Below are 72,089 nucleotides of genomic sequence, written 5' to 3'. Positions count from 1 at the left end.
TTCTGTAGCCTTCATTTAAGAGTCCTTTAAGGGTTTTTCTTTTATAGTATATATCAATTATATATACAATATATAATTTTATACATTATTGATTTTATCAATTGGAATATTTAGAAAAGTTTATAAAATACCTAGTTTATAATTTGAAATAATTGTAAAATAACTATTTTCTAAAGTATGATATATAAATAAGTTACAAACTTATAAAATAAATTGGTCTGAATCTTCTCTTTATACTGACATCTCTGTTTAAGAATTATTGATACCTAATTAGCATTGGGACTACAGACAAAGCCACCACCATGACCAATTAAACACAAGCTTTTGCTTTTCAAATTGACAAATGCATATTTGTGCTTCATTTGCAGCAAATGCTGTAATAGAATTGATGTTTTACGTACATATGCCATTTTGAAACTTAGAATTCGCCAATGAGTCCATCCAGACCAGCCAGTGGTCAAAGCTCTCTGAAGGACTCTCAATGATCTGGGAGTTCTCACCACTGCATGGGTGGTGTCGTGGTACCAGTTGACAACATTTCTCAGACTGGGCATAAAAATGCTACCTGGCAATCTAAGGCTGCCAAGCATCCAAAGGTAGAAAGCATGAGGCATCGCTCTGGCTAAAATTTTTGTTTCAGTGTCCTGGCTTTTCATTTCCTCCTCTGCCCTACAGTATGTGGGACTGCTTAATCTGCCAATGGGGCCACCAAATTTCAGTAGGAAATTAAAAGCTCTCCACACATAACTCTTCTTCCACGAGATTTGCACACAAACCTTGCAATGCCAAAGTAATCAAAATGACCATTCATATGCTTAGCTAGGCACATGTCTGATTTTACTGAGCTTATTTAATTTTCTAAATCACTTTGGGGCGTAAGCTGGTATAAATGCAAAAAAATCATATAATGAAACTAGAATTTTATGCCTAGGAAAAATGCCAAGATTCATAACCATTCCACCAGCTAAATTCTACTTTGCCCGATTTTCTGAATTAAGTGGTGGTAATTATGTGCCTAATATGCATTCCTAGTTAACATGCTCGTCTCTATAAATTCAGTAATTGCTTATTCAAACAATGCAACAGGCATGTAACACATAATTGGCATGCACAATTACCTCATTTGCATCAGCAGTCACTGTAATTTCATGTCACACTGATTAAGCAGGAAATCATGAGCGTATTTCAGAAGACATTTGAAACTCAAATGCAAAACCGAGATACAACATAAGTTTCTAAATCAATAATCTTTTCCTCTCCTCTTAAAAATATTTTACTTCCACGGTGATTGTCTTCATTTTTGTGCATTTACTTCTGATTATTTATTTATTTTTACTCTCCTTAGCTCACTGTCTTGTAATCAGCTCTGTGGAAGATTGTGAACAGCTAGTCCTATGAGGGGGACAGAGATCCTGTGTCCACCTGGGTCAGCTAAATGGTGCTTATATTCTTCCATGTGTGTTCAAAGAGGTCTAACATTTTCAATGAGCAAAAACTGAAGCATTTTCATCCAGACTTGGCTACTTTCTGAAAAGTTTGCTCTAAGCATAATTGATATTAGTAATGACCGCCTATTTGGCCCTCCCAATTATCCATGCTCTTATTGCTATTTTTCAATTAAAAACATTTAAATATATTATTGCAGTTATGATTTAATTTTTCTTTTAATGAAATTGGAACTTTTGAGAAATTACCATTTTCACTTCTGAAAGATTTACAGTTGGTGATTTAAACACTTAATAATTTCAAGAGATGTAAGTTTAAATAATGTTTTTCATATTCATTTTGTTTGCTAATTAAATAAATACACTAAAATGTTTGATTTTTAAAAAAAAGACTGAAGCACTTATTGATAGAACAAGTTAAAGGAAGCTTTGCTCCATTTTTCATTGTGAAACTTAATACAGGGGGAAAGCAGAGCATCCTAGCAATTTAACAAGGTAAGACACAGGTAACTGTAGCCCTACTGGTGTCTCTAGAATGGGAGAGCTAGAGCTGATTCAGCTTTTTTGGTGCCTGGATCTGGCTGTATCACACTTCTCAGCTCATCTCTGCATGAACTTCAATGTTCAGTTTTAAAATTTAGCTGATTTTCAACTTTTCAGTTCCCTTCAAAGCCATTTTACTTCCCTGTGTTCCTCAAAGCATGCCTGCCTGAGATCCATGAAGCTGTTACTCATTAGCCCAACATCTTATCTTAACTAGTGATAGCAGAGTATTAACTTAAGTAGATGCAGTTTTCTCTGAAGTCTGTGCAGGACTTTATCCCCACACAGTTCGGCCCCATTGTGTCACTAGAAGCGCTGTGTTCAAATGGCTGTGCCCTCCTGCCGAAGGGGCTGCTTGAAACCTGGGCACAGAGCTGGAGCTCTCACCCTCTCAGAACTGCTCCTGGACCCATGCTGGACGGGGCCCTGAGGAGCACTGGGCAGAGGATGGCACCGGTGGATGCGATGCCTCCCGGGGAACTACCTGAGAGGCCGGGACTGGCACAATTGGCAAGTCAGGACACTTACCAGCTGGCGCTAATCATCTGGTTAAACCTAAGGAAAAAATGTCAGATTTGGGCTCAATCTGTGATGCTTAAGGTATGGAGTAAATTACCTGAAGGCACCTCTGCATAGACAGAAACTCCACATGTTATGCGAGTTCTCTCATTTTCTGTGTCTGTATAATTTGTATGAAGTAACACAACCCCAACAAGTAGGCGTGAGCAAGGAAAGCAGACTAACTGCTAGGTTAGTCTTCCAGGACAGTAAAGGGTGTTGATTATGCAATATTTTGAGGGGTGCGATGAAATCACTTCTAAATCTGATTTTATTGGATCTAGAAATAGGAACGGTTAAGAGTCTGATTCATTCCAGGGTAAAATAAGAAAATATATGTGAATGTATATATGTGCATATGTATGTACAGCAATAATTTGTTATGTAATAAGAATATGCATGTATTTACATATGTATTTACATATGTATTTACTTAGAGGCTATGCATACTGCATGCACGTGTGCACACACAAACACATGTTCAAGAGCATAAAAACATCAGGACAGCATTAAAGATTTTTGCAATTAGAGTGACATATAACACACCTTCCTTCCTCCTTGCCAGTGACATAGCTGCAGAGCGCAATACGGAAGCTGCCCACTACTGGGTAACAGCTTTGGCATATTTTATTTCCCACAGTGATTCATTACTAGAGAGCGATTTGTTCTGTCAGCAACTGAGTTTTGTACTCCTCTGTGCTGAAGGTGTTCAGCACCAAACAGGTGATTGCCCACAATAATTGAACTTCTTATTGTCATACACAGGTGGTCAGGATGGATTACAATGCTGAAAGTGTAAACTATGGCACCTTCCAGTTTATTATGACAGCAAGTTCTAGACATACGTTTTAGGAACTTGGCTAAAAATCTCAGCATGAGCTCTCCTATCACCTCAAACAGAAAAGCCAATTAACAATCAAACGTGTTTACCAACATGGGAGTCACATCTTAATTGTATGATTATGAGGGCTACTCATGCCTGGAGAAGTCAGACACAGCTGCATGCTCGTACTGAACAGCTGTTGTCCCAGCCTAGAGACACCTTCAGGTGTAAATTCCTGCATTTCATCCCATTAAATGGTTTTTAAATCTTGATTTTCCCCTGCGTTGAGTAAGTTCTAACGTGAGTAATGGAGCACTGCAATCTGGGACTGCAACTAAATGGGGAGAAGACAAGAAAATGCATCTACTCTGCAGATAAAGAAGGTGGAGAGAATAATATCAATAGCATTATAGAGCTACTTTACAAATGGGAATAACATAGAAAGATAAGATTTAAAAGGAGGAGCAGTGAGAAGAATTCCAAATATCAAGGCATGTTCCTCTTGCTGCTCTAACTGCTATTATGGAGCACCTTTGTATTATTTTTAATTAATTTTATCTAGTTTTACTAAGCACATCCATTATATTTTTGAGCAAAAACATTTTAACCAAAAATTTCAAGACTATGTATCTGTCACTATAGTATCTAGGAAACTCAAGTTCTGGTTTTTGATCTCAGGTTCAAAAGCCAGAGTTCTTAATTGAAAATACATTATACATTTAAAGAATATTTATTGTTTATGCTAGTTGATTCTCACATGGCTCTGTTTGGGGACCCAGGTACTGTAACAGTACAATCTGACCCAGACTCCAGAACATACTACTCTCGCACTAAAAGTGGTGCCACCAGTTTTATGGCTGCTGACCACAGGCATGCTCCGGCTCCTTATACACGAGTCAAATGAAGCACTGGTCACAGTGCTGACCCATAACCAGAAGAATCTGCTGATATGGCAGGCGGCAAAACATGGAGCAGTTTCACTGTGCCAGGAGGAAAGGGCCAGAAGTGTTCTCTGGCTCCTGCTGACACCCTGGCAGTTTCTTTTCTGGTGCAACTTGTCAAGAATGTGAGGTGGAAAAGACAGAATAAAACTTGAATTCTCACACTCTGCCCTTATTTTCATGTGTTTAGGTCACCTGACACCCATCTTTACTCATGCTTGTTACTGCGGAGCGACAGGTACGTGCAGAAGAGCAAATCTAAAACACTCCAGAAACAGGCTGGGCATGAACACAGACCAAAGACAGATGATACCATCGGATTGTCCATCTTGTGCTAACTGCAAGACACAAACAACTTTATTCTATGCGTTTGCAACTGAAAAACTGCCTTGTCCCTGACACAATGTGGAAATATGTGTGTGCAGTTTGGGATGTCTTAAAATATTACATTTTTAACATATGGGGGACACAACTCCCTGGGCTAAGTTATAGAAAGTGGTCAGTTTACATATTTCTTTTGTGAAAACTAGCAAATCTTAGTCTTGATGTTTCGGTTAGTTTAGATCAAACCTGCCTGGCTTGTGAACCAAATTTTCAGAAGTTCTCATTTATTAAAACCCCTTTGACACCCATCAGAGTTCAAACCTGCTTCCATGAGCTTGCCAAATGCTCGTGGCTTGCCTGGCTGTGGCTAATCATTGGAAGATATGATTTCTCTTTATCCCTGCAATGACAGCTCTCATGCCAGCCTGCTCCTACAGAAGACCCTCTGCTCCTCCTTGGACAGCCTCTGAAGCAGTGCTTCAAAGAGCTGGGAACTTGCTAGGGTGTCTCGTCTGCTCGTTTTAAGAATCACAGCAGGCTTACATGAAAAGTGCTTGCTGCTAGTCAGGTCGTATACACCCTGCATTAAATGCAGATTGAGTTAAAGTGGAAATATGTCTGTTCCGAAGGGTACACTCAAAATAGCTGGTGCTTCTAAAAGAACTGGGAGAAGAAGAGAAGGAAATAAACAATACAACCTTCCTAGAGCAAGCACTAAACTTAAAAGCTTTGTTTTCTCTCTCCTTTCAGGTAACATGTGGTAGGTGCCTTCTCGGCCTGCGAGAACAGAGATCTCTGCTCTCTGCTTGCTGCTCACTGCAGATAACAATCTTCGGAGTGAACCCTTTCCTGATAAAACTCATTAACCTTTACAGCTAATCTATAGCTCTTCTCAGGGTCCTCTGAAGTTTGATTCAATTCCTCTTCCCAAAGTTTATACTCTAGCAAAAGTCACTAGTGTTCAAAGTCCTGGAAAATTAAAGACTGTTGCTATCCGTAGCAAATGTTGCTTGTGCAGTGCAGGCGTTATTTGCACGAAAGGATCTGTTTGTATTTCCTTGACTCAACGAGAGGTACAAATCCACTACTGTGACCGAGGTGCATTTTTCTCTCAGTAACATCAACATAAGGAGAATCTGTTCCTTACATGTTTCCCCTTCACAGTCCTCTACTCTCGTATTCTGATTCCTGAACTACCCTGTAACTGACCTAAATTCTTGGTTGATTTTAATCTTAATTTAAATTAACTCAATACCTAACTTCAAGGTCAAGGGAAAACTGTTCAAAATATCTCTGATGTTATCAGATTTTGTGCAAGATTTAAACTTAAAAGCACTAAAATATGTTGAAACAACAATTGCAGTCTGGAATATTTTTATAGAACCGTGTCAACAACAATGGTAGAATGTGGGAGTTTTCAGGAGTGTCAAGTTCAGTAGGTTCATGTGAGATTTAATGTGTTATGAAAACTAGAATGAACTGTTCAGTGCATCACAAGTCCACCGGGCTCAATTCCAAGTACCAGCTTTGCAGATCTTTCTGTGATTGAATTTAGGCATGTTAGAGGTGAAAAACACTGATTCTCAGTCAAAGTCCCTGTGGAAAAAGAAATGTAGTGATTTCAGAAAGCATATAAAAATTCTCAAGAAGAAAGTACCAACAGAGATCAGTTCCACTTCTGAAAACAAAATCCCATGTTCCTGGAAGTCCTCGCTCAGTAGTTTCAGAGGATGAAATTGTTAGCATGTTGTAGTTTTTGGACAGTTTGTTCTTGTTCATCTTATCTAAAAAACGATAAAAGCCAATGAAATAAACTGCCTGACGAATGAAATGAGTGTGGTACCTGCATCTTTCAAAACAAATACCTGAGACAAGGATTAAAATGCTTTTGAAAGATAAAAATCTGCAGTCATCTCAGTATATCCTGAGATTACTGACTATTCAGTCTAGCATAATGTCACACCTATCAGTTTATTTTTTTTAAATAATTTTGGTTCCAGGTACCACAAAAGTTTGCTGTTAACTGTTGAGTGCAGACAATAAGCGTGGAAAGCATTTAGCCTGTTTCAACACACCCTCCACTGGGAAGCTGATGAAATATCAACAGCATTTCTTATCAGCAACGGTTGAAATCTGGTGGGGTTTATTTTTTTCAAGGTAAGTCAGTGCATGTTGAAACTGGAGCCCATTTTCTTGAAATGAGCTTCCAGCTAGAAGGTTATAAGCACTGGTTTTGCTATTTCTGTAGCTTGCATCATTGCAGCCACAGAAGACGCAACAGGAACCATCTGTCACTTAGCCTTTTCTAAGGAAAAGCCCAAACGACTGTAAACAACAGAACAGATCTATTTCATTAATCTCATTTGACTCAGAGCATCAAATTTGGCAATCTGCAGGAGAAAAATCCAACAACTGCATTTTGTCATAACGCATGAAAACTACAGCATTCATAAGAAGTTAAAAGTAGTATGGAAAAAATCATTCTTAATGCTCTTATCTTAGTTTCAGAATCTCCTCTACAACTGCCTGTGCAGATGGTTCTCCGGAAAGAGCTCTTATCTCCTCCCTATCAATGCCTGTAGCAGTGGAGGGCGGAGGGGGAGGGAAGCCGGCTGGAAATCCCGGGGTCCATTTCATGGAGTTTCCCGACCGTTTGGCACTCACCAGTGCGCACAGGAGCCTGCAACAACTTGCAAGAACACCAGCATGAAATAAGCGCCTGCCCAACACCTGTCTCATGCCCGTTTTCTTTGTGCCCTAGTGACCATCTGCGTATTGCAGGCAAATTCCTCTTGGCTGTCCACCTACTTGCCCACTTTCCTAGCAGGCTCATCCCTCACACTGCACCCTTGAGGTTGATTATCTATTCTCTGCAAACGCAGAAGCAAATCAAGACCAAATCTTCTTCTCTCCCTCCCTTACCCTTGCTAACATGTTAACTTCCATTATAGTTAATTTTCACATGAGCTGGCTAAATGAGAACTGAACGACATTACAGGCTCCAGAAGCTGAAATGGTGACAGTGATAGTTGGGAATCTCTGCAATAAATAGGTCAACACACAGTTTTCTTGTGGGTGGGACATAAAAGTTTGTTTTCAGAAACAATACTCTTTCTCTGATGATTTGAAAGGCAGACCAGGATTTCAGTAGTGTAGCCCCAGCCAGTGCATAACACACGGGACAGGCTATGAACCAGTCTTGAAACAGTTGCTTGACCCCCAGGTCTTCTTCGTTCATCCTAAAATTTCTAAGAGGTGTTTCACTGCTTTGCCTTGCAACGTTTCTCGGATGTGTTCCAAAATCGTTCAAAATCTGAAAGAAGAAATAATGCCCTGATGTATTCCTGGCTTGGTCTTCTGCCCACTGCATGCAACAGGTGAGGACCTGGGAACAAATGAGATAGATCGGATGAAATAGCTGTTTGGTGGGAGAAGGAAAGATTACTAATTTGGGATTGGCTTCATTACTTGCTCCTTCTTTTTAGCAGTGGAAACACTGGTGGCTAGTTTAAGGATGTTTATTTTCTCCTCTGTTTTTTTTTTTAAATATGAGGAAGGTACAGAGAGCAAAACACATACTCACTTCATTAAAACATTTTTTCTTACAGGTTACAAATGATTATTTAGGTTCCCTCTACCATGTAATCCACCATAATTTCCTGCCTATTATTGCTTATATATATTTTTAGTAAGTCAGAACTTTGTCCCATATGAATGTGTTGACCTCCAGTTCCAGCTGTATTTGTCTCAGCTTCATTTTAGGAAACAGGAATAAATCCCCTTGTCTGAAATGCCAGATTGTTCCAGGATGACAGCAGCTCTGCCTTTCACCAGGAAAGAGCAAAGGAAGCTGTGCTGGATATTTTGCAAAGGAATGTGCCAGAGGATTGGAAATTTCAAAAATAGGTAAAAATATTCAATGATGGGAGAAGGAAGAAGCAGACTTCTTCAAAGAAGAGTAACTAAAAATCACAGAAATTATTTTTAGCCTATAATCCTTCCTAGCATTACAGGACTGTGATGCTGCAAGTACATAATTACAAAGTCTTATTAATTACTATTATTAGTGTATAATATTAGAATCTTAAGGATGTTAATCTTACATAATTTTAAGTATTATGTAGTCAAAAGATCATCACAAATGCACTGCACTCAGCTACTCCTCTATCTTCTATAGATTGTTTTCTAGACCATATGGTAAAATTTGCTTTGCTATCTTTTCACTTTAGATGTGGGACTAAGGCAATATTTTGACTTATAGTTGAAGAACGCCACACACGATGCTAACAGAAGTGGACAGGAAAAGCGAAAGAGAATATAAGTGTCACTGGCTGTCAGGTGTTCATCTGATGCAAAATATTTTAAAATATTCTAAAATTCAATTGCATTCCTGAATTCATAATTCTATTGTGCTCTTTCCCCCAAAATAAAAGCATGACACTAAGAACAAAATTGTAGTACTTATTACAAGTGTTTTTAAGGATACACATGGCAAGGATGTAATTTAACAAAGTGATATGCTAAAAAATTAAACACACCCTATTGACTGGAATAACGAAAAAACTGTTTCTAAGTGAAACAGGTAACGCCTTTCACTACACAAAATACTACCCATTGAAAGTGTTTTACTTTTAGTGTTTCAGTACATTATGCCTTGAACTGTTCATTCTTAATTTTTAGGTTATGTGGGATGCTTGCTTGTGTCTGATTTTTTTAAAAAGATGCTTAACTTCAGCCAAAATATTTCTTTTTTCTTTTTTTTTTTTTACTTTGGACGTTCAGATTTGACATTGTAACACATTTCTTTATAGAGAGGGTGGTCAGACCCTGGAACAGGCTTCCTAGAGACATGGTTGATGCCCCAAGCCTGTCAGTGTTTAACAAGTGTTTGGACAATGCCTTAATAACATTCCTCAGCTTTTGGTCAGCCCTGAATTGGTCAGGTGGTTGGACTAAATGATTATCGTAGGGCCCTTCCAACTAAAATATTCTATTCTATTCTGTTCTATTCTATTCTATTCTATTCTATTCTATTCTATTCTATTCTATTCTATTCTATTCTATAATGACCATGGTTTTTTATTTGCTGACTTCGAAATATTTCTGCTGATACGTTATATTTGAAATGGCCAAACATGTCTACTATTTTGGGTAAGGACTTGAAATTTATATGGAAGCTGTTGATGTCAGTAACAGACTTTATGAAAGTGAAGAACTTCCTATGTGTAGACAAATGCCCTGCACAGCATGTGACTATCCTTATAAGGACACCCTCTTTATTTCTGTAGCAACCAGATTCATTCGGCATATGTCTTCATATTCTTTAGCACATCAAGGTCCTGCACATGAAAGACTCCTTCATGATCTAAGTGTGATCCATTCAAAAAGCACCTTCTTTCTGTGGTTTGGACTCATCTCATTGTGGTTAAGTTGTACGCACTGTGGAGACAAAAGAAGTTGAATAACGGGTTTAGCTTACACATCACTCTTCTGACTTTGGGATACTTCACCTTGCAACTCTAATAATGGCTGCGTGAAACAATTTTGCATGAGACAGCTTTACTTGCTGATGCAATATGTATGAAGTCCAGTTTAACGTTGCCCTTCCCTTGGCATAGCTGTTGTCACTGGTGGCAGTTGAGTACAAGGCAGGTATAGGACAATGCTGAATGAGAACGGCACTGGTACAAATGACTGCACATCAGGCTTTTACACACTGCGCTCTGCAATATTTTCAGTGAGTTCTGTTCTGATGCTTGCTTACTGTGGCTACCACTAGTTAACAGGTAATGCCTGAGAATGAATGAAAGCTCAAAGTTTCCAGTAAGTTCAGAAAAGAAGTATTGCTGGGCAGAGTGTAATGATATCCTGCAAACAAGAGCAAAGCAGCAGGAAACTTTCAGTCCTCTTTAGTGATAAAGCTCTGTAGTGCAATCATGTATGGAATCTGTAATTAAGCTTACTTGCCTTTTAAAGCTAGAAAGGCAAAGTTCATGCATACACACAGAAGTTAATCATTGCTTCATCTCGAACAATCTCTATGTTCCTACTTCAGGGCAAATTCCTGCAACAGAGAGATCAGCCTACCAAATTAAGATAGCCAGTTTATTTTGACTCTCCATACATCTTTCTTGGATGCAACTGTTGCAGATCCATCCAGAGAAAGAAATATGTGAATGCTGAGTTTTAGACACCGAATATGCCCATATTGCCAGTCCATGATTTATGGGATAAAATTCACTGTTTTTTCATAGGTAAGAAGTCAGATCTTTTGATCATAATCTGATATTAAAATCTATGACTAGGTCCCACATTGTGTAATTCATTCCTCTTTCTTATCCATACTGATTATAATTTCAGGTTCTGGAGCACACCTCCTCTGATCATGTCAGATTCTATTTCTTGTGAACAGACAAGTGATACTTCTCTCTCCTCTTTCACCCCCTGTCTACCATCTCTCGTTTTACGCTTACTGGTGTTGTCCATGTCAGCATTCCTAGACCTACCAAAAATCTAGCATCTGTTGCCGAGATGCAACTTGCTCACTATGGAGCACACTCCACTGTTTGAAGAAATATTTTCAGAAATAGTGTTATTTGATGATCTAATCTTGCTGCCTCATAACTTCTTGTAAGAAGTCAGGAAGTCCCATGTTGTGAGAAGAGGCAAACAGTCACTCCTTAGTTACCATCTCACTATTCACAAACTTCTAGACCTTTATCAATTCTCTACTCACTTTGCTTTCTCTGAGTTGCAAAACACCATTCTCTCAATTTTCTTGTCGTACACATATTGCTCCCTGTCTCTGGCTGACTTTGCATCTCTTTTCTCTTTTCTAACTCTGGCACATCCTTGGGAAATGGGGGATAGTGAGGTAGCAGAACTCCAGTACTTCAGGTGTGCAAAAGTAAAGAGGTGTGACATTTCCTGTGTTTTCACAATTTCATGGAACGATTGAGGTTGGAAGGCATCTCTCAAGGTCCAATCCCCCTGCTCAAGCAAGGTCAAATACAGCCAGTTTCTCAGGACTGTGTATGGTTGGGTTTTGAATATCTCCACAGAGGGAGACTCCGCAAACTCCCCGGGCAATCTGTGCCAGTGCTCAGCTATCCTCACAGTAAAAGGTGCTTTCCTGTGTTCAGTTTGAATTTCATTTTCTTTAATTTCTGCATATTGCTTCTTGTCCTGTCAGTGGGCATCACTGAGAAGAGTCTAGCTCCATTGTCTTTACTCTCTTTAGTTATTTATACACATGGATAAGATCTTCTTGAGCCCTCTCGAGGCTGTCAGCCTCTCTTTGCATGAAAGGTGCTCCTGTGTCTTAATTATCTTTGTGGCCCTTCACTGACAGACTCTATATCTTTCTTGTACTGGGGAGCCCAGCACTGGACCCAGCACTCCACATGTATCTCACCAGGTCTGAGTAGAGAGGAAGACTCATCTCCCTCAAATTGCTGGCAACACTTTGCCTAATGCAGCCCAGGAGGCTGTTGATCTTCTCTGCTGTTACAGTGCACTGCAGGCTCATGTTCATGTTGTTGTACATTGGGACACCATGGTCCTTTTCTGCAGAGCTGCTTTCCAGCTGGTCAACACTCAGTAGGTACTGGAGCCCAGCGTTATATCTCCCCAGCTACAGGACTTTAAATTTCCTCTTGCTAAGTTTCATGAGGTTCCCCTCTGCCCAAATCTCCAGCTTATTGAGGTCCCTCTGAATGGCTGCACAACCATTTGGTGTATCAGACAGTCCTCCCAGGTTTTTATCATCTGCAAATTTTCTGAGAGTGCACTTTGTCCCAGCCTCCAGGTCGTTAATGAAGATGTTAACCTATGTTGGCCATCAAAGAGACGACACCAAACTCAGTGGGGCAGTTGACACACCAGAAGGATGAGATGCTATCCAAAGGGACCTGGACAAGCTTGAGAAGTGGGCCCTTGTGAACCTCATGAGTTTCAACCAGACCAAGAACAAGGTCCTGTACCTGGGTCGGGGCAATCCCCGCTATCACTACAGGCTGGGGGATGGAGCGATCAAGAGCAGCTCTGCCGAGAAGGACTTGGGGGTACTGGTGGATGAAAAGCTGGACACAAGCCAGCAATGTGCGCTTGCAGCCCAGAATGCCAACCATATCCTGGGCTGCATCAAGAGCAGCGTGGCCAGCAGGTCAAGGAAGCGGATTCTGCCCCTGTACTCTGCTTTGGTGAGACCCCACCTGGAGTCCTGCATCCAGCTCTGGAGCCCCCAGCACAGGAAAGACGTGGACCTGTTGGAGTGGATCTAGAGGAGGGCCACAAAAATGATCCAAGGGCTGGAAAACCTCTACTGTGAGGAAAGGCTGAGAGAGTTGGGGTTGTTCAACCTGGAGAAAAGAAGGCTCCGGGGAGACCTTATTGTGGCCTTTCAGTACTTAAAAAGGCCTTATATGAAAGATGGAGCCAAACTTTTTAGCTGGCTTGTTGCAACAGGACAAGGGACAATGATTTTAAACTAAAAGAGGGTAGATTTAGATTGGACATAAGGAAGAAATTTTTTACAATGAGGGTGGTGAAACAGTGCAACGGGTTGCCCAGCAAAGTTGTGGATGCCCCATCCCTGGTAACATTTAAGGTCAGGTTGGATGAGGCTCTGAGCAACCTGATCTAGTGGTAGATGTCCCTGTTCACTGCAGGAGGGGTGGACTAGATGAGCTTTAAAGGTCCCTTCCAACCCAAACTGTTCTATGATTCTATAGTTCTGATTCTGTGTTGTGGTAGGAAAAGTCAAAGGCCTTACTAAAGTCAAAGTAAACAGTATGCTTTCCCCCCATCCATCAGGATAGACGCCTTGCTGTGGAATGCTATCAAGTTGACTGAGCATGATTTCATGTATTTGGGAACAGTTTCCAGGTTTAGTTTCTCAATCACTTTCCCAGGGACTGAGGTGAGGCTGATCAATCCTCCTTCTTTCCCTTTTTGAAGACAGGAGTGATGTTTATTTTCTTCTGTTTCTCAGGAATCTCTCCCATCTACCAGCCCTGTCAACACTCATGGATGCACCCTGTGAGGCCCAATGGATTTATACACATCCAGTTTGTTAAAGTGCTCATCGACCTGGTCCTTCTCTGCCAAGTGTGAGTTTTCTTTGCTCCAAACTTTCCTTCTGGTCTCAGGGGCCTGGGGTTTGTGAAGGCTGCTCTCGCTTCAGTAAAGACTGAAGCAAAGAAAGCATTGAGTACCTCATCATTTTCTGTGTCATTTGTCACCATGTCCCCTGCCTCATTCAGCAGCAGGCCCATGTTCTCCTTAGTCTTCCGTTTACTGTTTATGTACTTGTAGATCCTTCCTTGTGGCCCTTCACATCCCTTAACAGACTGAAGTCCAGGTTGGCCTTGACATTTCTAACCCTGTCCCTGACACATCAAAAAACAGCTTTATACTGCTAGGTCATCTGCTCCTGCTTTCATGTCTTGTACACTTCCTTTTCATGTTTAATTTCAGGTAGGAGTTTCTTGCTCATCTATGCACACCTCCTGCCATCTTTGCTTGTTTTTTTCCTTTCATTACTTTCCCGTCATTCATAAAGAAAGCTGGGACAGGCCAAGCCATGGTGATATGAGGAAATTCCAACAAGTGACACTTTTTGAAGTGATTGATCAAGGGCATGAGTTTTAGGAATGCTAGGGACCCTCGAAAGTTAATGATCTAAGCTTTGTCCATGGGTAAAAGATGGACCCAAAAACTACAGTAGGAGTCTTTACACACACACTTTGCAGCATATTACAAAACGAAATCAGATTATCCTGTCAGAACAACAGGCTGCACTGACTCAAGTTGACTAAGCTGATTTGTCATGGAGCGATGGGACTCAATATTTTCTATAAATGGTTCATTCTTCCCTTTATCCCACCCACTCAAAACACACTGAAAACACCTCCTGTTAAAGCTAAGAATTACAAGAAATCATAGCTACACAAAAGAGATACTCTACTATTTTGTTGGGCTTTTTGTTGAGCCTGTTACTGAGGCCATGAGTAAGTAAATAACATTAAATGGAAGTTGCTCACAGGCTATTGTTTGTTTAGGTTCTAGATGAAGGAAGAAATAAACGGAGACAATTTTCTTTGCTGAGCCATGCAGTGATCAAAGACCCATTTTACACTGCTGACAAAATAATAGGAAGGGGAATAAAAAGAGAGGAGGGAAGCTGATGAAAGTCAGTAAGGGTGCTGAAGGTTGGCAGCTGGCAAGTGAAGCCACCTCTGAGAGCTGTTGTCATGGGTGGAGGAGCTGGCAGAGGGCCAAGGGCTGTTTATGCTTTTTGATCTAAAGTAGAAAACGTAGTCATAAGGGTTTCTTTTGATTTACTTTCTTCACTTGCATCATCCTCTTTCTCTATGTATCCTGTTAACAGTTGTCCCTACTTGCAGCCAAAATCACAAGCCCTGGCTTCTAATTTTTAACTCCTCCTCCCTCTTTGCTTTCCCTGTTCCCGAGTGAAGTTGCAATATTAGGATGATCATGTTTTCTCAGGCCAAACATGCCAATGCCTGTGAACCCTGAAGAAGGGTTACACTGTGCCAATTCTCTATCCTTGTCCTCATGGAAGCGATGACCCAGAGTGTGTGGGCAAGTTAATAAATTACACTCCTGCAGGCAGTCAGAAAAAGACCTGGAGCAGAACAGATCCTGTGGCTCACAGGCATCTTTTCAGTTCATAGACTGGGATCCTACATATTTGAAAAAATCAAACTAGGTAATAAAATCTGGCTTCCAGAAAGCAGAACCTGAGGCAGGTAGTTGGGTCAATGTCTGCCTGCACGGAGGGGAGGCAGCAGGTGCCCTTGCCCGATGTCCCTCAAGTGACAAATCTGCCGTATCTTTCAGCAGCAGAAAAAAACAGCTCAACAGTGCATCAGATTTATGCAAACAGTTTGTTTGACCCAGTCGTTGTTGGTTTTTATTCCCGAGGACCTCAGCCCTAGGTTTGGTTTCAAACGCAGTAAAGGGAATAATTTTGACTTCAAGAGGCTCTCAGTATCTTAGTAGGAAGTAGAGGCTGGTGGGAGGCACAATTACTTGAGGTACCAAACACCTGGTAGGAGGGAAAGGTCAGTGAATACGCACTGTTTTCACTTGATAATTAGACCTTGGTTTAGATCTAGTGTTTCAAAATCAGAATAACTCTAAGCCAGAAGGTATTTTCGATACCTTTTGTTTACATGGTTTCTCCCCATACCCCTTTCCCCCAAAGAATTAATTGTCTTAGGAGGTCTGTGGTGCAGAGTGTTCTACCTGTATAAAAAGCAGACAGGGACATAGTTGTCTCCATCACACTCCACTGAAGACAAGACACATGTTTTAGAAGTAAAGCATGTTTTTAACTCAAATAGGCACATGTTGGAGTTGCACTGTCCTGGGGAACTGGAGAATTTTGGCTCTCTGCTTTCATTTGTTTGTCACACTGGCTTCTGCAATGAGGTCTGTGGAAACCGTGAGCGATTTCAGCTTGCTATTAATTATCACCTATGACCTAGCTTAGTATTTCAGTTCTGTGTTGCATGTTATTTTAGTTTCAGGAATTAATGTCTCCCTGCAAGAACTTGATCAAAGCAGGGTCTAGACGGTTAACAGAGTACTCTGTGTGTGTCAGGCAGTCTTGTGGAGGTTTCCAAGAGTCACTGGGATTTGAATAGGTCTTCCTGGGACATGCAATGGATAAGACGGTGAAAGTAGCCAACCCAAGAAAAGTGACTAACCAGACCAAAACTGGTGCTACACTACGTGGCTGGAGACTTTGATGATATGACAAAGCTGATCAGGGTCTCAATTGACAAACAGTACTGTTGGGTTAAAAAGAATAGTGAACATGTTAGGGAAGGCTCTGAGAGGAAAATTTTCAGAACAGAAATCATGGCAGAACCTCGGGGTGTATTTCCAGCGACAATCCAGCTCGCTACCTAGTACCTCATGCAGCAGACAAACTTCCATTCTTTACTTGAGAAACTTCAGGCAACAAGCAGTCTAGGGGATGGGGTCTTGAGAAGGCCATATGGTTTGTGAGCCCAGGCCACTTTGCGTGCAGCATGACTGAATTATTCATCTGCCCAAGCATGCCCCTGCATGAGAAGAAGGCTCCTGTACATTTTCTGATGCAAGCAGAGAAAAAGCTTGAGACCAGCAGATAGCAATTGAGGTTTACCGTTTATATTTTTACCTGTTGATTTCATGGAGTAGCTTATTTTGTCTGATGCTTAATGAGGGGAGAGACTGTATATGAAGTAATTTGGTGCACTTGCCTGTTTCACATGTCCTTAGAAAAGTAAACCTTTTCCAGGATGTGAAGGGAGCAGGCAGCAAGCTGAGGGAAGCTTTGTCACTCCAGACTGTCTTCCTGAGCTCTTGCTGGAGAAGGGCAGCAGGTTGGGGCCACACTGACTTTGCAGCTCAGATTAGGACCATGCTTGTGAAGAGAATCTCGCAATCATTTTCATATTTTTGTTCACATAGTGGAGCACTGGGTTTCTCTAGGGTGAGCCTAACCCAGAAGATGTGCTCCAGGAGGGTATCTAGCAGACTGACTGCTAACAGGTATTCCGCCCATGCGACTGGACTGGTGCCAGTCGAGGGAAGACTCCTCACTGTCCCCGTGCACACTGTGCGGGTCTTGGGTCTTCAGCGCCAACTGCTTCACCCCATTGCTTCACTGCTCCTGCTTGCTGCACTACTGTGTGGAGGTAGCTGAAGCTCAGTTTACTGCAGATCTACAGATAATAGGTCTCTAGTCATGATAATTTTGTTTATTAAAAATTTTTAAGTTCTGCTATTTCTAAACTATGTTTAATCGTCTCAGGCAAAACACTATTCTACTTCCCACTTTTGACGTATAATATTAGGTATATTGAGATATAAGGTATAGTGTACATATATGTAATGTTAGGTGTATGGATATATTTGGAAGCTATAGCAGCATAGATGTGTCCAGGTAACACAGGAGGAAATTCATCCTAGTGTTACCACTTGTGTAACAGCCTCCCTATCCCTGGCAGCTCCACTCCCTCTGACACAAAAGGGCCCGCAATTTCTGCCTCTGATTTGGGGACAGAAGTGGCTCAAGCCAGCTGAGGTGCACCAGGCATGTGGAGTGGCAGTGTAAACATCTGCTACAGGAATAGCTCCTGATTTGTAAGAGGGGAGGCAGAATGTTTGTACCTCTTTTACCCTCAGGTCACTGGGCACTTTGAGATCAGTGTCTTCATCCATGATATGATGTGATCACAGCTATGCACAGCTACCCGGTCCTTGTTTGGATCAGGGCTATGGTCACCTCTGATACAGCTGTGAAAATATAAAGTGCTGACAAGAGAGATACTCATATTCTGAGAAATTAATTTTATGTTTTTTAACATAGTATGAAGAAGGTGTGCATTCTGAAGTCCTGTACATGTGATTTGGTAATAGCTAGAGATATGTCACTTTTTTATTTCCTGTAGTCATTTCCTCCAGTTCTCTCCAGCATCTGGTATAAAGTCATCAAATAGTAAAGTCCAGAGATTACCATTACTCATCTCTTCACAGCTTGTTGTGTTATTCCCAGCATGAGACTCATCTTTCAAGCATGTTCTACGATCTTCACACTGGGCAACCTAGTGGCATCTCAGCCACAATCTTCTGGTAAGTTCAAATCCACTGATATTTATTTAAGAAATTAATATATTAATTATTATAATCACTATTAGTAGTAGTTAACATTTCTGTGTGTACTTTACTTCATGTGTTACAATATTCAGTCCTTTTTTTTTGTAAAAAGAATCAACCAAACAGAAATTGATATCCAGTAGACATGAAAATGGATTTAAAAAAAACCCACAATAAATATGGATATAATAACAGATCTCTGTGAAAGTTTTCTAATTAAAAATCAAGATAGAAATTGTTAAGCTTTTGCCTACTGTTAAAAAGAGAAATACTGAATTCTTTAAGCAGGACTACTTACTAAAGCATAGGTTCTAACAGATTAGACTGCATCCAAAAAAGACTAAACTTCACATTGAACAAAGATGGATAAAACAGATTCCAGGTAAGACTTCAGCACTTAGTACTCTGAAAGAATGAACACAGTGTGAAAATATCCAGCAATATCTTGTGCCTGAGAAAGTGTCAAGGTAAAAATACTAAAGAGTAAAATTAACAAAGACATTAAAGATTGGTCATGTTGCTACCTAGACAGAAGAACATCTCTATTTCCTGTTTGTCAGCAGTGCCATTATTTATAGTTTGTTAAAGATAAATGTATTCTTACACAAATCAAACATAAAGCCCAACCCATTCACCACTAATCTAATCTTCACTGTTGCTAATTTATCACAAGTTCTTTGTTGTTAATGTTATAAGGAGAAAGAGATACTTTAAAGTTATGCCCTCATCTTATAAACCAATGGATCAGCTCTCTGCTCTGTTACCTGTACGGTAAGTACCATTTTCAGGCAATGCAGCATCATCTGGTTCTTCAGTGCTAATTGCTCCTGTGAGTCACTGGTTGTCCTGTGAGGGGACATGACTCCTCTCTGTCTTGAGATGGCAACCACCTATAGCCATGCCATAGTGATGGGATGACTTTGTAGAAGTTGAAAATTACAGTTGTGGTGTTTATTTGATGCTCAGTGTAGTGATGCCTAGCAATGGTTGGTGATCTTCAGAAAAAAAACCCGAGTTTGATGGATTACAATATTTATGTTGTAATAATTATGCCTGGCCTAAAAATGTCTATCAAAACTCTCTGTCCCATTCCTCTTCTTTAAAAGAGCTTTTCTATTCAGTCCCTTTCCTGTGCATTCAATTCAGCAGTCTTGTGCTCAAGGGGTTGCACTTTCGCCTACACTTGTTCCTATTAATGAAATGAAACTGTTCTCATAGTTGAGTTGTATCAAGGGTAACTCAAGATTGTAGACTCAGATCTGGGTCTTGTTCTCCAGTACTTTCTATACTGTGTGCTGCGATATGTGGAAGTTCAACATGCGGTTACTTATCAGGTTTCATCAGTGTAAGGAAATCAAAAGCGGTTTCTCTTCTTTGTTATGTTTCAATGAGCTCTCAACTGTTCCAGTACATGCATGTTCCATTCTGTTATCTAAGCAGATTGACATTCTGTCTCTCCTTTTTCTCTTTTATGATCTGTTCCATGACATTCAGCCTTTTTACAATGTTCCCCTTCAATGGCATTTTTTTCTCAGTAACAAACTTTTCAAAGTGGCTTACACGTGGAATGTACTTGCTCATATTATTGCTCATGGTTGTGTCTGCACAATTTATTGCTTAAGGAAATTTATTTTTTTTCCCTCTGTAAAAGTACTTTCTCCATACACCACAGTGGCATTTTCCACGCTTCTCTGCCCTGAGAAGAGCTAGATGTCCACTGGTGCCTGTGATGTTAAAGTTTTGTGTGGAGCCCTACCACCCCCCCTCTGGTTTTGCTGAAGAAGTAAACTTTGATAATTCTTTCTGAAGCTTATGCTCCAGGGCACCAGCATGTGTCTGACAGCATCACAACACACTGCATACCTACATAGACCTGCAGGTCATCGTCAAACAGAGAGTTGCTTCTACCCCTCTTTAGCCGAGGGACTGCCTCTTCATATTTTTGACCTTTCCATCACGAATAGGAGAATGCTTTACATAATTACATAATTTACATAATTACAACTACTGTGGAAGAGCTGGCACATCAGCTGAGAACGATCCATGGTGTTACAGGTGGTTCCTTCTGGTCTCTTCCTCTCTATCTCTTTCCATTAACAAAAGATATGAATGATTCTACGATTCTGCTTCCAGGTGTATAGGTGCTTCAAAAAAAACCAAAAAAAAACTAAACACCTTTTCAGTTAAAGGCAAAGGAAAGATCATCAGAAGGGAGTACCATATATGAGATCATCTGTACATATCCTCAGAGTATTTGATGTCAGTTTAATCTAAACTTTAAAAATCTCACTTAGGCTATGCATCTTTTCATGTTGAAATGTGAATTATGCAACATGTACATGCTATAATTTGAAAAGATGCACACAAATGTTTACTGAACATTTACACCAAACACAACACATACCACATTCAAAAAGGCTACAAACCTCATACAACTAGAAAGCACAGTAGAAAATTGCCCTGACTAGAACTCTAGAAACACAGTCTTTAATAATAGAAGACTGGTAAAACCTTTTCTGTCCTACACAGTTAGTTAATTATGTTGAGACTGATTTCTTACAAAGTCATTCAAAACTAGAGCACAGGAAAGAATATGTATATATCACCAGACAGTTTGTTACAATTTCTGTTCCATTTCTATTGAATGGTTCTATTTATTGTTAAAGTATTTAATAACGTATTGCGTTCCATTTTAGTGCACGAATAACTGCAGTTGCTGGAGTCTATATTTAAATGTTCAAATCACAGAGTTTCTGTTCATAATATACAGAGCTTTTGCAGAAAAAGATTCTGATCCTAGAAAGATTTACATGTGCTGTTAAGCTGATGTGCTCTGAGTAATCCTGCTGAATTCAAGTGGACTACTTAGAGCGTGCAAAGTCCATCAACAAATCACTGCAGGACTGGAGCCAAACTGATATTCTTCTCTGTCATCCAAAAAACCGCACATTGCTGAACCCAAGAGTTACTGTACATCTCTGAATTGCAGCCTCTAATAAGTAATATAGAGCTATCACAATATATCAGAAAAATAGAAATTAAAGTGCGTTGTCCAAGGTTCATAATGAACTGGTGGCTTTTGTTGCTTTTCACAGGCCAGTAAGATCAGACCCTCAGGTTTTACTTAGTGCCCACTCCTTAGTGTGTGGAAATCCTGTGTGGTCCCTCTGATTTCCTTCTAATCCACCTCTAGAGTCAACCATGCCTAGAATAACCCATTACCATTTGAAGAGATCAAACACCCCATTAAAGGACCTTGATGGGATTCAGGTGTTTTATGCTGGTGTCCTTTCTGCATTGTAATTGAGGAAAAATATGGCACCTTGAAACAGAATTTCAAGAGTTGGCCTGTACGAAGAGGGAAGGATGGGTTACCACTTTACAAAAATCATTACTTTTATTTCTCTGCTGGCAGTGTCATGGTTGTGGGATATATAGTCACAGGTTCCAGGAGCTTATCGAGCACACATCACCTGTTTGAGAGGCAAATTCGTTCTAAATATTGGCACCATGGTTTTTTCTCAGGTGTATACAAAATTAAACGAGCAAATTATGTTTGTTCTCACAATTAATAAATCTGTGTTATCAATGTTAATTTCCTCATGAATATAAATTTAAAAAAATGTTATCTATACTGCCTAGTAAGAGAAAATTAATTTATAAAGACTAAGCAGTAAAATATTATTTTACTGCTCTGAACTTGGAGACATAAACCTCATAGTGTTGCAGTATTTTCCTCTTGGAGATATATAGGACAAGCTTTTCCTCTCCTTCTTCTCTGCTTTTAATGGTGTTGCCTGTTTAGGTTATAAACTCCCTTTTTCCTCTTCCTCACTTTTTTTCTGTACCTGTACAGCCCTTGTGACCAAATTGACTGAACACCTCAGAGTGATTAGAGCCCTTTTTCATGGCAAATTCTAAAAGATCCCCCTAAACTTTTACTGATCATTTGACATCTGCAAGCACTTACTTTTCACCCATAAAGTTACCTCTTTGCTTCACAATTCCCTTCAGACTTCAGATAGTAGCAGCTCTACAATACCGAGCAACCTGAGACCAGTCTCACCTATAAACCCAACCTGCACCATTATCTTAACACTAGAAATCTATGCAAGCAGATCTTGCACATCCTGAGCCAACAGCTGCAACCTCACAGCCGGAGAGCAATGGGATAAATGCTGGGTGTTGAGCCCTCCTTCCAAATAATGGAAAAATCACTGCTGTGTTATTCAGTGGGGTTGCCTGGGTGTCCCAAGTCCAAGTGAGGGTTTTGAGCTGACACCCTTTGTCTGGTAAGGGTCCTGGCACAGCCTGTATTAGTTGGCTATGCCCAAGATAGGAGTCTCAGATACCTGCTTTTTCATATGTCCTGCTGGCAAGACTGCATGCCTCTCTGCTTAGCCCGTAGCCTATTTGAAATCTTTTTGTCAAGAGCAGGAAGACATGTGTGCACAGCTCTCTGCAGAGATGTTAAGCCACCTTCTGAGATTAAACTGAAGAACTTTGTTCTTGTTTAATTTAAAAATTGATTAAAAAACATGCCCTACAAACAGCATTTTGCCATCTGTCATTGTGCCAAACTATTTTGTACAGAGAAACAGCATTGTAAATTAATTTTGAAATTAATTATCCTTGAAAATACATGATTAAGAAAGCAAACACTCTTCTTGTCTTGATTTTCATAATAGAAGCATGGATATTAGCAGTTCTTTCTCCAAAATATCTACAGTCAGACTAATTATCAAAAAGTAGAAAGTACATATTTTGTTGCTTCTAAAGAGAATTTAAAGGATTCCTTCTATAATCATAAAAATTATCTCAGGACACTACATTATTCTCTGTTCACTAACATTTATATTCTTTTTTATGATGTTAATTTTATTTAAAGATGGAGAACACGTAATTGCACACTCATATATGAATTAAATATACATTTAACTATCTTTGTAGAAACGTAAGTCCAAGTACTCATAAGGATTTCAGTTATACTAAGCGTAACACTAGATACTTCACTGCACAACCATGCTAGAATTTAGTCCGTAAAAATTCAGATGTGTTGGCGCAATTGCAGACCAAAAATCCACTGTTATGCACTTTGCTGTCTTAATTCTTAGTGGCTTTAGTTAAAGACAAGATCATCTCTTAGACTTGCTGAGGGGACTTACAATGGGCCTGAGGATTTAGGAGAAAAGGGCTAGGTAGTCTCTTGAAACAGAGGTAGAACTGTCTGGATAAATTCCACTTTATGATAGGTTTTGAGGTTTTTAAGTTCTGTCTTTGCTTTAACATGTAATAGTATTGACTTCTCTGTTCTTCAGAAAAACACATGAGATTTTCAGTTTGAGAAAACTATACAGAACAAGCCTGCAGGAATTAGTTAGGAGATGGAGGAGTTAGTTTCAAGTCCTTCTTTTGAGTAAGAACAAAATTTTTTTTACCAGATCTCCATGAATCACACAGCAGGGACCTGCATCCTCATCTGCTCAGTGTCTCTTGGATTTCTGTCATAACTCTCTCTTGAATGATTTTGACAAAACAACATGTTACAGCACAATTGCATCTATACAAAATTGTTTGACTAATTATAGAAGTCATGAAACGCCTGGAAGTAGAGATACAGCCATGAAAATAGGCAAAACAGTTACTTGAACCCACGTGCCTTTCTCACATTCTTAGTGTTGATTAGTGAGCAAATGATAGTAACCATGAGGATAGTTAGGCCTGATTCCATGAACATTGAGGATCATTGTATTTGATAAGAAGCTCATAAGAAATGTTTTAAAATTTTCCACTTTAAACCCCTTCAAAGCCCAGAGTGGCCTAAAATGTAGACTGCAATCAGTTAAAATCCCCTGTTCTTCTGTTAGGCAGGAATATTCCACCAAAAGTTTCTAGTGGTAGATGCTTCATATCTGGAGACAGCAGTCTGCAAATTTTACCCTCAAGCACTCTCTTGCTGATATTCAAGACACATTTTCTTCCTCTCTTTTCATTCAAGTAAATATAATTTCACATCTTACAAGATGCAAAATAGAAAATTCTTTCTTCTTCCTTGATGTAGAATAAATTTATTATCCTTCTGCCTTCTTAATTTCTCCATTTTTCACTGTCAGATTTATATTATATGTCTGATTGTGGAATCCTGATGGACACAGAATGAAAATACCTGTGTCACTAGCAAGAGCTATAACAAGGAGAAGGTCAGAAAAGGAAATAAGGTCTGTGTGCAGTCAGAGGACATCGAACCATCTTGCTTGTCTGTAAAGTGGAATTGGCCAGAACCACATAGAACAAATATGAAGTACACCTACTTGTGCTGATCTGCTCTGGGTGCCTGTGGGTTTTGCTCTGTAGTGTTAGTCCCTTGTTTCTTACAGCAAACATTTGAGAGTTTACACACAGTCTCCATGGGGCATTAGTTCCCAAATAGTTTTGCTTAGTAGGAAAACCTTGGCAGGTATTACAGGGGAAAGCTTGCCTCAAGGTACTGGCCCTATTCATTGCATACACGTGAACCAGTCTACACCTTTCGGCTCAGGGACCATGGGGTACTCTCTAGTGTTGCTGTGCATGCTTTCACTTTGCTATTTTGAAAATCTAATTTCAGCATCTCTAGGTTACTTTATTTCCTTGCATTTTAGATATTCTTCTGTCTTCTGATTTTATGACCATCTGAGTCTACTGCACACATACCTTTGAAACATTGATTGTCTACCAATTTCAAGGGATACTTTTCATACTCACTGCTGAAATTATATTCTCTGTCAATGTCCTGAGCAGATTGGAAAGATGCCATCAACACCACAATAATCAATTTCAATAATGAAAAGATGCAGATCACATGGCCATCAAGAGAACTATTTGCTGGTGAGAATGTGTCATTTTCTTATACGTGAGTATTGACAATGCCTATTCTTCTCTTCTTAAAGGATTTACTTTGGAAGACTGAAATATCTAAGTCCATTTAAGTCTTCTGTGAATTGTACCTGAAAATGCTTTTAACATTTGTTAACCACCCAGCATGAAACCTGTTTATATTCACAGCCTGCTACAGAAGTGTACAATAAGCCTGCTGAATATTCAGTCACAACAGACATTATATGAAAGATTTGTCCCTCTCCTGTCATTGTGCTAAATGCTAATGCTGATTACATTTTTGAAAATGGTTTTTCCACATATGTGTGCATGTTTTCCTTATTAACTGATGTCATTAATGACTAACAGAAATTTAATATTTTGGTTAAAGACAGTCATAGTGCTTGATCTTCCCTTTTCTTTCTGGGTGATATATGTAAAAGAACTTTCAGCAGTACAATCTTGGAAACAGGTGCATGAAAACATCTGAGCAAGTCATTCTCTTATTAGAAAACAACAACAGCATGAAGGAAACCTGATAATTTCAAACTGCATCAAAACCCACAGCTGGAAAGTCAGTTAGGTTTGGGTAATTAATTCCCTCACACCGCTATGAAATATGCCACTTCAAGAAGTTCCACACACATACTTCCTTTGGTAGTAGCATCTGAAAAAGAAAAAAAAAAAAGAAAGAAAAAAACCAGTAACAAAACAGAATTAACTTGTGTTAGCTGGTGAGATTGTTCCATTAAGAAATATTATTTTGTTTATAGATTTGATGAAGGCAAGCACAAAGTTTGGAAGCCTTGTCCCACCTATTTATTGGATCAAGATTATAATTCTGGATGTCTTTTTAAGACAGAAGGACCCACCCTTGCCATCTCTATCAGGAACAGCAATGGAAGTGAAGAGCTTTTTTCAAAAAAACTAAAATCTGATTTTTATAGTAAGTATAAAACTACTTTGCCAGTCCTAGTGTCTTCACTGATTCATTAGTTGTCCTTATTTTCAGAAGAAATCAGTTATATTGGTATACAAAATGTGTGCCAAAACCAAATTATAGTCATTTTGTGTTGATTTTCGTCCCTTGCTGTCACCAGTAGTTACACAGGCCTGTGTGCAGTTGTAGCTAAGTGAGATTACATGGGACAGTCAGATTTGTCCCAAAACACAGTTCCATAATCAGAATCCAAATACTATATAATACCTGGGTGTGCTTAAAATAGTGCGGGCTGGTTCAGTATTCATTTCAGGAAAATGCATAAAAGTTGATAGGTTCTTGTCTTAGTGCTGGTTGTTTTCTCCTGTTTTCAACCTTACATTCATTTGCCATCTTCCATGGGATGCGAGGCAGCAAACTACTTCTTACCAAAGAGGCTGTCATAAAACCATCATCAGATGTCAATAGAAATTAGTTGAGTGGCTCTGATACAGTCTGACAGAGTAAAGGAGACATCTTCTTATTAGTAGAGGAGTAGAGGAACTACATTCCTATTTTTATTAAATCCTTCCTGCCCTAAAATACATATTTCACATGTAGTGTGAAATCAGTTTAACAAAATCTTCTGGAATTGCACATAATTACAGCATTTAAAATGGAGGATTTTTTTTTCTGATAAAAATCACGCAGAACATATACAATGCAGAATTATCTGAAAATATATATATATTCCAAATACATCATTAACATTTACTAATAATGTTTTAGCAAAAGGGATTAAATAAAAACCTGTCTAGGCATCTAACTTTGAGAATACTTTTATATCTCATAATTTGACCACTATCTGGTAAATTACGGAAAGCTGCAGTCTGATCCTTGCATTTTTGCTATTAAACACCCACTGGCAGTAAAATGAATTTCAAAAGGACTAAGTAGCAAAGCACAAATATCAAATCAGACTTAAGTCTTCAAATTAGGAAGGCAGAATTTTCATAATATAAAAAGGTAACCAGAAGTACTGAGAAAGCAGGTAACACTTTTCTCATCCCTTTATTTCCCACTACTGAAGACTAACCAGCCACACAGATCAAACCATTGCATGCGCTTCAGACCATCTGAAAACACTGAGGGGTAGATTCTGTTGTGCATAGGTCGGCACCCAGTGCTGTTTGCAGATGCCCCACTTTGTCCTACATAGCCTCCAGCATCTGCGCAAGTGTGTCTTGCAGGTTTTATGGAACTGAATTTGTCCCCCCAATGAAGAAATCAGGGAGTCTGAGGAGACTAAAGTCCTTCCTAAAGTCCTTGCAGTAGGTTCCTGACATGAGATAGTATCTACCTTTGAATGCGACACCTGGAATGGTGAGCAATTTCATGGTGTCGAACTTAATTTTGATGTTTAATAGGGAAGTCAGCCACAAAAATATGTCCTCCAAGAAGAAAATCCATCTTCTTCACTTACTACTCAGGAAAACATTGAGACAAGGAAGGAATAACAATAATTTTAACAGCAAAGTACTTCTTTTCAAGAGGCTATAGCATCATTTGTTTCTCTCCTTCTTAGTAAAGCCAAATCGACCAGAAAATGTGACCTTCTTCTGGAAAGAGGACACCGTCACTGTAAGCTGTAATAAAACAAAGACACCTGTGAGATGCTTGAAACTTGAGCTTCAGTACAAAAGCAAGTTTGACAAAGACTGGCAAGTGAGTCAGATATGACATTTTTAATCAACACTGGAAGGAGCTGGAAGTAGCATCTCCACAGAATGTAACAGAGTTTTTTTCAAATTGTTCTCCCATTCTATATTTTCAAACATAACTGGTAGCAGAAAACTGTTAGATTTTTAGGATCCTGGATCCCTGCCATATCAGAAAACATTTATGTTTTGAGTATTATCTGGTTGCCACCCAAAAAGCTGAGGGCAATCTAAGGGAAAGGTCTTACATTCAGAATACAGGAGTTATGGAAGACAAAAGCAGAAAGCAGAGTAGAGTTCAAAGAAGAGAGAAAAAGGAAGGAAAAAAAAAATGAAATATAATGAAAGAAAAGAGATGACAGGTTTTTTATTTATTCTGAAGTTAGCTGTCAAGTATATCAAAATATTATTTCATTTACTTAAATCTTTCCAGTCTCAATATAACTTCTAAATATTTTGTGGATCGAAGTGTCTTTCCATATTGTAAACATGTAACTGTGACATAGTGCACTATGTAATGATGGTTATGACCTTCAACTCGATATCAGACAATGAGGAACCTCTACGAATAATGAAGAGTCAGTCAAGAAAAAGAATTCCTCAAAACTCAGAGAAGTTAAAATGCAGTTCTGAGGTTTTGGGTTGAGCTATCCCTTGTCCTAGTTGTGACCATGACTGAGTGTAGCATTCTGAAGTACTGTCTTGAAAATCAGAATTAACGATTATATGCCTTCCTTCTCAGTCCAGAATGTCTAAGTGTTGCACTGTTGGAGAGCAAGGCTTTGATCCAAGAAAATGCTATTCTTTCCGGGTCAGACTGAAGAGGCTAGTACCCCACTGCAACGTAGTTAATTACAGCAGTGACTGGGAAGCAGAAACATTTTGGATGAATGGCACCTTATTAGGTAACAGCTGTGCTACATCATATATTGTCCAAGTACAAATGGGGAAGGGGTGACTGCAAAGGAGGCTTGGAATATGCAGCAAATTAATGTTGCACTGTTGTGCTCCATCTGCTGTTATCAAAGAAAGTTCATGTGCATGCTTAACTCCTGTCTGCTTTGTTCCTGATGTCCCATAACACTATCAATTTATGCCATAATCAGCAAAGTTAAGAGTATCATTTTTATTTGTGTTACAATAGTGTCTAGGGTCCACCAATAACAGTGATGTGATGCATGGGCAGGTGAGGGAGGTGGTGCGCGTGTGTCCACGTATGATGTACAGAAATCAGATCTCAATCCTAAGAAAATCCTTGATGCACCATTTTTGAAGGCAATTCGTTTTTAAAGTATATCCAGTTGAACTACAGGACAAGAGGTCGTAGCAGTCTGATGCTCATATGTGCTGGATTGACCAAAACAGGGAGGATGGGGGAAAAGACACGAAATGGAAGCAGTCGCTATCAGCACTGCTTTCCCACCAGACACATTTAACTGAGTATGATTGACCATCTTTGATGGAAACAATATTTCTACTGGTTATCAAAACCAAGAAAGAGATTTGCTGTGGTAAAGAAAAGGCTGTGTACACCATCCCAGCACATTTGTATCGTATCAGCTAAGCACAAAATGCTACCCACTAGGCTTTATCAGAACTATGAGACATCCAGATGCCCAATGTATCCAGATCTGAGTTCTCTAAAATGCAGTGGGTTATTAGCTCACCTGAAGAAAACCTGTATACACAAAGCTGGGATGAAATCCTAGAGCATCATGTAGCCTGTGCACTAACTAGTAGTAGCCACAGTGCTGACCTCCAGAGAAGCCTCCTCCACCATGCAAACTGTGAGCCTGCAAGCATGTCCTCAGGTATGGCTGGAAAACGCCCTCAAGAAAACACAGAGGACAATGTCTCCCTGTGCACCTCTGAGAGGTGAGCGCAGAACAGCCCTACCTGGACCGTTTGACCAGAGGCTGCCAGTAGGTATGTGCAAGGAAGGAAAGCACAGAGGAGACAGGCTAATGGTTCAGTTGCTCTGGGTGCACCTGGATCTGAAGTGACATTTGCGCAGCCCCTTCACTGGGGCAAGCGCTTCACTTCAGGACTTTAATGAGTTATTATTGACTCCAAATATAACATCAGAGGAAGCCATGAGCAAAACTGTGCTCAAGAAATTCTATAGACTCTGAATACCTTACTTGAGGATTACAACTTTTCTTGGGGCTTTCTGGCAAGCTGAATAAAGCAGACAGGTGGAACAGGCTGGACAACTGCTCCTGTATGAATAATCAGTTTAGTTTTTATAGTATTTATGTGGCAAGCAGAAAGTCAGTAGTACGAGGTAGAGTTTTGAGGTGGCATTACAAAAGCTGGAAGAAAAAACAGGGTGAAAGCCAAAAAAATTGAACAAATTCATTAGTTTTATGTACCTGTGTTTTAGATGATATCCTGCCACTAGTTACTTTCTAGGTATCAGCACTTGTGGTTGGCTGGCTTTTTGTTTGCTGGGATGGGGGGCAGGTTGGTTGTTCGTTTGTTTTATCCTGGGAAATAAGACTTTTAGGCTACATGTGAAATCACGCTTGCATCTTTGGGGATTGTAAGCAAGTGTATGCAATATAGATCTTAGCACAAAGTTGCTGTATCCCTGTCAATGTAACGTGATGAAGATGAGAAGAAATACTTGATTCATTCATAATGCCTCTACTCTGTCTGTAAGCCTACTCCTTTGTCCTGTACCGTGCCACTGTAGACAAATAAAAGCACAACTTTCTTTTGCTGCAAGGTTTGGGGAAGGATGGCTTTTCTGTTCAGTTTCAATTGTGCAGTTGAACTTGTCTTATTTGTTCTTAAAATATTTTCTGTTGTGGTTTTTTAAAAGAAAATTCAATGTTCTGGCATGATTAGGAATATTTACTCTTAAAGAAAAAAATAATTTTTTCACAATTTTTTGTGATTTATCCTAGGTTCATGTGATGATGATGTAAAATCTCAGTCAAACACAGTAATTATTTTAAGTTGCTTGCTGGCAGTACTTCTAACAATGCTTATCTTCTCAATTCTTCTGTGTAAATGGCACAGGTAAATATAATTTTATTGGTTACTACCAGAAAACCATGTCATGTACATTGAGCTATAATTTAGAATCAAGTCTCCTAGCACTCAAAATTCTTATCTGATAAATGAAGTCTTTATGAAGACGTAGAAGTCATTAGCTTAAATACTATTTGAGATATAATGCAACCTGGCTATACAAACACCAAGGCCTTTAATTTTCAAAACCAGTGCCATTCTGGTAAAAGACAATGTTTCAGGATAAAATTCTGTCTCTTCCACTTAATTTCTTCTCCTTTTTAGACATCTAGTTTAATCCTGAGGAACTAATTATTTTAGTTATTCCTTCTGAACTGATGTCCTTCTGTGCAACTTTCATCAGACTCAATGCCTATTTGCAGTAGGCTGAAGTAAGCTTGAGTGTACCAACTCTAATGAGACTATATCAATATTTGGATTTGCAGTTGAATGAGTCTGTTCATGTTTAGAATCTACAATTTAAAAAAAAAACCAAGCACCAAACAACAAATAAAAGCTGCAAAGGCCCCAAATTTTTACTTTTTCCATGGAAAAAAGAAAGCCAAAAATTGAGCATTTTCAGAGCTGAAAGTATACGGGACTCTGATAACCTTTTTAGATCATAAGTTGGGGTTTTTCTCCTACACTTTTATATTCAAACTTCTATTTGTGTCCCCTAAGTCATCCAATACAGCTGGTTGCTGCACCATCTTCTGTGTCTGGGGGAGAGTGGCCAGGGAATGTGCAGCTCTGACTACTGCATGGAGCAGAACAGCACTTGCTGACTAGCTGGAAGTTTGTATGGAGTTTAGATTTTACCAAGATGGGGCTGGTTGAAAATGCAGTGGAAAAATCACTCTTAACCTGATGAAGTCATTGTACTGTTGCAACTGCTCTTTAGAACACATTTAAAAGAAATCAAGCCTAGAGTAGTCATATAAAATATACTTGTGGCTACAGAACTATGCTGAAGTAGGCTTTTGTATGAATGACTAAATATAACAAAACATTGATTTGTATTTTTCTTTCCTCTTCACAGTCTTCAGAACTCAGTCATGCCTGCTATACCAGATCCAAAATATGTATTTGCTGATCTCTTCCATGATCATAACGGAAACTTCCAGGTAAACATTTGCTTTCTAGCAAGGCTGTAAACTCTACAAGGTGAGAATAATTTGAAAGTAGCTACTGATACTTGCTCTGCACAGACATTACCACAAGCATTCTCTGACCTAAGAGAAAAGCCCTTCCCCTTGTGCAACATCACCAAGAGGATCCACAGAGCAAATACCAGAGCTCATACAATCAGTGTGGTGCTGCTTTGGCACTGTGAAAAGACTCTTGCTGTAGAAAGAGACGGAGAAATTGCTGGAGAAGAATTTAAGGGTATCTAGAGGCACAATATCCAGTCAGTTTCCACTGAGGTGTTTGCATCCATTCCCACACATAATAGCTCAGGGATCTTGCTTCAGCCTGATCTTGCCCTTTATATTTTTGAAGTGGTGCGAGGCTTCGTGCTGAGCTGGTGATTGCACTCATGCCTTTGGAGACATCAGTCACAGCAGGAAGCATCCTCTCTTGGCCACAGAGGTGTATGGTCACTAAACCTTCAGACACAAACTGGCTGTCAAATTAATAGACCACAGGTTTTGCTTTTGTTTTCGTACTGCTTCTTGTTTTCCTACTGTTTCTTGAGTTTGTGACTTCACATATGTGATGTATTTTTCCATATTCGTTGTGCTGTCTTTACCTTAAATATTACTAAGTTTCCTCTGAATGGAGACAGGTCAAATATTTACATTTCCAAACCCAATGACAATCTCAAAGAGCAGTAATAAAGTTTGAGTGGCGAAACGAAAACTTTCTATGTATGACAGCTTTAACCTGAAACTGAGGAAGGAAAATAAAAATGCAAATTAATACTGAAGCTTTAATACAGAATGCTATGTTGCCCAAAGCTCCATGTAAACTCTGTCTAAATTTAGATTAAGTCACGGCTTGGGTCAAAGAATGCATGAGTCTATCAAGGAGGGAAGACCAGGCATTTTACACATCCAAGGTTTTCTAAAAGCCATGATTAAATATGAAGTTATATTTAATGCGTCTCAATAGTAAGTATGACTTTGTACGCATTTGTGGAATCCTGTCTGCTTTTCTGCCATTCTAGCTTTCTTCCATCCTGCCATGTCATATTCTGCTTCTCTATATTGCTTCCTTTTCAACTCCATTGTGGTTTATCCTGGAAAGATACCATTACTAAAGGAAAATCAGCGTCTGTACAGCCAGGTTTCTTCTGATTGATATCTCAGTCTCTGTCAATGTCAACATTTTCATTTTCTTAGGAATGGATAGACAAAACTGATCACGCAGTGGTGCAAACCAAAATAGAATTTGAAGAGCCAGAGTGTATCATTGAGACAGAAAGCCAGCAAGAAGATGAGAAGAATAGTGACAAACAGGGGACTGAGGAAAAAATCTTCAGCTTTTCAGGAGCAGCTGAAAATAAGGACCCCAAAGCCGCTCAGATTGCCTGCCTGATGCCAACATCCAACACTATAGCTTCATTTGCTGGCTTCCAGGTATTAATGAATGATGACATGTATGTGATGTTATAAAATCTGCATAATGAAGAAGTTAGGAAATTACATAAAAGATCCTGATGAGTTTACCAGAGTGGCTGAATAGTAAAGGTTGTCATGAGTAGATTCATATCAAGAAAGACACTAGGCTGTGTTATCTGGTTTCAGATCTGTACTTTCCCAGCACTTATGATCACTTGGGCAGGCTCACTGTTTGAATCAGCTCCTGATAATTTATAGAGTTAGGATTTGTCATTCTAATTGGGGTTTGTCTCTACGACTAAACTGAGCACCTTTTTCCTGCTCTGGACAGGAGAGAAAAAGAGCTCCTCCATAATACATGTTCACAGAACTGAGACTCAGTCCTTGAATTTAAAGACTAGGTAGAACATTGCAAAGTACACTGTTATTCTTCCCAAATGAAGGAAGAAAATAAAGGGACTTTTCTGTTAATGGCCTTCATCTCATGAAGACCACACCATATACTGCCCATATTCACGGTGATAGGATACTGCTTTGCAAGACCATCTTAGATTAGTAGCACTTACAGCATAAGCTGCTCCTCCCATTGTGAAACTTTGTGCTGCATGGCACACATCAAAGGTTTTATAAAGGGAAAGAATAAGACGCACACCTAAGAACAGAAGAGTGAGGATGTACTGTATTAAACCACATTTTATTCTGCAAGTAGTGTTGTATAGGCAGTTTCCTCCAGAACAGCAGGGCTTCATGGGACTCCTCTGAGGTCAGATCCTTAGTATCTTTGTATGAACTAAGCAAGTTCTTCCAGAAAGCTGAGGTTCATTTTGAACTGTATATATATTTAACTGAGTTGCTTTTATTTCAAGCTGGTTTTTGGTGCAATTTTAAATTTAAAATGCAATATTCTATGCAATTAGACCTCAGAAAACAAAAGTCTTGACTATTCCTACCTTCCCTATATCACTTAGGTTACATGCTATGTGAAAGAAAATTTTGTAAAAAAGTTTAAGAACTACAAGCATCTATGATATGGGTAAGGTCTTGTAGATATGCTGTGATTCTATGTAGAATTAGCTCTAGTTATTTACCTGGATATCAGTCAGTCATTAAACGACTTTATCAGTTGACTAAACTTTGCTAATTGCATACTATCATTGACTAATTTATAGTGTAACTCGGAAATTGTACATTGTCAGAAGATTACAATGATTACTAAAATATTTTTAATTCAGTTATTAGAAAACTTCAACTCCAGATCTCCTTGGGAATAGTAAACAGTAATATCGATCATTAGATCTCAAAATCTGTTTCTAGGTGACCCAGTTTGCTGTATAAGTCCAGAAATTTTCTGGCCAGCAACTGGGAAACATAACTGGAAGGATAGTTCAGGCAAGATAGTTCCCCAAGTTTTACTTGACATTACCTCAGATTTGATCGTTTACTAACAAGCTTAACATGCTAACAGAGGATTTCCTGTAATCCTGAAAACATTTCTGCCTTTTCCTATCTAAAACAGACCTGTGCAAGTTTTGGCAGGCCTTTTGTACACCTCACATTTCTGGATTTTTTTTATAAAGGTGAGGATTTTAAACTAATGCAAGCTGCATATAATTTGATGAGCAGAATCTAGCTCAGCTCAGCTCTCATTTGATATAAATTGGCATTGCTGTATGAGAAGCAAAGAAGTTACAGCAGTTTACAACAGATAATAACCTGGTCCAGTAATAATTCAAACAATACAGTGGGAAGAAAAGCTCAGAATGTATGGCTTCATTACTTCATGTTTGAACCATGCAAACATCTGGCTGTTTACAGAGCTATCTAGATACCTTAATTAAACTACTTTCTGTTGAGCAAATATTTTTCTGTCTGAATTCAAAATAGTTTTTGTATATTTTCCTGAAATTTTACTGTGGGGGAAAAAAAAAAAGAAGAAAGTCAAGTTGAAGTGTGTTGTTTAAGCAGTGTTCTTGAAATGAAATGTCATACTCATTTAAGGTTTTAATACAAACTATAGTATCTTGTATCATATTATATAGACATAGAGGTTCTTTTTGTGCATGTATACAACCATATTCACACTGTATATAACAGACTAGAAATAAAACAAATAAAACATGTATCTCAAGTATTTATCAAAAAAACTTCCTCTTATGAAGAAAATAAAATATAGGTAATTAATGAAATTCAAAACTAAGCATTTTTTCCCCAAAAAAACCCTCCATTCTTGGGGAACTCTTGAAAAATGTCTACGGAACGACGAAGAATGTGATTTAAATAACAGGAAGGGTCATCTCCCAAATACTGGTGATGATTCTATCAAACATCGTAGAACAAGACAAGTATCAGATTAGCAACACTCATTGCTTGTGGGAGTTGAGGGCACTAGGGGAATCCAAGCATGTCCCTGAGCTCTGGTCTTCTGGCACCTGCCGTAACACATTTCTGATGAGAGGTAGACCCTGGTAACCTTCAACCACACGAGGCAATGTTTCCCCAGGAAGGATTTCTGGTGCCCATGACACCTTCTGCCCCAACTCCTGGCATGAAGAGCTGAAAGCCAGCACTCCTGGGCGTGCTGTGGCTTCAGGCTTAACCACTGCTCAGTGAAAGACCAATGACAAGATCAATCAGTGTACGAGAAGCTGGACCCAGATAAAACTTGTCTGAAGGGTGGAACAAAATATCACTGTGAAAATAAGATTTTGTGCTTTCGACACCAGATCTAAGAGGATTTGGATAGATCTGGCACTTCAGAGAGGAATATTAGCAAGTCAGACAAGTTTGAGAATACAGTTCTGTAACACAGGCCTGTAACTAGTGGTGTCCCCCAGGGGTCAGTACTGGGCCCAGCCTTGTTCAGCTTCTTCATCAATGACCTCGATGAAGAGTTCGAGTGCACCCTCAGCAAGTTTGCTGATGACACAAAAATGGGAGGAGTGGAAGATACACTAGCAGGCTGTGCTGCCATTCAGTGAGACCTGGACAGGCTGGAGAGTTGGGCAGAGAGGAACCTGATGAGGTTCAACAAGGGTAAGTGCAGGGTCCTGCACTTGGGGAGGAACAACCCCATGCACCAGCACAGGCTTGGGGTGGACCTGCTGGAGAGCAGATCTGCGGAGAGGGACCTGGGTGCCCTGGTGGATGACAAGTTGTCCATGAGCCAGCAGTGTGCCCTGGTTGCCAAGAAAGCCAATGGTATCCTGGGGTGCATGAAGAGGAGTGTGGCCAGCAGGTCGAGGGAGGTTCTCCTTCCCCTCTACACTGCCCTAGTGAGGCCCCATCTGGAGTACTGTGTCCAGTTCTGGGCTCCCCACTTCAAGAAAGATGAAGAGCTACTGCAGAGAGTCCAGCGGAGGGCTACAAGGAAGGTGAGGGGACTGGAACATCTCCCCTACGAGGAAAGGCTGAGGAAGCTGGGCTTGTTCAGCCTGAAGAAGAGAGGGCTGAGAGGGGACCTTAGAAATGCTTATAAATATCTGAAGGGTGGGTGTCAGGAGGATGGGGCCAGAGTGTTTTCAGTGGTGCCCAGTGACAGGACAAGGGGCAATGGGCACAAACTGAGGCACAGGAAGTTCCGTCTGAAGATGAGGAAGAACTTCTTCCCTCTGAGGGTGACGGAGCACTGGAACAGGCTGCCCAGGGAGGTTGTGGAGTCTCCTTCTCTGGAGATATTCAAGACCTGCCTGGACAAGATCCTGTGCAGCCTGCTGTAGGTGACCCTGCTTCAGCAGGGGGGTTGGACTAGATGACCCACAGAGGTCCCTTCCAACCCCTAACCTAACGTTCTGTGATTCTGTGATTCTGTGATTCTGTTTCCTTTCAGTTATGCTATATAAACAATAACTCCACCTTCATATCAGGATTGGTTTCTCCTCTCTGACATATTGACTGAAATGCTACCTTTAGATCATGCAGATAATAGACTTCCAGGGGCTTCAGTTTGGTTCAAAGCCATTCAGGTAAGACAGCTGCCGCCGACAAAACTCTTAATCTTCTAAGACTGTGACAAAATGCTGCATATTATCTTGCTGTTCAGATAACAGGCAATTTCTTTACATTATAAAAATGAAGATTTCTCACGTGTCTTTGCCTGTTGGGCTAATGTTCGTTTTGCAGAGAGAGTGCTGGGCAGCTCTGCAGCAAAATTCAAGAGCCTTTGCTCCACATGGTTTACTGTTTTCAACCATTGTCACAAAGAGTGACAAGCTGGAAAGAGAGCAATGTGAGGCTTCCCTAATTGCCCATCTGACATTTTCCATCATTTTGTCATCACTTTTTCTTCTGTCCACTCTCCTTGCCTCTCCCCGCCTCACCCGCTTCCCATTTCCCAGATGGTCACACAGCTGTGCAGCCGGTCTCTCAGAGCAGGCTGGCAGTGACTCATGCAAGCCTAGGTACAAATGAGCAAATTAAACAGCCAGACAGGAAAAGGCCTGTTCAACTCCCCACAGTGAGAAGAAGTGTACACGGCAACTTTCTCATCTTCCTTCTTATGTATGCAAAAGTTGTCATGTTCTTCAAAGGCATGAGTCCCTCAGATGCTACATCTTGTTCCTAATTATATGCCACAGAAAGGGAGAAACTGTGCATCATATGGTAGTCCAGACTAACTGAACCGTACTTTGTCAACAGCAGAACAAATAGACTGTATATTTATTTTTCACTCAATTTATGTGCTAGTTATACCAGTGCTGAGCCAATTTACATTGATTGAACATCTATACTGTTTGCTTTGCTTTTGATGTCTGATTTTCAGTGAGAGGAAGAATAGGAGGAAATCACATGATATTTTTTAAGAAAGTAACAGGACTTACTGAAGCCAGTCTTGCAACTTCTGCTTTCCCTTTTTTTGTTGTTGTTTGGGGTTTTTTTATTACATTAGTGTTTTTCAATTTATTTGGAAATATGTTTTGCACCATTATCAAATGCATAATTTTGAGCAGAAAGTGGTTTCTTCTGTTGCAACAAATCTAGAATTTTCTTAAAGTGTACTCATAAAAGCTTTCCAAACCATCCTTGCTTTTTTTTTGGTGGCTTACATTTTTACAGTCATTAAACTCAGCCATGCAAAACATACTTTCTAAGTATGTTTTGCTTTTCCCTTTTCCTGAAAACAATGTGAGCTGCAAAGATGAAAATGGACGGTTATACTTGCTGAACGCTTGAAAGGTTGGACTCAATACAATCATTTTTTTGGAAAAGCCATGTGTGTCTAAACTTGTCAAAATACCAAGGGCAAACAGTCAGCGTTTTCCATGGGAAAATACAACACGACCCTAACTGACCTTTTATCACTGACTATCTAAGTAGACACCAATCACCGACTAATCTAGTGACTGAAAGAGCGGTGTTATGCAATATGAGAAAAAATGCAATAATAACTCATCCTCTCCTGGAGATTTCTCGTAACTCATGATTTGCGAGCTGGATTAGTGTCACCTGCAGGGCTTGCTCCTGCTCAGTTTCTTGCTGGCAACTGCTGACACAAGGTTTTGTGAATTGGAAATAGCAGGTGTATGCTCACCCTGAGCGTACACCTAGTCCCTGCATGCATCCATGCTTGCCACATGGCAAGCCTGGAAAGAAGCCCCAAACCTGCAACAGAAGAAGCTGTAGCTGCTTGGGGTTCCTCTCCTCCTCACCTGGGTGCAGCAGGGCCAGTGGAGTAGGCGGAGGCAGCGCCCAGCTTCCCTCCATGTCCCGCAGCCCCACATCTCTTTCCTAGTGAAATAATACCATTTCTTTCTCAAATCAAAATCCCTGGGATTAATGATAGGATTCATGTCTACCTGCTCTGTGACTGGAGCTTCTGGCTTCCGAGTCTTAGAGGATAAGCATGAGGAAGAAACAATATGCACCGTCTTAAAAAACATCTCCCCCCTATATATCAGTGTTATCAGAAAAGGAACCAAAGGAATATCTTTACCTTTCTAAATTATATAATATCAAAATTATACAGAACAGAAGAGGAACAAATATTCTCTCATGGCTTTATTTTGCTTTCTTCCTCTCTATTTTCCTTGTATTACTATGCCCAAGGATCACTATTTTTGATAAAAGCTTTCCTGCTCTATATTGTTCGTCGGAAGACTTCTGTTAAAAAGTAGCCTCTATCGCTGTGTTCTTGGAAGGTTACTACAGGGAAGAATACAATCAGTTTCAGCTTCTTAGTAAGAAAACAAGATCTGTTGATAAATTGTAAGGCAATAACCTTGTAAGGTGGAGAGACAGTGAGTTATATCTTAACAACTCTCTGCACTGCTGGGTAATTGTGTAAAGAAGAGTAAACATCTCAGCAAAATCCCCTTAAAGGATAATATATCCCTAATACACTTGCAGAAGCTCAGATATCCATACAAGGCATATGACTACCTTAGAAACTGAACTTAGTATACCTCTTAAATGTGGAAGAGCTTAAAGGCGCCAATAGTAAGATGGAGAGCAACATGTATTACCAACACTGCTGTATCTCGGTGCAGACAGATCCCCTTTGTCCAGTGACACTTTAGTTTGATAAGGTCCATTGAAAAAAAGGATCAATCCCCTTTTGGTGGGAATCTGTGCCTCTGGGCTGCAGAGCCATATATCCTCTTACCTCTCTGAGCCAGCCGGTCTGAAAGAGTTTTATTTTTGTGAAAGAGCCAAGCTTCAAAAGAAGAATAAAAACAGCATACACAAACACACTATGGTTTTTAATGGGTATAGGAGGTCCTTCTTACTAAAAAGAGCATTAAAAGCCTGACTTCTACACATCCTGTGACTCTTCTAATTGCTGAGCTATAAGGATAAGCAAGAAGAGGGTGAGGGGAGGGTCACTCCCTTCCCCTGGTAAGATGAAGGGATATTTTCAATTTTGCGTGCACATGGAGTCCTGAATTTCAAAGTTACATTTGGCCACAAATAAAAGTAAATAATGCTTTTCAGTTGAAATTCTTAGAGAATGCATTTTCAAATATCAATTCTACTACCACTTAAATGCATTCATAGAGTCAGTGGGACACCACAGCCACTTACCAGGTCCACAGGCATTGCCCAGCATCTCTGGGATATCCAAATGAAACACAGAGCAGGACAGCAGAACCAAGCACACCGGTCTGCTAGGCAAACAACCACACTTCCAGTGCATTAAATTGTCACAGACCAGATGAAACTAATAGACATGGACAAAAGTCTGCCTCTACAGTAAATCTTACCAGGACCAGTGGTTTTGCCACTAGAAAATGGATGTGTTTGGGGATATCTCTCTCATTAGGCAGCCAAGACCTCAACCTTCGTTTCTTTCCAAAAGATTCTTCATCCAGAAGCTGAGTCAGGCTTACTGTGGGCCTACTAATACCTGGTCCACCTCTGAGTATCTTACCTTTGTGTATGGAGCTTGCCCAAGGATTTTTACATAATAAAAAAGGGGAGAACGCCCCTAACAGTCTGGTTTCAGGTTTGCATATGAGTCACTAGAAAGGCACAATACAACAGAGCCGCTGGAAACAGATGTTTTTGTTTCCTATCGTATTCTGCAGATGTTGTTGATAAAAAAAATAAAGCTGAGTTGGGGGGCTTCTTGTGCAATTTTTCTCCCATTCATTCCAAAATATTTGAACTTCACTACAAAGAGTAGCAGTAAACAAAGTGTCTAACAGATGGTTGAGAGCGGAGATATCGCTCATGGTATCTCAATGCGTGCAAATGTCTCATGTCTCTTGCATGCTATTTTGCAGAAGGTGTTAGATCACAATCAACAACACAAAGGATTTGAACACCCAGGTACTAGAGAAAATCTCAACATCAGAAAAGTCACAGTGGGTTACCACTCCTCAGACTAAAACAGACAGCACAGCTAATATGGTGTAGATTGAAAACAAGAGGTAAAAGAGGCAGTCAGAAGAGGTCTATACTTCCTCTAAATTTTTTATTAAACCCACAATTGTGAAGTTATTCAACATCTTAGGTTGAAATCAATCAAATCAGAATTGCTTTCAAAGTTTACATCTTGATTGAGGTGCTGCTTCTGCTACCATGAGACTCCATGGGAGGACTGTCCTCAGCAATGAACTCAAGGGAATGGGGAGAACATGGGAGCATCTAAGTGTCATAGCTTTAAGAGACAAAGTTCAGACAACTGAATGATGTTTTTCAGCAGCACCATTTTACCTCAAATGTTATATATCAGCCTTTTACAGCACCATTTGTTTTGATGTGAAAGTGTATTTAAAGAAACCAAGCAAAATATTTTGCAACATACTCATAAAGCTACCCAGGTATTAACGGGCTCTGTTGTATGTCAAGGAGGAATTTGGCAGCATTTCCCCATATTCTGCTGGAGAGTTGGCAGAATGTGATATCTGCTGAATGCTGAAAGAAAATCCATTTGGTGTTTGTTCTGTTGTAAGATATTTTGATGTGGCTCTTTGAAGCTGAGAAACCAAAGGAGTTGAAAGACAGAGATCTTATACAACCTTTCGTTCCTGTGCTGCTTATGCAGCAACAGGGAAATTCACAGAAAAATTAAACAACTCCTTTAAGAAAAGGAAGAGCAACGTGACTGGAAGGACACTTTTGAAAGTGATGACTGAAAGTCTTGCTTATATAAGCCTCTGTGATTTTTTTACTGCGAGTACAGTAACTGTACCACAGTCAGAAACTTTGTAACCAGTGCAATAGAGACATCCTCCAATAGATGTTAAAATTTAAATTTTATTCCAGACTTACAGGTATTCTTTATGAAAGACATTTAGACAGTCATTCCTAGAGAATAAATAAAACCTGAAAAAAAGAGGGAAGTATGTTCCTTGTCCTTTCTTTCTCCCTCTGAAAAAAGGCAAAGAATCTTTTGTTTTCAAACTTATGGTCTTGCTTAGCTAGAAGGGAAATCACGGATCCACGCAGAATCACAACAGGGCTGAGGCTGGAAAGCATGTGTGGAGGCCGTATAGTCCAACCCCTGCTCACAACACGGTCAGCCACAGCTGGTTGCCCAGGACTACGTCCAGTTGGATTTTGAGTATCTCCAGAGACTGAGACTCTACAACCCCTCTGGGCAACCTGTTGCTGTGTTTGACCGCCCTCACAGTAAAAAGTGTTTTCTTGTGTTCATACCGAATTTCACCTTTTTCAGTTCGCACCCATCGCCTCTTGCTCTGTCACTGAGCACCACTGAGCAGACCTTGACTCTGTCTTCTTCACTGCCCCCATTTGGGTATTTATACACATGGATAAGATTCTCCCTGCACCTTCCCCTCTCCAGGCTGAACTGTCCCAGCTCTCTCAGCCTTTCCCTGCATGAAAGGTACTCCATTCCCTTAATCATCTTTGTGGCCCTGGACTGGACTGTCCCCAGTATGTCCATGTCTCTCTTGTACTGGGAAGCCCAGCACCGGGCCCAGCACTCCAGGTGTGTCCTCACAGGGGAAGGACTACCTAACTCTGCACGCTGGCAAAGCTCTGCCTAATGCAGCCCAGGATGCCATTGGCCTTCTTTGATGTAAGAGCGCATTGCTGGCTCATGTTCAACTTGTTGTCTACTAGCTTTGCCTTCCCTGTCAAGCTTCTTTACAGCTGGTCAACACCAAGCCTATGCTGGTGCCTGGGGATGTTCTTCCCCAGGTGCAGGACTTTCCGCTCCTCTTTGCTGAACTTCATGAATTTCCTGTTGCATTGTTTCTCCAGCCTTTCAAGATCATTGTCTAAAGATAAGCAAATTATTTTGCACAGGTGACATTTCTGTGTAAATGCAAAATGCATGATTCATCCACTCTTTTGCCTTGCACTGGTGTAAGAAATAGTACATTGTGGAGAGTGGGAGTTAACAACACCCATTGCTATAATAATAGCATAATAAATTGTTTATCATGTTTAGTAAGGTAGTACTTAAGAGAAAACAGTGTAGGACACTGTTGTACTAGAAGCCATGCAAAGAGTTCGCAAAAATTATAGGCAGCGTCTACAAAGACCAAAAAGCTGAACTAAAAAAGAAGCAGGGAGGTAGGTGGGCAAGGAAGGGATAGCACACATGCTGTATTAAACTTAGCTTTCCAACAGTAGAAAACAAACCCTTTTGATGTCTTGATGTGATTTTACTCTCAGGGCTCTAAAACAAGCAAGAGTTGAAGATGGAATACAAATGCTCTGACATCATTCACACATTCTGTCAGCATTTACGTGGTATTTGCAGCTCAGTCTTTGAAGACAAGGAAGAAACTTCTCAAACAAAGTCAGCCTGAAGGGCAAATTGATTTAGCAAATCTAACAAAAATATGTCCTCTAAGATACAGATAAGCTATTGGACCACACACCAATGTAGAAAGCATCTTAATAGTACGTCAGATTTATTTCTGTCCTTGTAGTACTCTGACAATACAATCAGCTGCCTCCAGGTATTTTGGAAAAATATCATTATCACAATGTCCTATGTTATTTTGCATAGAAGTTCAGTTCATTTCTTCAGCACGTTAACTGTTTAAGTGCAAGAAACCTTAAGGAGTCTTATAGACTAGATAACACGAGCATGCACATCATACCAGGAAGGGCTATAGAATCATAGAATCATAGAAAGTTTTGGGTTGGAAGGGACCCCTAGAGGTCATCTAGTCCAACCCCCCCGCAGTGAGCAGGGACACCACTAACTAGATCAGGTTGCTCAGAGCCCTGTCCAACCTGGCCTTGAATGTTTCCAGGGATGGGGCCTCCACTACCTCTCTGGGCAACCCGTTCCAGTGTTTCACAGGCCTCGTTGTAAAGAATTTCTTCCTTATATCTAGCCTAAACCTACCCTGTTTTAGTTTAAAACCATTACCCCTCGTCCTGTCACTGCTGTCTCTACTAAAAAGATTGTCCCCATCTTTCCTATAGGCTCCCTTTAAGTACTGAAATGCTGCAATCAGGTCTCCGTGCAGCCTTCTCTTCTCCAGGCTGAACAAGCCCAGCTCTCTCAGCCTGTCCTCATAGGAGAGGTGCTCCAGCCCTCGGATCATTTCTGTAGCCCTCCTTTGGACCCGCTCCAACAGTTCCATGTCCTTCCTGTGCCGAGGGCTCCAGAGCTGAACACAGTACTCCAGATGAGGTCTCACCAGAGCAGAGTAGAGGGGCAGAATCACCTCTCTCGACCTGCTGGCCACGCTTCTCCTGATGCAGCCCAGGACACGGTTGGCCCTCTGGGCTGCCAGCACACATTGCCGGCTCATGTCCAGCCTTTCGTCTATCAGTACCCCCAAGTCCCTCTCAGCAGGGCTGCTCTCGATCCTTTCATCCCCCAGCCTGTATTGATAGCGGGGATTACCCCGACCCAGGTGTAGGACCTTGCACTTGGCCGCTTTGAACCTCATGACGTTCACACAGGCCCACCTCTCCAGCTTGTCCAGGTCCCTCTGGATGGCATCCCGTCCTTCTGGTGTCTCTACCGTACCACTCAGCTTGGTGTCATCTGCAGACTTGCTGAGGGTACACTCGATGTCACTGTCCATGTCATTGATGTATATATAGAACAGCACCGGTCCCAGTACGGACCCCTGAGGGACTCCACTCATCACTAGTCTCCATCTGGACATTGAGCCGTTGACCACTACCCTTTGGCTGCGACCATCAAACCAATTCCTTATCCACCGAACGGTCCACCCATCAAATCCATGGCTCTCCAATTTAGAGAGAAGGATGTTGTGGGGGACAGTGTCAAAGGCTTTACAAAAATCCAGATAGATGACATGCATAGGTTTTCCCTTGTCCACCCTTGTTGTTACACCATCATAGAAAGCCACTAGGTTGGTGAGGCAGGACTTGCCCTTGGTGAAGCCATGCTGGCTGTCTCGAATCCCTCCCTGGCCTCCATGTGCCTTAGCATATCTTCTAGGACAATCTGTTCCATGATCTTCCCAGGCACAGAGGTGAGGCTGACAGGTCGGTAGTTCCCAGGGTCTTCCTTTCTACCCTTTTTGAAAAGGGGCACAATGTTTCCCTTTTTCCAGTCACTGGGAACTTCCCCTGACTGCCATGACTTTTCAAATATCATGGAGAGTGGCTTGGCAACTACGTCAGCCAGTTCCCTCAGGACTCTAGGATGCATCTCATCAGGTCCCATGGACTTCTGTACATTTAGGTTCTTCAGGAGGTCCTGAACCTGGTCTTCACTTACAGCTGGAGGGATTTTACCCTCCTGGTCTCCTTCATGCCATTCATCGACTCGGGAGGGGTGAGGAGAGAGGTTGCCAGTGAAGACTGAGGCAAAAAAGTTGTTGAGTACCTCAGCTTTCTCCTCATCTGCTGTTGCCAGTTTGCCAGTCTCGCTCATGAGCAGGGGTACGCTTTCTTTGACTATCTTTTTCCGGCTGACATACCTGTAGAAGCCCTTCTTGTTATTTTTCACATCCCTTGCCAAGTTCAGCTCCAGCTGTGCCTTGGCCTTCCTGACCCCATCCTTACACAACCGGGCAGCTTCCCTATACTCTTCCCAGGAAGCCAGTCCCTGCTTCCACTGCCTGTGCAGTTCCCTCTTCTTCCTTAGTTTGACCAGCATCTCTTGCCTCAGCCATGCCGGTCTCTTTCCTTCTCTGCCCGACTTCTTACACTTGGGGATCAAGAGCTCTTTCGCTCTGTGGAATACACCCTTAAAGACCTGCCAGCTCTGTTCTGTTCCCCTGTCCCTGAGGACCGTTTCCCAGGGAGTCCTTCTGACTATCTCCTTGAAGAGCTGGAAGTTTGCCCTCCTAAAATTTAGGGTCCTGACTATGCTCTTCGTTATTCCCATTTCCCTCAGTAGCGTTAGTTCCACCAGCGCGTGGTCACTGCAGCCCAGGCTACCTCCGATCTTGACATTCCCAACGAGCTCACTCGCATTGGTGACTTCCAGGTCTAGTATCGCATCACCTCGGGTAGGGGTGCTTATTACCTGGCTTAAGAAGTTGTCTTCAATGCATTCTAGGAACCTGCTGGATTGCCTACAGCTTGCCGTGTTGCTTTTCCAGCAGATGTCAGGTTGGTTGAAGTCCCCCAGTAGGACGAGATCCTGTGAGCGTGAAGCCTCCTGGAGTTGGAGGAAGAACGCTTCGTCTATCAGCTCCTCTTGATCTGGTGGCCTGTAGTAGACACCAAACACTAGGTTCCCTTTGTTGCCTCTCTCTACGATTCTTACCCATAAGTTTTCGACCTGCTCGTGGCTATTCTTCAGAGACAGCTCTTCACTCTGTAGTGTTTTCTTGATGTAAAGGGCAACACCCCCGCCCCTCCTTCCTCGCCTGTCCCTTCTGAACAGCCTGTAGCTATCAAGAGCCACATTCCAGTCGTGGGTTTCATCCCACACCAAGTTTCCGTGATGGCAATCAAGTCGTAGCTTTCCAGCAGCACGACTGCTTCCAACTCCTCCTGTTTGTTTCCCATGCTGTGTGCGTTTGTATAGAGGCATTTCATCTGAGATGTCGGCCTTGTTACCTTCATAGCAGAGCACTTCTTTTTTCCCTTGAGGTGCTTCATGGGTATTTTCTTGTTGGCACCTGATACCTTAGGCTCCTCCAGCTCCCCTCGGCAAGACTTCCACATTGCTGCAGTGTCCCTCACTTGCTGCTGGGCAACGGGTTGAGGGCTCCTACTAGCCCCCCATCCCTCTAACCATTGTGTATCCTCCCCTAGCCTGTCGCTGGCAAGCCTGATAGGTTCCCCTTCCCCCTTCACCTCTAGGTGAAAAGTGCTAGAAAACTAAACACAACTAAAGACAATGAATAGCCTTGCTGGTCAGAAGAAATGATACTGCAAGTTACAAAATTTGATGAAGATGAAGAGGTAGTTTGATTTCTGTAGGTTTCCAGTGAACACTACAAATTGCTTAAAACATCAATTCTACAACCAACATACACATCACATGTTCTTAAAATAGAATATTGTTTTCTGTCTGGTTACAAGACAAGAATAGCTTCAAGCAGTCTGTATTTCTTCCACCAAAGCCAACCTGAAAAATCACTTGGGATGCTTTCCCTCAGAACATCCTCCAAGCAGGTGGTTCTCCCTGGGGCATCAATCCCAAGTGCAATGAAATCTTCAGGGATAAAATCATTCATGCTGCTTATGTTTACACTCCAGAGGACATGTACACAAGAGTGCTATCTTTCAATTTATGCCTGGCTTTATACTATATGCAAGCTACATAATTATGTGAAAAAGTTTTCAAATATAAAAAGCATCACAATGCTTTCTCTATTCAAATACTGAAAAAATAAGGCCAAAATAATCTTTAAGGTGTTTATAAATAAGAGAAAATGAGCTCTCTGTTTTCTCTAGTGTTACTTCTAACTTTCGCAAAAAGTGAGAACTATGTTTGCTTGCTCTTCTTCCCCTGTACTCTATTCCAGGAGAATATTTTTTGCTTCTGAATTCCTAGTACTTATCTTTGTTTTCAAAGTCTCCAGTAAAGATGTCTCACTGAGATCATCACAGAATCTGGAAATAGAATGATTTGTTTAAGAAATTGAAAAACTGTAAAATTAAATTCACACTACCTATTCTAAATTCAGATTAAAGCAGGAGTGTTAACAAAATACCCCTTCAGCCTACTTGGAATACTTTTCACCTATCTGTGTAAAGTATATGCTAGTAACAGTAGAACAGGCTAGCAAATTTTTTTGCTTGATTCTGTATGATCATTTCTATAGTCTTGTTTGTCTCTAAACACTGGAGTTTGAAGGCAGTTTTCCATACACTGTGGTGAGGCATATGGTCCACAATACCCCTATGGACATCCATAAGTTTCACAGGACCCCATACAATGAGCAACCAGCTTCTGGCTCATTAGAAACCACCATTATTTGAACACAAGATTAAAAAAATCTCCTTGAGAAATACTGCATAAAGATTCTCTGGGATTCTCTTATTCATGCTTGTAAGCTCATATACAACTGAGGGAGAGAGAGGCAGCTTCCTGAATAAGTAGTGACAAAAGGTAGCTATTGCTGCTTGAATTAGACCCTACTGTTTCCTCCATGAAGAGGTTAAGGACTGGCCAAATACAGCAAATTCAGCTTTTCTGCTGAGCTGATATTGTAACTTACAGCTGCAGAAAGAGGGTAGCTGTGATGGCCTCCTTTCACCACTTTCAACAATAGCGATGCCTCTGTAAAGCACATATTTTGCAGAGTGCTGCTGGGTGGTGGTGGTCAGAGCAGGTGTGGTTCATACCATCAGATGTGGCCAGCTGTAATGCAGACATTACCTCAGAGTTAGTCACCCTCTACCTCCTTCACAGTCAGTACAGAAAAACCAGTACTATTAGGGAAATATTAATTTAATCCTAAAGAAAACATAAAAAATAGGTCAGGTCATTTATACCCCAGAGTTCTCCCTCTCTCTGTTGATGTTAAAGTAGGCCCAGGACCATTAACTCAGAGTGCTACCTGAGGTCCCTTTTAATTACTTCTCAGTGACCTTTGGGTGTTCCAGAGAATACATACACCTCCAGAATCAACAATTAAATGACAGACAAAGGAAGTTTCTTCTTAATGTCAGATGATCAGTGTAGGTCAGATTCAGTCCCAATCTGCAGGTATCTAAATGTAAGTATCTGAATGCAGGGACTGGATTCAATTGTCCATACACAGGTATCTGTTATCACCTGAGATGCCCGTACTGTTGTGCCTGGTGTCCAGCTGTCACACCAGACTTCACAGTTCTTCAGCAGGAAGGAAATAATCTGTCTAAAGTTTAATGATAAATTCCAGTAACAACCCATGAGTCTCAGTAAGATGGCTTTTTGAGTGGCACTTTGCCCTTTGATGTCTAGGAACAATGTCCTAGATAAACACTGTGACGTCCTTAGCAGTCTCTCCAAAAGTAAATTGGTGTGAAAGCATGGCATTTATCTGGCTGAGTTGACCAAGTGTTAGCTGTCCCACGTCCACTCCAGCAAGTCATTTCGTGTCTCCCTATGGAAAGCAACAGGTATCTCTATAGAGCAAATCACCCTGTCTGAGATATCGAAGTCAGTTTGGATAACTTCTGGGGGTTCCTGTTTCTCTCCATTGACTAGGGTGAAGCTGTGATAGCCAGCTCAGACTAGTCCACTAACTTTTACATGGATGAGTCTGGAAGAGATAAATCCTGCCCAAATGTCCAAGAATGCAGCTCTCGCTGTGGTTATTGTGTTTTGCTTTTTATACAGGAGGGACTGCAACCCTACAAAATCATGTCAAATACAGATTGAAAACGGTCTCAGAGGTTATCAGGGGCTATTAAGAAATACGTACAATGAATGTCAATACCCATCGCACAAAAGAGATTCCTGCATACAACAGCCACTCCTTTCAAAACATGCCTACACTCATAGACAAAACAGCAAAGAACAAGTATGGCAATGTCAGATTTCCCCGGGCCTATTATAAGGTTTGTCCATCAGAAACAAAACTTCTTCCCAGCAGTCACATGAAAGAAGTTCCTAAGTAATCATTCACACATAGTGTATGTTTTGCCTCGATCCCACTGTTAAAGCATCCTCTGGTTGTCCTTTGATAGGTATGAGATAGTCTTTTTCTCCTCCCCCCACATGAAAGTCAGTCCTGAATCTTACCCAATAGCTTCCATGTGAACATAGGATCTGCCCAGGGGGGTACTAGCAGAAATCTAAAACAAGCTTTTATGTTCCAGTAAGATAATACGAGACCACATGGACAATTGCCCCTATGAAATATTAAATGCAGATTCTTTTGATCTCACGAAATAAGATACTATTATAATTTAATACAATTCTCTGAAAGATGAAAATAAATAATAGTAAATGAAAACATACCAAATATGAATATTTTTAATGTGGGTAGAGACATTCCACATTATTTTTACTTGTATTCTTTCGAGTCAGGACTCTTCTGGTCTGGGTTATTCAAAAAAATATTTTAATCTGAATAATTTATTCTTTCAAAGCTTTTTATAACCATTCAGAAATTTTTAAAAGCCGAATATCTACTTTTATGAGTCTGTTTCCATATTTGGCCATCTAAAACCAAGTCCACAACATCAGAGCTGGAATATCTTTCAAGATTATTGAAAAGGTTGCTGGCCACAAATAAGATCAAGAAGTCTATAAAACACTCAGCATAACTTATGTGACAGATCTCACTCTTACAGAACCATATCCTGGTTATAAGGGACATATTCATATGCAGATTATATGGCCTTACTTTATCATGTTGCTGTGACAGAGGAACCAATATAGTTTATTATGATGAGGGCATGGAGCATTTTGCTAAACCCAGTTTTAAACATTGGATTCGAGAACATGTCATCAATGGACAGGTCTTCACTGAGTACTTACTCAAGCAAACATCTGTCACTGATGTTATTTCATGGTTTGCAGTAACTGTACCAAACATGATCGAAAACTCTTCTTTAGTTTCTAATGGAGCTGTGGTAACGTTTAGTGTGGGTTTATAGCACAAGAGGTATGTAACAGGTACAATGTTAGCTAAAATTCACATCACTACACAGTTTAAAACTCGCTAGTTGTTTATAGCTTGGCAAACTTCAACTACAGAGCTGAAAACCCCCATGCCATAAGAATGCTGAAGGAAGATTTTGTTTCTGTTCTGCTTTTTGTTTTTAAGGTCTTTAAGTAACAGAGGTTACTTTACTGTTCAGCATAGATGGTGTATCTACTTCTGAGAATGATGCTCCATAAAATACTCTTTATATCACGTTATAAACAAAAGAGGAAAATAGAAAACTGTGCCTTGGAAATGTTCTGGCTCCTCCAAAATTTGGTATACAAACCACATTCATGTAAGGACTGTGCCTTGTACTGTGTAAATTTGCATAAATCTGCCCAAGTTATAAACTTGTGAAATATCATTTACCTTCCCCCTCTCTGAAACCTCAAACATGCTTCTTAAAGTCTTGCCAGTCTTGTAACTAACTGCATCCGCTGCTTGACCATGTGGCTGCCACTCTTTGAGCAGCATCATCCCAAGTGCAGCAAAGCATGCTCTGCCAGCTCTGGCCATGGTTGCCACACACACTCACTCTGAGCCCATACCATGTTTTTTCGTCCCTGCGGCATGCCACAGGAGAGCTGAGCTTGGAAGAGGAGTAGGAAACAAGAAGAGGGATGGGAAGGTGGGATGGAGGAGTGAGGGGTAGAGGTTTGAAAGAGACGTGGTGAAGAAGGTGTTAGAAGCTGAACAGACCTGAGAGATGGAAAATCCATCCCTGAGGGACAGAAAATTATTAAGAAGGAGTAATAAGAACAGATAATGAGAGAGAGCAAGAAGTGGTGAGGCAAGACACTGGAGGGAAAAAAATGAAGAAAGGAAGACCTAGAGCTAGGGAGGAGCAGGAACACAGAATATGTTGTATCCATTAGGACATACTTCCCTTAGGACCTGGGCAGAGGAGAGCTGGCTAAAGCTATATCCAATGAAGGAATGATGAAGCTGCTACATAGCTGTCCAATGATCAAGAACATATAGTACATGTGTGTAGGAAATGGTAAAAACAAGAATTCCACAGTTTTCCTACTGCTCTTCCAATACATCCACACCTATTAACAATTCCACCTGTTTAAAATAAACAACTTTTGAATCTCCACATTTCTGCTTTGTTACGAGGCTCCAAAGTCACTGGTCAAATGTGTTACTCCACTCCCCTCTAGTGGGAGGTCCACACAGCAAGTGTTTCCTCCCTTTTCCAGTTTCCACCATACTTTGAAGAATAATGGGCTGCTCTGCACACACAACAACCCTGGCTCTGCTTCAGTGAATTTCCTTGTGTGGGGACACATGTATACATGGGCACTGTTAAAATTTTTTTCCCACATCCTCTGTGTTCAAATTAATTATTTTCAAGCCACAAGGCTACATTGAAAGAATCTTTAAGCTGTAAAATTTCCCAGTAGTCCAACATGTAGTCCCCTCTACACTGCCCTGGTGAGGCCTCATCTGGAGTACTGTGTCTAGTTCTGGGCTCCCCAGTTCAAGAAAGATGAAGAGCTACTGCAGAGAGTCCAGCGGAGGGCTACAAGGATGGTGAGGGGACTGGAGCATCTCCACGAGGAGAGGTTGAGGGAACTGGGCTTGTTCAGCCTGAAGAAGAGAAGGCTGCGAGGGGACCTTATAAATGCCTACAAATATCTGAAGGGTGGGTGTCAGGAGGATGGGGCCAAGCTCTTTTCATTAGTGCCCAGCAACAGGACAAGGGGCAATGGGCACAAACTGAGGCACAGGAAGTTCCGTCTGAAGATGAGGAAGAACTTCTTCCCTCTGAGGGTGACGGAGCACTGGAACAGGCTGCCCAGGGAGGTTGTGGAGTCTCCTTCTCTGGAGATATTCAAGACCCGCCTGGACAAGGTCCTGTGCAGCCTGCTGTAGGTGACCCTGCTTCGGCAGGGGGGTTGGACTAGATGACCCACAGAGGTCCCTTCCAACCCCTACTATTCTGTGGTATTCTGTGATATTCTGTGAACATCAGAAAATGTCCAAATAAAGTGAAGTTTGATTCTTCACTATATTTATATGTGTTACACCTGAGGACTGAAATTAAAGATCACAAGACTCTAACTTCATTAAAAATATAGGATGAACAGCGCTTAGGTGTGAGTCATTTTTCTGTCATGACTGAAGATCACTTGATGTTTTGGAGATGGGCACTGCATGAGGCAGAAGAACAAAAAGGATTGTGATAACAGGCACTGAATGTTCCTGCAAAGCCATACTCCATCATGTCTTTGTCAGAGGTTTTCTGCGAAAATAATATAAATTCTCTGTTGTTGCATTTTGGACATACAACTGGTGATCCTGTAATCTTATCTGAAGAATTGCTGAGCTTTTCAGCAGTCATTAAGATAAATAGGAGCACTACTATGAGCATAGATACTGTTATATACGCTGAAAAATCAGACCTCAGGCATCTCAAATTACCACCCCAAATTAGCTGGCACTTTTGACAATTCCCTATCTGTAAAATGGGGAGAATGATACCACTGGGACATAATGAAGATAAATTCATTAATTTCTGTTAATAAGTAGGATACTATGGAAAAAAAGCACCAGGGAAAAGCCCATTAAGAAATGAATAATTATGTATTCAACGTAAGGCTTGGATGGTGTGTAGAAAATTAGGCATGGGGACATATGTTAAATGATGAGAAGAAAAAGAAATACTGCATAGCTGCTCATTTTGTGAGCACAGTCTGCCTTGTGCGCTGAATGAGGCAGGGGTCCTGTGGGTGGACATGGCTGTGTAATTAAAGACTGCATCATAATGCATGCACAAAGGCCACTGTATTTGTCTTATTTCTCTCTTTACATTGTAACTTTGTAATCATAATATTTCTTTAGTAAGTACATTGTGGGGTGACAAACACGTATTTAGTATGTGAAATAAATTGCCTAATGTTGCAGGTGGGACATTGCTAACTCCCAGCTTAAGAAATGCTGGGGTTTTCCTAATTTCTTTATCCAATATAAGCCAGCAAGTTTTTGAGAGAACCAGAAAGACTATCACTTTGGACTCTACTGAAAATGCTATGACCTTGTATGAACATTAATCTTATTCTTGCATCAGTATTGTTTGCTTTGTGAGTGAAATAAAGTACATGTTGTCCTGTATGTAACTATGGAGTCCAAGAAATCTTTATATTCCTCAGAAGCTGAGCAAGTTGAGCAGAACTTGCCTGCAGAAAATGCCACTGTGGGCGTTGAGCATACTCTGTGGAAAACAAAGGCAGAAAGCTCGTTGAGGCTGGAGTTCGTATGAGCCTTATTTTTGTAAGCATGTGCACATGGTTACTCAGAGATTAGAGGGGCCAACATCTTAAGAAGTTCTGAAGAGGCAGTTTCGTAGCCTGAGCATATATGAATATATGAATTATTTTTCTTCTTTCCCCAAGGAAAATAATAATTATTTCTTAGGTATAACAGTATTTTCTTTAGAATTTCAAGGCATTTTCACAGACTAGAACTGGGAAAGATAGTTCTATTTTCAAATCTTTGAAAAAACTTTTTACAGCAATTCTCATGCTGAACTGTCTCCGTCATACTTCCCCAGATCTCTGATTGAAGGGGTGTGAAAGTCTGGACAGCAGGCAATGAGAAAAATGTTGGCAAATTTCAAAGTGGCTGAAAGCACAAGATTCCATGGAAAGGTAGTAGAAGTCTGAAATTGTGTTGCTCCCAGTGCCACCTGTGATACAACTACTGGGAAACATCACAAAAGCTTTCAGATATGTTGTATAATGAACATCAGGCAGATCTGAGGTCTTCCCAGTAAATGTGGCTATTCTGCCAGCATCTGAGTAGTTGATCGCTTTCCCAAGCTACCTTATGACTACATCTCCCTGCTATGTTAACTGTTTTTCAAAATCTGCCTGAAAGTTGTCAAACAAGTTGGTTCAAAGCTCACTATAATCAGTAAAAAGAAGTGAAAATTGGCTTCACTGCAGATAATATCAGTTGGCACTGATCTGCTCAGCCACAGTGGCTGAAGAAACTTGTCAGCTGTTCCTGCATTAAGCTGGCAATGTCTGGGTGGCATCTGGCTATTTACTTTCAAGGTAGTTGGAAGAGACAAGACTAAGGTCAGAAGGTCATCTTACTTTCTTCTGAATAAGGGTCTTTCATCATTTCTGAGGTTCTGTCTACTGTCAGTCTGCATGATACGCTCTCCAAAATGCAGACGGACAAATTTGCTAACGTGAGTGTCTAAACATGAGTTAGTCACCTCCTGGGTGTAACAAAAGCCCTTTAGAGAGTGAAGCTGGTTAAACACTTCCGAAGTCCTTCCTGAGGTCTACTCACACCCTTAGGTGCCTGAAACAATTGGGAAATCCAGTTATTAAAATGTTCTCCCTACATATGCTCTTCTGGAATTGTTTATGCCCGAATTTAACATGGTGCTGAAAATGCAACTGATTTCTCTGCTAACCTAATATAGTCCTTTCTAGAAAAATTGTTTGACATGAGTGTTATTTTTTCTTGGGAAGAAATGAATATACTTTTGTCTACAAATGAATGTGTGTATGAATGTACATTTGAATGTGTGTGGGTGTTTATACACATTATATAGAAAAAGCTTAATTTCATCTAGTAACTTACTGGTTAGTCAACTAGCTTAATAAAGATCATGCAGTCCATGCTGAAGAACAGCCTTTATTATTTTGGACATTAGTAGCCAAGTTAAGTACCTCTGGCAGTTTGGACAGCATTAGACTTTGTCACAATAAATTCAAGACTATATAAGCCTGGCAAAGGTCAGTGTTGGCTGAAATGTGGAAAGATTGCAACGCAGAATGACAGTCTTGCTCATTTTCCAACATAAAACAAACATTTTTTAATTGAGTCTCCTGATTAAGCAACTAAGACCAAAGCAAATTACTAACTTTGTTTTTAAGTTTATTTTTGTTATGGTTTTATATTTGGTAGAGTAGGGAGTCCTGCTTTATATGAGGTTTCACCCTGTAAACAAGCCCATTTAACAATTCTCAGTTGAGTGGTGTATTTCCCTTGAATAATCTCCACTTCTAATGTGACTTGGTGTAAGCAATTATTTTCCTCTTTGTCAGGAGGCTGTATAGTGATGGTCATTGGTGCTTAGTCATAAAATGCTAATTCAGCAAACAGCCAGTAAGACAAAACTTTTGCTGTGTGTACAAGGCCATATAATTAGCTGAACTGCTGCATTAAGTGTAACTGAATCACAGGAACAAGCTAAAACCGATGGTTGTGATGGATGATGTGATGGAATAATCTAACTAAATAAGAGGTCTGTTCAGGAAAAATTAGGCTCCAGTGCTACTAATGTTTATTAGGCTTGGATCTGCGTCTCCAATCTCAGTAAAAAAAATGGTTGTGGAGGAGGGAAAGAGGATGAAATTGGGTTCTGTTACTTTAGGGTGAGGGAAATTGAGTTAGCAACCCTAATGGATATAGTCATCAGCACGGCAACCCCAATTTGATAGGGGAAGAGTGAGAAAATGCTTGAAGCCCTGCAGTACTTACTAACATCATGTGTTTTCTACGAAATTTGACACCACCTGAAGCTTGGTCAGCTCTTTGTTCTAGAGTGGGTTTCTCAATGCTCTGAACATTGTGTTGTCACTTGGAGATAATTTTTTATTTCCTACAAGAACTGTCTCATGATTTTCTTACAGCTGTGAACACTGACAGTCATCAAGCATTGCATTTATGCTTAAATAGAATCATGGAATTATTAAGGTTGGAAAAGATCTCAAAGATCATCAAGTCCAACTGTCAAGCCAACACCACCGTGCCTGCTAAACCATGTCATGAAGTGCCATATCTACACATTTTTTGAACACCTCCAGGGATGGAAAGTCCACCACGTCCCTGGGCTGCCTCCTTCTATGCTTGACAACCTTTTCAGTGAAGAAGTTTTTCCTAATATCCAATTTAAACCTTCTCTGACGCAACTTGATGCCATTTCCTCTCATCCTATCACTCGTTACTTGGGAGAAGACACCAGCACCCACCCCACTACAAACTCCTTTCAGGCAGTGGTAGAGAGCAATAAAGTCCCCCCCTCAGCCTCCTCTTCTCCAGTCTAAACAGCCCCAGTTCATTCAGCCGCTAATCATAAGATTTGTGCTCTACACTCCCCACCAGCCTTGTTGCCCTTCTCTGGACGTGCTCCAGCAACTCAATGTCCTTCTTGTAGTCAGGGGCCCAAAACTGACCACAGTACTCCAGCTGCGGCCTCACCAGGGCCAAGTACAGAGGCACAATCACCTCCCTACTCCTGCTGGCAACACTATTCCTGATACAAGCCAGGATAGCATTGGCCTTCTTGGCCACCTGGGCACACTGCTGGCTCATGTTCAGCTGGCTGTTGACCAACATCCCCAGCTCCTTTTCTGCCAGGCAGCTTTCCAGCCACTCTTCCTCAAGCCTGTAGCATTGCATGGGGTTGTTGTAACCCAAGTGCAGGACCCAGTGTTTGGCCTTGTTGAACCTCATACAGTTGGCCTCGGCCCATCAATCCAGCCTGTCCAGATCCCTCTGCAGAGCCTTCCTACCCTCCAGCACACTGACACTCCCGCACAGCTTGGTCTCATCTGCAAACTTACTGAGGGAGCACTCAATCCCCTCATCCAGATCATTGATAAAGATGTTAAACAACACTGGCCCCAAAACTGAGCCCTGGGGTACACGCTCGTGACCAGCCACCAGCTGGATTTAACTCCATACACCACCACTCTCTGCACTCAGACATCCAGACAGTTTTTTACCCAGCAAAGCATACACCCATCCAAACCACGGCCAGCTAGTTTCTGCAGGAGGATACTGTGGGGAACAATGTCAAAGGCCTTACTAAAGTCCAGGTAGACAACATCCACAGGCTTTCCCTCATCCACTAGGCAGGTCACCTGGTCATAGAAGGAGATGAGGTTGGTGAAGCAGGACCTGCCTTTCATGAACCCATGCTGGCTGGGCCTGATCCCCTGGTTGTCTTTCACATGCCTGGTGAGCGCACTCAAGATGAACCACTCCATAATCTTCCCTGGCACCAAGGTCAGGCTGACAGGACTGTAGCTCCCTGCAGTTAAATGCAGTAGAGGTGGTTTTAATGCCATCTATATATTTCTGAAGAGAGAAGACGGAGGTAAATAATTCCTTGATAGGGAACTAATGAAGTTAAAATTTCATTAGTATTATTCTATTATTGAAATGCTGATAGCGAATGTATTTTTCTCAAAATTATACAATTAACAAAAAAGAAGTTGTATTATAGGCATTGGTTCTTCAACCGAAACTTAAGACATAAATTCAGAAAATGTCTATTTTCTCAAAACTAATATTAGTCCAACACTCACCCTTTTTTGTCCTCCATATCATGTGCTCTTTCAGGTTTCTTTTGCAGATTTGGGGAAAAAACGTTGCTTGTTGTGCTGGCTTTGAGATATTAGGACATATTAGGAAAACGTTCTTCACTAACAGGGTGGTCAGTCACTGGAACAAGCTCCTCAGGGAAGTGATAATGGCACCAAGCCTGCCAGCATTCAAGGAGCGTCTGAGTGATGCTCTTAGTCATATGGTTTATTTGTAGGTACATACTCTTTCCAGCACAAAGAAAGAGAAAAAGTGTTTGATATCCTCTTAGATGTCAGCAGGTCAGAAAACAATTCATATTTGGGACTGCCTTATAGCAGACTAAGAGAGCAACTACACAGTGAAACTGAGAACACTCACTTCATCCCTATTGCACAGGCATGAGTTTGGTAAGGAACACAGTCAGGAATGGTGTATATATCTCTTGGAAAGAGCTCAATGACCCATTTTATTCAGGCAACTCAAGAAGCAGCAGCAAGTAATCCTACAAACACACCAGATAACTAGGCAACTGCCTAAGGCTGAAATTATTAGAACTTTACAAAAGAAATCATTGGTGACAAGTTTTCTGAAGTTCAAATCCTCTCCACTATCTAGGGAAACTATATCATCCAATATATTATTATCATCCAATATATTTATATCATCCAATATATTTATATCACCCAATCTTACTATTAGTATTCAAAGTATCTGATTTGGGATTTAGGTTTACTGAATCTGTAGTACGTCTTGTGCATCCTACAACAAACATTCAATATTTTTAAATATCTGTGCCTCTTTTGCCTCTTCTTTACAATTTGCCTTGACAGAATCATTCCTTTAATATCAAGATATCCCATGTCATATTTTCACGACTAACATGAGAGAGAGGGATGAAAATTTCCTTACACATTTGAGCAGCATCTTTACCAGAAGTTATTCACTGGAATGATAGCTGGGTTTTTTTGCTTGTTTTCTTTTCTATTCTGTACAAAGTAAATTTTCTGCTATCCACTACAATGGTAATTTCTCTCTAGCACACTTGTACTTCTGAGCATAACCAACAGAGACAGGAAAAGGAGTTTCTTTCTGTACAGCTACTCCAGAAAATTACATTGCTGATACGATATGCGTTGATCCTAACTGGACACAGCTTCTATTGACATATTATTTTGTACTACTTTCTCTGTGTAAAACCAGTGGAAAATATATAGTCTTAATCCAGTTCCTTCTCAGCATCCTTCCTAAGATCTTCTTCCAAAGTCATCTTGTGTTTAAGTCTCCCTATTCCCTCATTTTACTTTATTCTTTTCTTTAAAAAGTAATGTTTTCCTCTTGAGTTATTGGTATAGACCAATAGAAATGCTTCAGCGAGAGTTTCAATATATTTATTTTTATTTTTAAAATTCTTACTTGAGAATATTTGAAAGGTGCAATTTTTTTTTTTTCTTTCCAAGACATTCATCAGAATTTTCTTGGTAACAATTCATTATTTTTAACAAAGTTAGTTATTATACATGAGAAAGAAACTTCTTGTAATTATTCCTCAATATTCAAGTAGCTTGACTAAATTAGTAGCATTTACTTTTTACTAAGCAGAATTTTTGTCTTTCAGCGAACATGTAAGAAAACAAATTCCTCGTGTCATTCTGCTCCAATCCATTCCTGTGAATAAAGTTTCATCAATCAGTACATGGTTTTATGTCACTCTTCAGCTGACCTGCATGAAAGAGCAGCTCAGTAGGCTGAGAAAGTTGTGAGAATGCTTTTCTTTGAACATCAGTATGATGCAATATTCACATTCTTGGTCATACTTGGGCACTCTTCCAGATGACATTCATATCCATGCTTTAAAGACCCACCTATCTATTAAATATCAACGTTGAAATGAAAAAAGAAACTTAACAAATACATTGCCTGTAACAGTAACTGCTCTTTCACCTTGAAAAGAACTTTCTTCCTTCCCGTTACTTAAGGTCTTTCATTATTTTAAACCTGCACCATGTATTGGAGAACTAGTTTGTCAAAGTATCTCAATTCCAATGTTACTGTTGCGTCATGGTCAGTCTTTATTTGTCAGTAAGAACAAAATCATTATAGTCCTCATGTAAGATTTTATTTTTCATAATAACGCAAATAAAGGTCAATCAGTTTCTCTTCAGAAGGCTGCAACAGATAGGTGAGGAACTGTACACGCTGCGGGGTTTTCCTGTAAGGCTTATATTTCGGCATCTTATTGCATTTTTAACTTGATTGAATCTGTAGTTTTTCTTACATTTTTTCCCACCGTATTTGAATTTCCTTTAAAATGCAGCCATCTAATATTTCTGGATTGTCACTGTTTATTTTGTATTGAGAAGCACAGCTAAATCTACATGTTTACAATACTTTTACACATAATGTGTGCAAATGAACTACCTTCACATTCTTTCCAGGATCCCTGCTCTATTGATTTTGTGTGACAATTACTGAAGCTGAGGATTCCACAGGTAGTGCAAACAACAGCACTGAAAATGTGCATTACTCTTATTAAATCTAAGAAGATTTCCATTCCCTACCACAAAAACACTAGGACTTCTATAAAAAGTAGAAAAATGCAACTCCTTATTTTATCTCCCAAATCTTTAAAACATTATTTAGTCTTTTACTTCAAATTATTTTTCTTCACACACAGAATATCCCTGAAAGATACACTTTCAGTATTTCTTAAGTTGTTGTTGCAGACTCTGACAGATACCCTTCCTGCTTGGCAGGGAAAGAATATGTTCATTAAACTATCAACTTTTTCAGAAGTTTGTAAAATTTTGTTATCACATTTCTCTTCAGGTTCCTAACATGAATGTCCTGTGTATAATACAGTTCTCCAGAAAGTCTCTATTTTCTATTTCTAACTGAAGCAAGTATAAAAGATGAAGACAACCTCTTCCCCCAGCCTCCAGCTTTAAAAATTTGAGATCCATAGAATTGTTCAAATAATATGCTGTCTGTTTTGAACTACATACTAGCATCTTACTATCTCTAATTAATAGGATTGCCAAACCAGGCATTTTCTCTGAAGCCATCTTGTTACAGATCTGCCTGTCCTTTTCTTTGTCACATTCTTTGTTTTAACTGTATCTTAAAGTTTGTTCTATTTTACTAATTTGCAGGAGGTCCAATTTCTTCTCACTTCAGTAATTTTTTATAATTATTGGATATTCTAAACTTATTCTAATCCCAGGATTCTGACAGATATTGTCTCTTCATAGTTCTTGTTCTCTTTTTTAAAGATGGAAAACTTCAGTAATAAAGCCCTCATTACTGCTTGCCAGAAGCCCACAACATTTTAAAATCTATTTCATCTTTAGCATTTTCTCTTAGAAATTTCTGAGAGCAGCCTATATAATTCTTGTACTTCTATGAGGTTGCAAGACATAATTCTGCTCCGTCTCCATCTGTACTCTTTGCTTTTTGATTACTAGCATATTAACACCAAGTGTAAGTGATGACGGTAGCTGATTGTTGAGAATTTGGGAGAGAAGATGTCCATATATTCTGTATTGTGGCAGTGAACAGTATCAAATTTCCTTGTTACTGTTCAGATCTCCTGTTTCTAACACTTTACTAGCTCTTTGTACAACTTCGTTTGTCCAGTTCTTAACTCCCTTGACCTACAAGCAGCAGTTTACAGCATTTGAGCAGTCTCCTGCTACCTGAATTTATTAAGATACTTTAAAAACAATAAAAGGAAAAGAATTGATTGTGCCTATCGGTCACAGGAAAACTATCAGTTTTCATTCCTCTTCAGATGACCTTTAATCTGCCTCTTCATTCTTCAGACTATCCCCTCAAACAAAAGTGACTATTAGCTAATAAAGTGGCTTTCATTTTCTGAGTTAGCTCTTGTAGAGAACAATGTGCTTTGTGTTTATGTTGTTCCTAGTTATTTTTTTATCCCCAGATTGCAAATGGGTTTATTTTACAGTAATTTACCTGGTATATCTACCCGTACTGCTTGTAAACACTTCTTTTTCTTGACATGGCCATTTGGACCTTTAACTTTTATAGATACAGTTTTTATTGACTCATAATTCCTCAGTTTATCAGCCTATAATCTCTTCACCTTTTTGTTTCTACAATGTAATTCCAACCCTGTCAAAGACCTGCCAATAAAGTGTTAAATTTAAACACCAAGTGTATAGCTTAAAAGTGAGTTTCATTTTTTGCAATGAAGAGATAACAAATGTCCTGATTATTTCTCAGTCTCCCAATATACACAGGTTACTTTTCTATGTTCTTTCATCATTTTATACAACCTACCTCTAAAATGAGCTTTTTTTACCTTAGTACCAAACAGCTAAATATGTCTCCTCATGTCACTCTTCAGGCCTTGCTGCTTCCTAAGTTCAAAAGCCCGTCCACGTGGATCCCCATATCATCCTTTCCATAACCCTATTCTCCTTTACTTCTAAACATGGAAACTCACCCTGTGATGGTGAGGAACACCCAGCTCCTCTTCACCTTCAGGCTGAGGTCCCACCTGGAGGGTTTCTGTCTGCCACCAGGGTGAAGCTACAGTGTCATATTAAGATACTGATATCTGGGCAGAACTGGGAGGGGGATTACTCCTTGTTTCAGGTCTTTCTCCTCCTCATTTCCTGTATTAATCTATACCTATCACTCATTACTTTCTTCGTGGGTTTAGAATTATGCTTTTCAATACCCATTTTCTTCATATTTCTGTTACCAACAGTAGTACTTTAACTGTTCTACATACTACTGTTGAGTTGTACCTAAATTCCATCAAACAATCACTGCTTCATGATTTTTCTTTACCAATTTTCCTTTCCTTGCTCTGTGATACCTTCTTTGTTTTAGATTAAAAAAAAATCCACTTCTCTAAAATGGTGAAGCTTTTCACTTTCTGACAAATTTGGCTCATAATTTTCCAGACCATTTCCACTAACTTCAGTTTCTGTAGGACTGTATTCCTTTCTTTTCTCTCCTTTTTGATGCGCTATCGTGGTCTTGGGTTTGTTTGGAAAGGACTGTGGAAGGAAGTAGTTTGGACACCCCTATGAGCACCGGCCTTAATGCTGCTTTTGTTTTCAGATGCAGAAGAAAGCAGACCATTACTTAAAACAGTTAACAGAATCTCTGTCTCCTCTGTGCCTTGTGGGAAACAGCTAATTTTTAGATTATTTCTTCCTTTATGTTCTAAACCCATTTGATTTTATTTTTCAGATCCATTCCTAACTATACTTTTGCAGGTTTTAGTCAGTATCTGTAGATTAACGATCTTATTCCCAGTTCCTTCTAACTGAATTTAAACCTATAAAATCCTGATTGACTGCACTGGCAATTTGGGTACCGGATTACTGAAGTTAAGATGGAGAGGAAAGGATAGTGCTTTTTCTCTAGGATATCCATTTTAAGGGGTTGCAGGTTGTGCTTTTTTCTTCAGCTTTCAGTCACAATATATTTGCTCAATTGGTATGAAGTCAAAGAAGCTCATTTTTGTATAATTCTTAAAGTATTTTTCATTTTGTCTACATCAGTAAGTAAAGTTCTTAAAAACAGCCTGTCTTATTCATTACGCTCCCCATGATTCTGTTTACCACTCAGCACCAAATCAGAGAGAGAAGGGATGGAAGGAGAGCACAAGAAAAAGAACACAGCTTGTTTTATAAATTGCAAGACACACAAAAAAATATCCTGATAACTGAATGCAGTTCTAATTTGGCCAACTGAATTCAGCATCACCAAAGAGAAAAAATGTTTTAAATAAATGTCCTGTAAATTGATGTGTTCATTAACTACTCCAAAACTGCTTAGTGGCATAGAGAAATACCTGCAACTGTCACATCCAAATTCCATTTCTTCCATTTAAATGTTCAGCCAGTACAGTATTTTCTGCCTCTTCAATTCTTTCTGCACAAACGGAAAATATTTCTGTTTCCCTCAGCCCCCAGCTCAGGGTATAATTCTGACTGAATGGAGTGCTCTATATCTTTGCCTGTCCTACTAAACTCTTTTTAAAGCTGATGGAGAGAAACAGGAATTACTAGGACACAATTCTTCACCTCCTAATGGAGATACCTAGAGTGAAGTAGGTGAATGATGAATGAAGAAGCCTATTTCTCTCCATTAATTGTAAGGAAATAATAAGATGTCTAGACCAGACATAGGCTGCAAGAAGAATCTCCCAGCTCTAGAATGTCTCAGCTATACTTATACACAAAATAAATAAAACACATAAATTACTGATAGATGCAATATTCTTGAATCCAAAAAGGATCATTACAATCACGTAGTCTGATTTCCTTCTTAACACAGACCTGTTATTTTACACAATAACCCTTTCACTGAGACAAATAACTTGTGACCCAATGAAAAAATGTCCATTTTTTCTTGCCTGCCTTCATCTCCCTGTAAGAACAAACTCTTGGACCATCTTAAATTTCAAATGTATGAACAACTTTAAAAATCCATTTCCTAAAGTCTAGGGCACTTCCAAGATACAATCAGTAGGTTTGTTTTCTGCCCATAGTGTGTCTTCTACCCAAAAATGTGTAAAACAACATAGTCCAGTACTCAATGCCCTGAAAATCACTTCATATTTCCAGACTTAGGGGGGGAAGTAACATTGTTCAGGGTTTAGAGTTACTCTATTTTTGGAATTTTATATATATATATTTCACTATACTGTGGAACTGCTTTTGTCTTTTTATTGTAGTGCTAAATTTGGCATTAGTTTTTAATAACCGTGCAGTGCTTTGAGACCATGCTGAAAGGTATTTTATCAATTTAAGTTACTATTCTACTATTGCTTTGCCCCAAGACTCACCTCATTTTCAGCAAAGTCCACACCTATTTTGGGGAGTGATCACTTTTTCCTTCTATTCACTCACCCTCCCCTTTCCCCAGTCTTCTTTCTCATTGAGAAAGGCCAAATTAACAGCTCTTTCTAAAGCATGGCTCCATCAGGTAGGCTTATTCTGCATTGTAACTTGCCTTATGTCACCTCCTCGGAAGCCAGAGTTATCAGGTGTCACGTCTGCATGTATCCTTGACTCTAGGAAATAGGAGTATGCAAGATGCATGAAGGTCCACAGTTAGGATTTTATACTGGGTTGAAAAGTACCCAAAATATGCATCCAGACTTCCAAGTGTTTCATCCCTGCTTTCATGACTCTCCCAGCTAGCAAAGCTAGACTTGGGGAAGGTGGGAGAGTGTTAATTTAGCAGTGAGGGATTAATTTCTTACATGTCATTTGTATTAAGGGATGGAAAGTCTCACTGAACCACAAATCTCTTAAGTGTTTTCATGGACAGGAGAACTTATCAGGTCCTTGTCTTGAAGCTTTTAACTAAACTATCTTAAAGTTCACCTCTGGACCTACAAATTGTGAGCTCTGCTGTGATCAGTAAAGACATAGCTGTTTAGAGTGAAGATGAAACTTTCAGAAACAGGGAAAGTCTTGGTCCTGACAGCATGGGGCATATATGGACCCACGGTATCATTCCAGATGAAAGTTAAAGTCAGTCTTATGCTGGTAGTCTACCTTCAAATAAAAAATACTAAAGAGCAAGTACAAGGCAATAAAAAAGATCAGAGGTAGGGGTATAGAGGGTAAGAAATTCTTCCAACGAATGATATGAGCTTCTAAAGATCATGGAAAGGAGGAACCACAGAAACAGAAGCTGGGAAACAGAAACTGCAAATCTGTTGCAGAAAGCAAATAGTGTGCTTGGGCCTATCAATCATCACAGAATCACAGAATCATCCTCAGTAAAAACACAAAATTGCTTTTCAACCTACATCAGTAGCATTGGGCTGGTTTAAGTGGGAAAAAGAATCTATTAGGTAAGAAAAAGCCACATATCTTTAATTTCTAAACTAAAACTCTCTGACATCACCAGCAAGTCACAGGGCCACAGTATGGTTCAGGTTGGAAGGCAACTCTATAGGCAATCTTGTCCAACCCCTGTGCTCAAGCAGGGCCACCTAGAGCCAGTTGTCCAGGACAGTGTTCAGCTGGCTTTTAAATATCTCCAAGGATGGAGACTCCACAATCCCTCTGGGCAACCGCTGCCACTGCTCAGCCACCCTCACAGTGAAAAAGTGTTTCCTGATGTTCAGACAGAACCTTCTGTGTTTCAGGCTGTGCCCACTGCGTCTTGTTATGTCACTGAGCACTACTGAAAAGAGCTTGGCTCTGTCTTCTTTACACTCTCCTTTCAGGTATTTGTATGCATTGATAAGATCCCCCCTGAGCCTTCTCTTCTGCAGGCCGAACAGTTCCAGCTCTCCCAGCCTTGCCTCACATGAAAGATGCTGCAGTTCTTTAATCGTCTTTGTGGCCCTGCACTAGACTTGCTCCAGTACGTCCATGTCTCTCTCATACTGGGGAGCCCAGCACTGAACCCAGCACTCCAGGTGTGGCCTCACCAGTGCCGACTAGAGGGGAAGGATCATCTCCCTTGATGTGCTGGTAGCACTCGTCCTAATGCAGCCCAGGTTACCATGTGGTCCGAACAGTTATGGGGTCTGGCAACACGTTATAAACCAAAATTTATGGAGTCAGTAAGAAAGACGAGCAATCATGCACCCACACAGCAACTCACCAGATCACTGATAGCAAACACAGGACTATAAGCAATGCCATGGCTCTGGTGTACTGTCAGGGACACTTAATGTCCAGGTCATCTGACAGGAGCGGTCAATTGTGCAAACACCTTTTAAATGCAGGTAAGAGTCATGCCAGCCCTTGGCTCCACCAATGGTAGTGTGATTTGAGAGAATCATACCTCACAAGGCAGTAGCATGCCCTACACATCATTCTGGATGATGTGTGTGGCATCCTGCCTACATGTCAATGCTGATCAAGGGGCAGGGTGATTGGGGGCAGTGTGTCATACCATTAGCCTTCTTTGTGGCAATGGCACATTTCTGGCTTATGTTCAGCTTTATCCACCAGGACCCCCAGGTGATTTTCTACAAAGCTGCTTTCCAGTTGGGCAGCCCCTAGCAAACATCGGCACATGAGGTTGTTCTTCACCAGGTGCAGGACTTCGCACATTTCAGAATATTCCTGTCAGCCCATTTCTCCAGCCCGTTTCTCCAGCTCCATCTCTCTGGATGGCAGCATGACCCTTTGTCATATCAGTCACTCTTCCCAGTTTTATGTCATCAGCAGACTCGTTGAGGGTATGTTGCTCCATAATCCAGCTCATTAATGCAGACATTAAACAGGACTGAACCCAGTACTGACCCCTGGGGTACACCACTAGTTACTGGCCTCCAACTAGACTTCATGTCACTGATCTCCGCCCTCTGGGCCTGGCCATTCAGACGGTTTTCAATCTATATCACTGTTCATCTAGCCTACATTTCATCAGCTTCTTTATGAGGATATTATGGGAGACTGTGTCGAAAGCCTTACTGAAGTCATGGTGAACAATCTCCACTGCTTGCTCTACCAAGGGGAGAGAAAGAACTTTCAGAAAGCCTTTGTCTAAGTCTCTGATGGAAGTCAGTCCATCAAATAAGCTGTCTTCTGGTGTGGAATAAAAAAGAAGTCATTCATAAATTGTCCATTATTGCTGCCAAGAGAATAGTCCTGCTGGCCCTTCTTTACAGAGAGAGGAAGAAAAGTAGCCTCCTGCAAGGTTGCTTATTTATGGATTGCACGTGGGAGACTTAAGACTGGATTACTTACCTTATACAAGTGCTTTTATATCTACAACTACAAAGACAGCCTAAAGTACAGCTATAGTATCGGACCTCAGCTAATTTCCTAAAGCTACCTTGGTTGAAATCAGGCTAAAATTAAAAGTGCATTTTTCACCACTGCATACCATAGCTTTTCACTGTCTCAGTGTGTTTGAGTAGAACTATTTAACATAATTGCCTAGTCATTTGAGTACAATGCTGAATACTGAGATGGTAATATTTGCAGATGATGCAATTACTTAAATGACCAGGACTGAATTATCTGTCACTAGCTTTTCCTGAAACAAAATATAAACTGTGCAGATCGCTTATCTGACTTGCCATTTCCTGTACAGCATTTTCCCTGCCTGATGCCTATACTGAGCTTTGATCACTATGGACTAAAATACACAAAACCACCACCAACAGCAGCAGAAAATTCTCCAGTGGATTTCATGCATTGCTCTCTCTTACAGAATCAAAGTCCTGCTGAAGAGGACACAGAAGTCTGGGGTAATTTGGGGCATTTAGGGTTTGAGAAAAGAAGAATATAGTTGTATTAGGAACCTGACTTCTGGTCAAGAGGTTGGTTTTTTTCCAAGGGGAAACTTTTGAAAAGTTTTCTGATCGTCAGAACATTGTTCTACAGCAAAATCCCTTGGTTGCATTCTCTCAGCCAAGAAAGCTTTATTCCCAGTTTTCACACATTTTGCTCTGGATTCCTGGGTCAGAGAGAGAAAGGAAAAGAGGCTCAAGTACTAAATTTAGTCCAGGAAAGAAAGTCGGCAATATCCTTCTTATGATATCTCAACACCTGTGCGCCCAGTGCCAGCCAGAAAACAGAAGTGACACTTATCAATATTGAAAATGGTGCTTTTCATTTTTTTTTTCTAAAATTTCAAAAAGACATGAGCTTATGAAGCAGCTCTTATTTTATCTGTGTCAGTTTTCAGCTCTCAAAACAAAATTAGCTGGCAAGTAAAGAGCTATGCAAATACTGGACATTTTTTCTTTGCTGCAAGTCCAGAATACAGTGGGATGAGAACTAAGAGAATATCTCTTACTTACTCTCCACAGCTTAAAGACAGTTCTATCTTTGGCATGGAACAAGCATGGAATAACTTTAATAACAACACAAGACATAGTGCTGTAACCCAGGTTCATAAGTTTCTTTTTCGTTGCCTTCAACAAAACCACCACTTAAATCAAATGCTCCTTAAGAAATGCTGATCTGCAGAATATTACCAGATGGGTCTCCTGCCTTCTGAAGAAAGGGGGAAATGAGAGAGCCTCATGTTTAACGGCATATGAAAGAAGAAATACAATGTGTAAACTTTCCACTGACGGATATAATAGTGTTCTCACTTTTAAAGAAAAACAGTACTTCCTAGCAGGAGGCCTGCAAGAAATTTAACAATTACTCAAGATTTAGTTGTACAGCATGGCATTTTCAAACATGTGCAGAGTCTGTTATTTTTTGTAATTAAATTAATTTAAATAATAAATAATGTAATTAAAATACATTTGGACTGTATAATCCCTAGGGCTGGAACTGTGTGTGGAGAAGTGATGCATATTCAATGTGAAGTTTAATGAGTAAGAAAATGCAGAATCCTGGAAATCTGGTAATGTGCAATATAGTTTTGGCACCCTCCCCCTTCTCCCCCATTCCTTTTCAGAGTAAAAGAGAGCCCAATTTACCGAATCAGGCTTTAAATCATTCACAAGTTTCTTTTCCTAAAAAGGAAATGTTGCTAGTGTTTAGGGTTTTTTAGCACAACATGTGGTTACCCAAATGTTTCCCTACAATAGTCCTAGTGAAAAGTGATAGGAAATTGACTCTGTAACCCTGTAATAGCAATGTTTACTTTACCCTCATCAGAATTTTACAGACTATAGGAAATCATTACTTGTCTCTTCGTTACAAAGCTGACCCTGATTAAAAACTCCTGCTGAGATTTTCAGAAGAGGCTAATGCTGTCAGAGATTTGCTTTTAGAGATCATCACTGTTCTTGGTTTTCTGAGGGTGGATACTGAGTGTTTTCTGAATATCAGCCTCCATTAATCTCTGCAACGAAAACTGAGGTCCCCAGTCCCTCTCCTTAACTCACTGAAGACATTCCCTTTTGACGTTGCCTGTCACATAAACACATTTTTGTATCTGTGATCCAGGCTGCCAATCTCATGTAGAATTACAGAATCACGAAATGGTAGGGATTGGAAGGGACCTCTGTGGGTCATCTAGTCCAACCCTCCTACTGAAGCAGGGTCACCTACAGCAGGCTGCACAGGACCTTGTCCAGGCGGGTCTTGAATATCTCCAGAGAAGGAGACTCCACAACCTCCCTGGGCAGCCTGTGCCAGTGCTCCATCACCCTCAGAGTAAAGAAGTTCTTCCTCATGTTCAGACGGAACTTCCTATGCTTCAGTTTGTGCCCATTGCCCCTTGTCCTGTCACTGGGCACCACTGAAAAGAGTTTGTCCCCATCCTCCTGACACTCACCCTTGAGATATTTATAAGCATTTATTAGGTCCCCTCTCAGCCTTCTCCTCTTCAGGCTGAACAAGCCCAGCTCCCTCGGCCTTTCCTCATACGAAGAAGGACTTGGCTCTTCAGGTGCGGTTTTCCCCATGATGGGATCAGGCACAGGGTACGACCCAGCTAGCTCTGCCTTTGGGCAAGGGGCAAAGGCCATCTTGGAGGCACAGCAGTGGCTGGGGCCAGGAGATGTGAGGACCTACAATGCTAAGCAGGGGTGCTGCAAGGTATATTTCTCCCAGGCACCAGGGTTTGTTCCTTTGCACCTAGATGATCGGGATGGCAAAGCTCACGTAAGCCTGAGCAGTCAGTCTGAGCCAGGGCTGCCATCACCCCTGTAATGGGACAGTACTCACAACCGAATGGCAGCTTAAAGGGACTCTGATATTCTGCGCATTTTGGTGGGCTGCAGAAAGCTTACCCTCATGATGCTGACTTTCCTAATTTCATAGCCATCCAATATTTAACATTTTCATTGTTGTTGGTTTTTTTTTTTTGTGACTGTGTTTTTTTCTCCCCCCCTCCCCCCTTAAAACCCCAGTTCCTGCAGCCAGGTAATCACAGGAGAAGTTGAGCTTCTTTTAAAAATTGTCTGCCAGGATGATTGACGAAAATTTAAAACACAGAAACATAAAGATTCAAAAAACAGATGAAAATTTTAAAAAAGCCCTTACATCTTTACTGTTGGCTTAGGTGCTGATGATCGTAACGCCTGTCTAATGGTTTCAGGAGGCCTGAGTCAGGGGTTTGAAATCATTAGCAATATTGATGTCTCTGAGAAGTGAGTGCTTAATACTGTCTTTCTTGTGGCTGGCCAAAATTACTGTTCAGCCTGCTACTTTCCTTACAGACAAAAGAACCTTTATTTCAGGTGGTGAAGGTCAGAGGTTTGGTGCTGAAGACCCAAGAAAATGTCCTGACAGATGAATATGGTGTACACATGTGTATGTGGCCACTTTCTGTTATACTTAGCTATTATCAGTATTTACATACCAGACTAATTCACGGTTTGAAATAAGTGATCACAGAGCAGCCAAGAGATAGCCCTCCCATGTGTTTTAAAAGCTCCATCAACAGGAATAGACTGTTCACACACGTCCTTTTCCATCCCTGCCATGCCAAATATTACATACTATAAACTTAAGAGGTTCTTAATAAATGGAAGTAGTGACGGGTTTAAAGTTATTGTGATTCTTCAGAATAAGCTGGATTCTGTGGCTGTTTCCAGTCTGGGGCACAACACACAAAAGTATTTTGATTTCTATCACTGACTGACCTTACTGGAAACTTTGGGTGCCTACACTGGAGCTGGACATGTAACGCTTTTCGGTATTATACTCACAAGTGTGGGACCCCTTCCCTAAATACTTGATCAATATTGTATTCATTCCAGAGTTCTAAGTGTATTTTTGATGAAAACTAATATAACGTACAGGTATAGATGACAGAAGGATATTTTCACCATTCAGTGAACTGTAGCCACTTCTATTACACAGCTCTGTTTCTGTGTTGGGGACACGGAAGGATTTCCGAGTGATCAGAAGGTGGCAGCAGATCTCTGTTTCATTTCTCCTGAGGCGATTTCAACCCCTGTAGTAACTCAGAGAAAAGAGAGAAAGAGAGGAAGGAAGGAATACAGTTTAAAATTAACTTACAGAGGACCAAAATGTATCTCATTTTTAATGCCACAGGTAGCT

The 72,089-nt window shown here is 40.4% G+C and overlaps 1 protein-coding gene across 1 annotated transcript; it reads left to right on the top strand.

Annotated features, from left to right (window-relative positions):
- The first annotated feature begins 18,208 nt into the window (after window positions 1-18,208).
- Window positions 18,209-33,430, top strand: CRLF2 (cytokine receptor like factor 2). Its single transcript, XM_009931160.1, has 8 exons — window positions 18,209-18,284; window positions 25,089-25,200; window positions 25,937-26,109; window positions 27,668-27,807; window positions 28,543-28,705; window positions 30,710-30,824; window positions 31,855-31,939; window positions 33,158-33,430. Exons 1-8 carry the CDS (start codon window positions 18,209-18,211, stop codon window positions 33,428-33,430), a joined length of 1,137 nt encoding a protein of 378 aa, XP_009929462.1.
- Window positions 33,431-72,089: the final 38,659 nt, after the last annotated feature.

The sequence above is a fragment of the Opisthocomus hoazin genome, chromosome 1 (assembly GCF_030867145.1).
Source record: "Opisthocomus hoazin isolate bOpiHoa1 chromosome 1, bOpiHoa1.hap1, whole genome shotgun sequence".
Classification (NCBI taxonomy): Eukaryota; Metazoa; Chordata; class Aves; order Opisthocomiformes; family Opisthocomidae; genus Opisthocomus; species Opisthocomus hoazin.
Note: the sequence above shows the minus strand (reverse complement) of the source record. Positions and strands in the feature narration are given on the sequence as shown.

What these genes read in the sequence shown, in the direction of transcription:
- CRLF2 (XM_009931160.1), top strand. Translation starts at nt 18,209, where the DNA reads ATGAGACTCATCTTTCAAGCATGTTCTACGATCTTCACACTGGGCAAC. An exon ending in AATGTGTCATTTTCTTATAC is followed by an intron (nt 25,201 to 25,936) that starts GTGAGTATTGAC and finishes TTTTGTTTATAG; the next exon opens with ATTTGATGAAGGCAAGCACA. An exon ending in AGTTTGACAAAGACTGGCAA is followed by an intron (nt 27,808 to 28,542) that starts GTGAGTCAGATA and finishes CTTCCTTCTCAG; the next exon opens with TCCAGAATGTCTAAGTGTTG.